We start from the raw sequence: 72089 nt of genomic DNA, 5'->3' as shown, positions 1-72089 counted from the left end.
GGAAGAGCTTGAAGGGGCTCGAGACCCCATATGAACAACAATGTCAACCAACCAGAGCTTCCAGGGACTAAGCCACTCCCCAAAGACTATACATGGACTGACCCTGGACTCTGACCTCATAGGTAGCAATGAATAGCCTAGTAAGATCACCAGTGGAAGGGAAGCCCTGGGTCCTGCTAAGACTGAACCCCCAGTGAACGTGATTGTTGGGGGGAGGGTGGTAATGGGGGGAGGATGGGGAGGGGAAGCTCATATAGAAGGGGAGCGGGAGGGGTTAGGGCGATGTTGGCCCGGAAACCAGGAAGGGAAATAATAAGCGAAATGTAAATAAATACTCAAGTTAATAAAGATAAAAAAATGTGCTAAGAGGCAGGGAGAGCATGGTTGGGGCAAGGGGGAGGATGCTGACCTGAATGCAGGTTTATGTGATTGGCTTCTGACCTGGGGTGAAAGTGAAGGATGGTGATAGCCCAGCCATGGGGGTGGGGAGGGAAAGTGAGCACTGAGGAGGACTTGATGTCTCATTGTTCTTCAGTCCAAGGTTACCCCTGCTGTATTTATGGTGTTGGTTATTGCACTTGACTGATGCTCTATTGCAGTCCATTTGAGTAGTGTTTGGAAGTCCCTGTCATGTGTCTTTTCTTGACCATCTGTATGGATGTGCATAAGCATGTGTGTGGGAATGCAGTTCATTGCTGGGTAATGCACTCTGTGCTCAGTTGAGGGAGATATGCGCCCTTCCATATTGGAAGGGACAGTTGAGTTGGGTCTTCTCCCATTGGCTCCTGTGCTCTCCTCACCAGGGTGCATACTTCACCGTAACCATCCTGGTAGTCCTGAGGTGATGGGAGCCTAAGAGACTGAGCAAGTGGAGGTAGGGTTTACGCTGTAACTGTGCTGCACACGTTCATGCTCGAGTGATGCTCGCCTCTGAGAACGACCTCTTTGTTTTCCATTATTCTGTTGGAGAGGTTGCCTTTGTGTGTATGTACAATTTTATAAGTAGTTCTCTTCATAAATCTTTTCTGTCCTTTTAATTCATTCGGGCCTGCCATTCTTTTCTCTATGGTAAATATTCTTCCATTTTTTCATTCTTATTCAATTTTAATAATTTAGTTAATTAATTTGTTTATACTTATTCAATATCATCTCACTTACCACTAATTTTTTAAAGACTAATTTAGTTTTATATATGTAAGTGCTCTGTTGCTTTATTCAGATACAGCAGAAGAGGGCATCGGATCCCATTATACATGATTATGAGCCTGTATACGGGTGCTGGGAATTGAACTTAGGTCCTCTGGACTCTTAACCTCTGAGCCATCCATGTATTTTTGTTTACTCTTCCAGAACACAAAAAAGTATGTATCTGGTTTGATTCCAAAAATTTAGTTGCTTTATATTTAGCACTTAAATCTATCCACACTTGGAATTGATTTTGTGTGTGTGTGTGTGTGTGTGTGTGTGTGTGTGTGCACAAAGAGGTAGAGGAGAGAGAGAGAGAGAGAGAGAGAGAGAGAGAGAGAGAGAGAGAGAGAGAGAGAGAGGTGTTATGGCACTAACAGGCAGTCATCTGCATTTCCTGGAAGGACTGTCAGGTCCCTAGAGCACCGTACTGTAAAATTATGTCATGAATCATAAGGCATTGTATGCGTGTGTGGGGCTTGTGTCTGGCTTGTTCTAACATCTTCATCTGTCTGTTTACGCTCTTTTTTGCATATGTCTGTGGTGTGTGTGTGTGTGTGTGTGTGTGTGTGTGTGTGTGTGTGTGTGTTCTGTGAGTGACATGAAATTCTTCCTCAATTGCTCTCACCTTATTCACTGGGCGGAGTCTCTCACTTGAACCCAGTGCTCATCATTTCAGCGAGAGTCACTCACCCTCTTGCTGTGGGCATCCTCTGTCTCTGCCTTCCCAGAGCTGTACTGAGGATGTGAGACAGCATTTGACCTGTCATGTGCTCTGTTGTTTTTCCAGAGGTTACGTGAGATACCTATCTATGAGGTTGAATAGATTAATAGTTACTAATAATTAACAATTAGCTATTCAACATAATCCAGGGAAATGAGTGTCATCAGCTTCATTTTATAGATGAAGGGACTGAGGCAGTGAGTAGTCAGGTAATTGGGAAGAGTGGAGAAAGTGAGCAGTGTGTTCAGAATCCACGCTCCAGTCTTCCTCCCTCTGTAGGTGCCATCTTGCTGGGCCACCATGCATCAGGTGTCCCAGTGGAATGCACACAGCTGAATGGGATTCTTTTACAGGCTTGGTGATTTACATGGTTCCAGGGCAGAACCAAAGTTGGGTTTCTGACTTCATCCTGATCGGCTTCTCCAGAGACCCCATAACCAACAGCATCCTCTTCATTGTCTTCCTTCTCATCTACCTGAGCTCAGTGCTGGGCAACGGGCTCATCATCATGCTGGTCTGCCTGGACACACAGCTGCACACGCCCATGTACTTCTTCCTCTGTACCCTCTCCCTGTTGGACATGGGCTATGTCACCACCACTGTGCCCCAGATGTTGGTGCATCTTCTTGCTCACTCTCAGACCATCTCCTTCGCTGGCTGCTGGGTGCAGATGTATGTGTTTGGGGCCCTGGGTATAACTGAGTGCACCTTCTTTGTTGTCATGGCTTATGACCGGTATGTGGCCATTTGCTATCCACTGCGCTATACTGTCATCCTCAGCTGGGGTCTGTGCATACGGTTGGCAGCAGGGTCATGGATCTGTGGTTTCTCTTCCTCTTTGCTGCATACTTTCTTCACCATGAGTCTGCCCTATTGTGGGCCCAAGTCAACCACTACTTGTGTGAAGGTCCTTCAGTGCAGAGCCTGGCTTGCATGGATACCCACCTCATTGAGATGGTGGACCTGGTCCTGAGTGTTTTTATGATTATCACTCCAATCTCCCTCATTGTGGCCTCTTGCATTGGCATCGCCAAGGCAATTCTGAAGATCAAGTCCACCCAGGGCCGCTGCAAGGCTTTCTCTACCTGTGCCTCCCACCTGACTGTGGTCACATTTTTCTATGCTCCAGCCTCTTATGTCTACATGAGGCCCAGCTCCAGCTACTCTCCTGAGCGAGACAAGCAGATCTCTCTCTTTTACAGTGCCTTCACAGCCTTGCTCAACCCTGTGGTCTACAGTCTGAGAAACAAGGACATCAAGAGAGCATTTCTCAAGATGATAGGACGTGTTAGGGTGGACTTGTGAAGCAGGACAGTAAAGCCTTAGATAAACATTGCATAAAATGTTCAGTGTTTAAGGCATAGTGTCTTTGCTGTATGTGAGCAACATTGTGCATGTGACTTGAATTGGGGACATTTATGAAACTGAGAGGGCTGTCTTGATGAACTATAGTTTTACAGAAAACACCACCATATCTTAGGGGCTCTAAGTGGAGAGACTCGCTCGTTCCTCACATTTGCTCAAAATTTGTTGGGAATTCATTCTTGTAGTCAGTCTCAGTTCTGTCCTGAAAGAGCCATCCGGTATACAATACATTGAAGAACAGAAGGAATGGAATAGTGGATAAGACCTAGAACATGTCAGCTTCTCAATAGCGATCAGCCTCCCTTGGCAGACATTCTTTGGCCAGTGAAAGCATCAAAATCCGGCCTGACAGCAAGAGGTTGGGAAATATTTTACTTCCACAGAGAAGCAATGTAAGTCATGTGACAGTGGTCTGGTGTTTATAGTTCCAGTATAGAGAAATGAATAATTACTAGGAGTTATGTAGTGGGCTGTATTTTCCTGGAAGCCCACTGCATACATGTAAGTCAGCAGGACACATGTTGTTAGTGATATTGTAATAGAAACAGTAGAGGCTGATGTGCTGCAGGCTAAGTAATACAGCACAGGTTGTCATTTATAACTAACATTAAAGCAGTGTGGAACGTAAGTACAGGTTGACACCAAGCTTCCTGCCTAAATTCAATGTAGTCTCTGGTTAAACATAATGAAGTCCGCCTTGTGTGGTCAAGTGGAAGCTGAGGGAGCTGGATTTCCTTGCAGAAGTCCCAGCTCTTGCTGCAAGTGGCATGAAGCATCTGAGGACACGTCTCCCCTGTGACAGCTGACGCTGGTCCTTTTCTACACTGAGGAGGTGGGTATCCTTTACCTATCAGCTCCAGAGTAGCTCTTGTCTGGCCAATAAGCAAATTCCTCTGTGCTTCAGGGCCTGAACTATTCTTTCACTAATGATGTCTGCCTTCTGATTTTCCTCTTTAACCATGTTTGTGGGGTGTGCCTTAAATATAATCCATTGATAGGATATATTATTTATTTGTGGGTTCATGTTAAGGGAAGGCCTTATAAACCCCATGCCAGCTCGGACTTTTCAATGTATCTAAAAACAATGTTGAATTTCAGATCTTCTGTCTCCACCTCCCATTACTGTGATTATGGGTCTAAGACACAAGACCTGCTGATATTTCAGTTTCTGGATGATGTCCTTTGTATCATAAGGGCCTCACTTTGGTAAAATCCACCTCAGTCACTTTTATCTCTGTCTCTTAGAATATATCCAAGGTATAATTTCCTAATGCAAGGTCCTGAGAAATCCTCCTAGATTTTAAACGTTTCATTTACATTTTGATCCATTTTGTGGTAATTTTGTTTACAGTATGTGACCATGGTCCAGTTTCATTCTTTTGTGTGTGGATATCCGTTGTCTCACCGTTGTCTGTTGAAAGCAGTGCTTGTCTCATTGAGTGATCTTTACATCCTTGACTATTATTGGTTGATGTACATTTTAGTGTTTCTGTTGAGTTAATTGAGATAATGTCAACTATTTCGACTCCCCTTTGTCTTTGCCTAGACAATTCTCTGCCTTCTTCCTCCCTCCTCAGAAAGGCCAAATCTGCCTTGTCAACATAGTTGAGATTTTTCATGGCCTTAACTATGGTCCAGATGTATTAACCAAAATAATTGTCAAGTTTTGTGTAAAATAACTATTATGCCATCTCAGGAGTGAACAATTCAAGGTTCATCTGACCATAATGTAACTATTATAATTTATTAGTTTTTGCTCTTAAATCGATATCCCAGAAATTGGGCAGCAAGAGGTTCTTCAGAGGATTGACCCTACTCTGTTCTAGCTACTAATAAAAGCTACCAATAAAAAGGACTTAAAAACCTTAATTGGTTTAACCAACATGGTTGTCAAGAACTATCGTGTTTGTGTCAAAGTTTGGACTATCAGTCTTATTATAGTCAATCTCATGTGAACCTTTTGCCACCATCTTTCTTTTCTGGTTGCTATGGATGTGAAATTGGAAATCAGGAGCCCTTCAACCTTCTTTTTTTCAAGATTCTCTTTGCCTTTTCTGAATCCCTTGCAATTTCCACTGACTTTTAGGACCCATTTGGCAATTCTAAAAAATGTGGGAGTGAGGACTATGAGAGAGATACATTGAATATGTAGAGCAATTTAGGAAGCATTGGCATCTTAACAACAGAATGTCTTCTAATATAGGAACCAGAAGGCATTATGTAATCAGAGGGCCTCATTGCCCATGATGAGCTAGGTGTTATTTATCACAGAAGGTGTGTACCACAGAATGACAGTGTGCAAACACAGCTAACTCTTATGCGAACATAAGAAGATTGCTCAAGGAGGTGACCCAAGATAGTAGGGGTTTTCTTCTTTTATTCTTCTTTTTTCTTTTCTTTTCTTTTCTTTATTTCCTTCCTACCGTCTTTTTGTCCTTCCTTCCTTCCTTTCTCTCTCTCTCTCCCTTTCTTTCTCCCTTTCTTTCTTTCTTTCTTTCTTTCTTTCTTTCTTTCTTTCTTTCTTTCTTTCTCTCTCTCTCTCTCTCTCTCTTTCTTTCTTTCTTTCTTTCTTTCTTTCTTTCTTTCGACAAGGTTTCTCTGTGAAGCCCTGGTTATGCGCTGGAAAAAGCTCTGTATTTTAGATTGGACTTGAACCCACAGAGCTTGGCCTGCTTCTTCCTCTTGAGTGCTGGGATTAAAGACATGCACACTACAAACCAGCTATAATTGTAGTTTTAGTTAATTTTTAATGTTGAATGTGTTTCAGGACCAGCTCACAGTACTTTAAAAATCATGTCAATGCTATGGTGGCCTGTGGTAGGACAGGCAAGACCTCTCAGACCACTCTTCACCTTTGGAATCTTTAAGAATCTAAGGCACAAGAAGAAGTCAGGGATGGACATTCATGATTATGCAAAGTCGGCCACTTCTGGTACCAGGTGCTTGCCATAATCATACTTAGTTCTCTCAGCAACCGCAGATGGGAAGAAGTTATTCTTGGCAATTTACAGAGGAGATAGCTGAGGCAGGGCCACAGTGAGTTTTAGAGAGAATGTTCTAGAACCTGATGTATCTGGAAACCAAGTCTTATTAATGTACTTAAGATCTATAAGTCCCTGAGTGAGTTCCCGCACTCCACTGGGAGGGAGAAGACACCGCTGCCTGCCTATGATGATATACCAGAGTTGACTGTTAAGTACCTGCTGGGGCAGTGATGGCTCAGGTATTGGATATAGAGTTGAAGCAGGAATAGACTCAGGTGTTGTCTCATTGGAAGTGAGGGAAGGGTTTGGGCATTAAATGAGGAGTTTAGGCCTTGACTTTTATGTCAGGTGACAGTGTCACCTCCTCTGTTCTGAGCTGCTCATATTGCCCAAGTTGTCCTGAAATGGAGGTCATGGTTCCTTCATTTGCTAGTTGTTTCCCCTGCCCTGTTCCCCAAGAGTCTCTTCCAGGTAATGTTTTTGTTTACAACATTCAGGGAATCACCCCTGGGAACAGAAATGGCCCTTCTCCAACTCTGCTGGGTAGGCTAAGAGGGAAGGCAGGGTCCTAAAGTCACAGCAGCTTGTACCATGGGAGAAGTTTGACAATTGGAGACTCAATTTGCTACGCAGGTTCTCCACCCTCAGAAGCCAAGCCTAGCCTGCTCTGAGGGGGAAAAAGGCTGGAGACTCAGTTAATTGAACTGTCAGAAACCTTGGATATGTTCTGTATATTGTGCTACATATAATATCAACTCTCTGGATCCAGTTATTTAGTGATTTTCCTGATTAGTCTCTGCCACAAGAGCAAGAAGCAGCCATTCAGTGGCACCTTCTTGGACCAGGAGTGGTAAGGTAGTCCCTTGTCTCAGCTTGTTGGAGGGATGCAGGCATCACAAGTGGTTGAAGATCAGAAGTAGCAGGACCGCCCCTTTCGACTGTGTACACATCACCATAGACCTGCGCCCCAGCCCCTCATTGCCTGCTCTTCTTCCTTCACCCTGGTTTACCTCACCCTTGTGCCGTTCATTCCTTCCTCTTCACCCTTCTTCCTCCTTTATGCATTGAATGTTTCCTGACAGTTTGTTTCCCGCCATGCTCTAGGTCAGTACTAGACACAAGGATGCAGTGTTATTTTGAGCTCAAGGATCTTAAGTGAGGCTGAAAACCATAGCCATGAGTATAGACAGCAATGTTCTGTTAGAAACAGCCTTCCACCAGGCAGGGGGACAGCTGGATGTGCTCTTAGGACGTGGACAGATGGATCTCATGTAGCCTAGCCTGGATGTCTTACTATATAGGCGAGGCCACCGTTTCTGATTTACAACAGTCTAGGTCCTGGAATTTGGAATTATAAGTTTTTAAATGTGTTTTAATGTTTTTCTCCTGAGACTTCAATATTGCCAGGTAGTCCATTTTTGCCCAGAACTCATAAAATGGCTGTTTTTCCCTGGATAGTTCTGGGACTGTGATCTGGATAACCAGACTTAGTAGTAGGATGTTATAAATGAAAACAGACTGCTGGGCAGGCAAGTCAACAAAGGTTTTGCTTGACTAATTCATTGTCTTCTCTCTCTCTCTCTCTCTCTCTCTCTCTCACTCTCTCTCTCTCTGTCTGTCTGTTTCTCTCTGCTCTGTATCTCTGTCAGTCAGTCAGTCATTCAATTATTCCTTCAGTCAGTCACTCTCTCTGTCTGTCTCTTTCTGTGTCTCTCCCTGCTTATCTGTCTGTCTCTGTCTTTCTCTGTCTCTGTCTCTGTCTCTGTCTCTCTCTGTCTCTCTGTCTCTCTCTCTCTCTCTCTCTCTCTCTCTCTCTCTCTCTCTCTCTCACACACACACACACACACACACACACACACACTCTGTAGGTGGAGATTTTCACCCAAAGTACTTAGTTCCAGAATACTTATAATTTACCAAACCCTCTCCCTTTGTTTCCTTTTACCTTTCAATAAATTCCTCGAGCCTCCCCAACTCAGACAAGAGGGAATTCTCACCCTGAGAGCTAATCTGTGGGTAGCCATCCAGCTCTGTCCTAGGATCTCTGCTCTGAGCAGACTCTCAATGAGCTCAACAGAGGACACTGAAGGCTGTGTTCTTCACCTCACACTCCAGAGTCTGTGAGGCAGAGCAGAGAAGGCAGGGACTGAGAGCCAGGCTCTGAGACTGTGCACACAAACTCAAACTTGTCGCTGTATTCTTGAACATAACACTTACTTTCCTTATGTCCTAGATTTTCATCTGACAGGCACAAGAAAAAAATCTCTCCTTCAGTGACTTGATTTTGGTTGAGCTGAGGTTAGTAACCAGTTACTGGCCTGGACCAATCACCCTTTAAATATCACTTGCTATTGTTGCTGGACAGCAGAGTGGACAAATCCACCCTCAGCCATACTCTTATTGTCCATCATCCTTTCCCAGTTCTCTGGGAATTCAGTTAAAATGGAGGAAAGAATTTTCTAGGATTCTTCAGATTGTAAGCAGCCAAGGATAGGATGTCTCCTGCCTGGGTTAGGGGTGAGAAGTGGGCATCGCTGTGTGGGTGTTGGTCCACCTCTCCATGGTGTGACGCTCGGCAAGTGCCTTAAGGAGGAAGAGGGACAGAGGTGTGTAGAATACTCCATTTGCATGGAGATTTTGGAGTGGAGACAGCTGTGCCTGAGACTGACGCCTTCAGTAAGCAGAGCACTGGGGCTATTGTCATCATTCTGGTACGTGAGTGGTGGTGGGGCCTCAGGGATGACAGAATGAATGAGTGTGAGTTTATGCTGTGGTCTTACATGTTACCCTGCTTATTTAGGCAGCCACCTCTGGGAATGTGTATGTATATATATTCTCTTTTCTTGTAAAAGTCTTTAAAAATTAATTTTTTCACCATCTGCACCTGGATCTCATCCTCAGCCACAGCCCTCTGTGCCCGGATCCTCCTGGGAGAGAGCTGATCTCCAGGAGTGTGACACACCTGAGACTGAGGTAGCACTACTACTTCTGTTCCAAGGGACCTGCCTGGAGCCCTCGGGATGCAGGAGTTGAGGAGAAGTCTGAGATAGGATCCTTTTAGTTATGTCTGCCCTTGGAAATGACCCTGTGCCACAGTCCTCAGGGCCAGGTCACACTAGGAGAGAGCTAATCTCCCAGGCTTGCTGACACACCTGAGAGTACAGGAGTGTCAAGCCAGTGTCAAAGACAGCAAGACCAGCTAACACCAGAAATAACCAGATGGCGAGTGGCAAGTGTAAGGACATAAGGAACAGAATCCAAGGCCATGTAGCATCTTCAGAACCCAGTTCTCTCACTACGGCAAATCCAGGTTACACCAATGTTGGGAGCTATTTCCTTAAAACCCTTCATTATTGATGATATTAGTATAGCTAGAGGTAAGTATGACTGGGTTCATGGAAAATCCCCAGCCAGCTGCAGAAGACTAATACAAATCTGGTGGTCAGGATGAATAATGATCTGATAAAGCTCTGACCTTGCTGAGAAATACATCTGACATCAGGATGCCCTATGTGATGACCTGTAACTTTTCTGAGAAACCAACATCCTGCTGACTAATGATATGACAAACATGTAACCTTTTTGAGAAACCAACATCCTATTGACATCAGCTGACCACAAGAGAGTTGTGTCCTTGGCTTGCGTAAATGTTTGACACTTCCCCCTCCCTCTGTTTCCCCTATTATGGTATACATTCAGCCTTGGGAAAAAATAAAATTATTGTCTTGATCATACTTTTGTCTTGGCATCCTTTTTCGTGTCTCTTGTCCCCCATTCTCTTCTAGGTACCCTCTGCACCCTTGTTGATTGTCCTGCAGGATGGGACAACTGGCCAGGACACCTCAACACATCAGAAAAGCAAGATTCTGAGTTAAAATCACACCTCATAATGATGATAGATGAATTTGAGAAGAACATAAATAACTCCTTTAAACAAATATAGGACAACACAGGTAAACAGTTAGAAGCCCTTAATGAAGAAACACAAAAATCCCTTAAAGAATTATAGGAAAACACAAGCAAACAGGTAAAGGAATTGAACAAAACCATCCAGGATCTAAAAGTAGAAATAGAGACAATAAAGAAATCATAAGGGAGACAACCCTGGATATAGAAAACCTAGGAAAGAGATCAGGAGTCACAGACTCAAGTACCACCAACAGAATACAAGAGATAAAAGAGAGAATCTCAGGGGCAGAAGATACCATAGAAAACATTGATAAACAGTCAAAGAAAATGCAAAATGCAAAAAGCTCTTAATCTAAACCATCCAGGAGTCCACGGCATAATGAGATCAAATCTAAGGATGATAGGTATAGAAGAGAGTGAAGATTCCTAATTTAAAGGGCCAGTAAATATCTTCAACAAAATTATAGAAGAAAACTCCCCTAACCTAAAGAAAGATGCCTACAAGCATACTAGAAGCCTACAGAACTCCAAATAGATTGGACAAGAAAATAAATTCATCCTGTCACATAATAATCAAAACCACAAATGGACAAAACAAAGAAAGAACATTAAAAGCAGTAGAAGAAAAGGGTCAAGTAACATATAAGGACAGACCTATCAGAATGACACCAGAATTTCAATAAAGACTATGAAAGCTAGAAGATCCTGGGCAGATGACATACAGACCCTAAGAGAAAACAAATGCCTGCCCAGGCTACTATATTCAGCAAAACTCTCCATGACCTTATGTGGAGAAACCAAGATATTCCATGACAAAACAAAATTTACACAATATTTTCCACAAATCCAGCCCTACAAAGGATAATAAATGAAAAACTCCAAAACAAGCAAGTTACAGTCTAGAAAAAGCAAGCAAGCAATCTTCTTTCAACTAACCCAAAAGAAGATAGCCACACAAACATAATTCCACCTCCAACAGCAAAAATAATAGGAAACAACACTCATTGGTCTCTAATATCTCTCAACATTAGTGGAGTAAATACCCCCAAAAAAGACATAGACTAACAACCTAGATGCATAAACAGGACCCAGCATTTTGCTGCGTATTGGAAATGCACCTGAGTGACAAAGATAGACACTTACTCAGAGTAAAGGGCTGGGAAAAATTTCTCCAAGCAACTCTTCCCAAGAAACAAGCTGGAGTAGCCATTGCAATATCAAATAAAATCGACTTTAAACCAAAAGTTATAAAAAAGAATAAGGAAGGATATTCATCAAAGGAAAAATCCACCAAGAAGAACTCTCAATTATGAATATCTATGCTCCAAATGCAAGAGCACCAACAATCAAAAAAGAAAGTTTAGTAAAGCTCAAAGCATACATTTCACCACACAGAATAACAGTGGGAGACTTCAACACCACACTCCCATCAATGGACAGAAACAGAAATTAAGCAGAGACACAATGAAATTAACAGAAGTTATGAACCAAATGGATTTAACAGTTATTTATTGACCATTTCATCCAAAAGCAGAAGAATATAACTTCTTCTCAACACCTTATGGTACCTTCTCCAAAATTGGCCATAAAACAGGACTCAACAGATCCAAGAAGGCTGAAATATTCCCATGCATCCTATCGGATCTCCACAAACTAAGACTGGTCTTCTATAACAACAAAATGACAGGAAGCCCACATACACATGGAAGCTGAACAATGCTCTACTCAATGATAACTTGGTCAAGGAAGAAATAAAGAAAGAACTTAAAGACATTTTAAAATTTAATGTAAATGAAGGCACAGCATATCCATACTTATGGGACACAATGAAAGCAATGCTAAGAGGAAAACTCATAGCTCTGAGTGCCTCCAAAAAGAAACAGGAGAGAGTATACACTGGCAGCTTGACAGCACACCTGCAAGCTTTAGAACAAAAAGAAGCAAATATATACAAGAGGAGTAGAGGGCAGGAAATAGTCAGGACTGAAATCAACCAAGTAGAAACAAAAAGAACTATACAAAGAATCAACAAAACCAGGAGCTGGTTGTTTGAGAAAATCAACAAGATAGATAAACCCAGACTAACCAAAGGGCACAGAGAGAGCATCTAAATTAACAAAATCAGAAATGAAAAGGGAGACATAACAACAGAATTGGAGGAAATAAAAAAAATCATCAGATCATACTATAAAAGCCTATACTGAACAAAACTGGAAAATCTGGATGAAATGGACAGCTTTCTAGACAGATATCAGGAACCAGAGTTAAATCAGGATCAGAAAACCCATCTAAACAGTTCCATAACTCCAAAAAAAAAAAAAAAAAAAAAAAAAAAAAAAAGAAGCAGCCATTAAATGTCTTTCAAAAAAAAATCTAGGACTAGATGGATTTAGTGCTGAATTCTATCAGACATTCATAGAAGACTTAGTACCAATACTGTCCAAACTATTCCACAAAATAGAAATAGAACTCTGCTCCCAGACCCCGTGGGAAAGAGACCTCACCGCCTGGTCAGGTGGGCACTCCTGAGGCTGCAGAGCGGAAGAGACCACCAACACTGCCCACCCCTGCCCACATCCCTGGCCCAAGAGGAAACTGTATAAGGCCTCTGGGCTCCCGTGGGGGAGGGCCCAGGAGCGGCAGGACCCCTGCCTGACACCGCCCGGAACCTGAAAGAAACAGTCCGGATAAACAGTTCTCTGCACCCAAATCCCGTGGGAGGGAGAGCTAAACCTTCAGAGAGGCAGACAAGCCTGGGAAACCAGAAGAGACTGCTCTCTGTACATACATCTCGGATGCCAGAGGAAAACACCAAAGGCCATCTGGAACCCTGGTGCACTGAAGCTCCCGGAAGGGGCAGCACAGGTCTTCCTGGTTGCTGCCGCTGCAGAGAGCCCGTGGGCAGCACCCCGCGAGCAAACTTGAGCCTCGGGACCACAGGTAAGACCAACTTTTCTGCTGCAAGAAAGCTGCCTGGTGAATTCAAGACACAGGCCCACAGGAACAGCTGAAGACCTGTAGAGAGGAAAAACTACAGGCCCGAAAGCAGAACACTCTGTCCCCATAACTGACTGAAAGAGAGGAAAACAGGTCTACAGCACTCCTGACACACAGGCTTATAGGACAGTCTAGCCACTGTCAGAAATAGCAGAACAAAGTAACACTAGAGATAATCTGATGGCGAGAGGCAAGCGCAGGAACCCAAGCAACAGAAACCAAGACTACATGGCATCATCGGAGCCCAATTCTCCCACCAAAACAAACATGGAATATCCAAACACAACAGAAAAGCAAGATCTAGTTTCAAAATCATATTTGATCATGATGCTGGAGGACTTCAAGAAAGACGTGAACAACTCCCTTAGGGAAACACAGGAAAACATTAATAAACAAGTAGAAGCCTACAGAGAGGAATCGCAAAAAGCCCTGAAAGAATCGCAAAAATCCCTGAAAGAATTCCAGGAAAACACAATCAAACAGTTGAAGGAATTAAAAATGGAAATAGAAGCAATCAAGAAAGAACACATGGAAACAACCCTGGATATAGAAAACCAAAAGAAGAGACAAGGAGCTGTAGATACAAGCTTCACCAACAGAATACAAGAGATGGAAGAGAGAATCTCAGGAGCAGAAGATTCCATAGAAATCATTGACTCAACTGTCAAAGATAATGTAAAACGGAAAAAGCTACTGGTCCAAAACATACAGGAAATCCAGGACTCAATGAGAAGATCAAACCTAAGGATAATAGGTATAGAAGAGAGTGAAGACTCCCAGCTCAAAGGACCAGTAAATATCTTCAACAAAATCATAGAAGAAAACTTCCCTAACCTAAAGAAAGAGATACCCATAGGCATACAAGAAGCCTACAGAACTCCAAATAGATTGGACCAGAAAAGAAACACCTCCCGTCACATAATTGTCAAAACACCAAACGCACAAAATAAAGAAAGAATATTAAAAGCAGTAAGGGAAAAAGGTCAAGTGACATATAAAGGCAGACCTATCAGAATCACACCAGACTTCTCGCCAGAAACTATGAAGGCCAGAAGATCCTGGACTGATGTCATACAGACCCTAAGAGAACACAAATGCCAGCCCAGGTTACTGTATCCTGCAAAACTCTCAATTAACATAGATGGAGAAACCAAGATATTCCATGACAAAACCAAATTTACACAATATCTTTCTACAAATCCAGCACTACAAAGGATAATAAATGGTAAAGCCCAACATAAGGAGGCAAGCTATACCCTAGAAGAAGCAAGAAACTAATTGTCTTGGCAACAAAACAAAGAGAATGAAAGCACACAAACATAACCTCACATCCAAATATGAATATAACAGGAAGCAATAATCACTATTCCTTAATATCTCTCAACATCAATGGCCTCAACTCCCCAATAAAAAGACATAGATTAACAAACTGGATACGCAACGAGGACCCTGCATTCTGCTGCCTACAGGAAACACACCTCAGAGACAAAGACAGACACTACCTCAGACTGAAAGGCTGGAAAACAATTTTCCAAGCAAATGGTCAGAAGAAGCAAGCTGGAGTAGCCATTCTAATATCAAATAAAATCAATTTTCAACTAAAAGTCATCAAAAAAGATAAGGAAGGACACTTCATATTCATCAAAGGAAAAATCCACCAAGATGAACTCTCAATCCTAAATATCTATGCCCCAAATACAAGGGCACCTACATATGTAAAAGAAACCTTACTAAAGCTCAAAACACACATTGCACCTCACACAATAATAGTGGGAGATTTCAACACCCCACTCTCATCAATGGACAGATCATGGAAACAGAAATTAAACAGAGATGTAGACAGACTAAGAGAAGTCATGAGCCAAATGGACTTAACGGATATTTATAGAACATTCTATCCTAAAGCAAAAGGATATACCTTCTTCTCAGCTCCTCATGGTACTTTCTCCAAAATTGACCATATAATTGGTCCAAAAAACGGGCCTCAACAGGTACAGAAAGATAGAAATAATCCCATGCGTGCTATCGGACCACCACGGCCTAAAACTGGTCTTCAATAACAATCAAGGAAGAATGCCCACATATACTTGGAAATTGAACAATGCTCTACTAATGATAACCTGGTCAAGGAAGAAATAAAGAAAGAAATTAAAAACTTTTTAGAATTTAATGAAAATGAAGGTACAACATACCCAAACTTATGGGACACAATGAAAGCTGTGCTAAGAGGAAAACTCATAGCGCTGAGTGCCTGCAGAAAGAAACAGGAAAGAGCATATGTCAGCCGCTTGACAGCACACCTAAAAGCTCTAGAACAAAAAGAAGCAAATACACCCAGGAGGAGTAGAAGGCAGGAAATAATCAAACTCAGAGCGGAAATCAACCAAGTAGAAACAAAAAGGACCATAGAAAGAATCAACAGAACCAAAAGCTGGTTCTTTGAGAAAATCAACAAGATAGATAAACCCTTAGCCAGACTAACGAGAGGACACAGAGAGTGCGTCCAAATTAACAAAATCAGAAATGAAAAGGGAGACATAACAACAGATTCAGAGGAAATTCAAAAAATCATCAGATCTTACTATAAAAACCTATATTCAACAAAACTTGAAAATCTTCAGGAAATGGACAATTTCTTAGACAGATACCAGGTACCGAAGTTAAATCAGGAACAGATAAGCCAGTTAAACAACCCCATAACTCCTAAGGAAATAGAAGCAGTCATTAAAGGTCTCCCAACCAAAAAGAGCCCAGGTCCAGACGGGTTTAGTGCAGAATTCTATCAAACCTTCATAGAAGACCTCATACCAATATTATCCAAACTATTCCACAAAATTGAAACAGATGGATCACTACCGAATACCTTCTATGAAGCCACAATTACTCTTATACCTAAACCACACAAAGACACAACAAAGAAAGAGAACTTCAGACCAATTTCCCTTATGAATATCGATGCAAAAATACTCAACAAAATTCTGGCAAACCGAATCCAAGAGCACATCAAAACAATCATCCACCATGACCAAGTAGGTTTCATCCCAGGCACGCAGGGATGGTTTAATATACGGAAAACCATCAACATAGTCCATTATATAAACAAACTGAAAGAACAAAACCACATGATCATTTCATTAGACGCTGAGAAAGCATTTGACAAAATTCAACACCCCTTCATGATAAAAGTCCTGGAAAGAATAGGAATTCAAGGCCCATACCTGAACATAGTAAAAGCCATATACAGCAAACCAGTTGCTAACATTAAACTAAATGGAGAGAAACTTGAAGCAATCCCACTAAAATCAGGGACTAGACAAGGGTGCCCACTCTCTCCCTACTTATTCAATATAGTTCTTGAAGTTCTAGCCAGAGCAATCAGACAACAAAAGGAGGTCAAGGGGATACAGATTTGAAAAGAAGAAGTCAAAATATCACTATTTGCAGATGATATGATAGTATATTTAAGTGATCCCAAAAGTTCCACCAGAGAACTACTAAAGCTGATAAACAACTTCAGCAAAGTGGCTGGGTATAAAATTAACTCAAATAAATCAGTTGCCTTCCTCTATACAAAAGAGAAACAAGCCGAGAAAGAAATTAGGGAAACGACACCCTTCATAATAGACCCAAATAATATAAAGTACCTCGGTGTGACTTTAACAAAGCAAGTAAAAGATCTGTACAATAAGAACTTCAAGACACTGAAGAAGGAAATTGAAGAAGACCTCAGAAGATGGAAAGATCTCCCATGCTCATGGATTGGCAGGATTAATATAGTAAAAATGGCCATTTTACCAAAAGCAATCTACAGATTCAATGCAATCCCCATCAAAATACCAATCCAATTCTTCAAAGAGTTAGACAGAACAATTTGCAAATTCATCTGGAATAACAAAAAACCCAGGATAGCTAAAGCTATCCTCAACAATAAAAGGACTTCAGGGGGAATCACTATCCCTGAACTCAAGCAGTATTACAGAGCAACAGTGATAAAAACTGCATGGTATTGGTACAGAGACAGACAGATAGACCAATGGAATAGAATTGAAGACCCAGAAATGAACCCACACACCTATGGTCACTTGATTTTTGACAAAGGAGCCAAAACCATCAAATGGAAAAAAGATAGCATTTTCAGCAAATGGTGCTGGTTCAACTGGAGGTCAACATGTAGAAGAATGCAGATCGATCCATGCTTATCACCCTGTACAAAGCTTAAGTCCAAGTGGATCAAGGACCTCCACATCAAACCAGACACACTCAAACTAATAGAAGAAAAACTAGGGAAGCATCTGGAACACATGGGCACTGGAAAAATTTCCTAAACAAAACACCAATGGCTTACGCTCTAAGATCAAGAATCGACAAATGGGATCTCATAAAACTGCAAAGCTTCTGTAAGGCAAAGGACACTGTGGTTAGGACAAAACGGCAACCAACAGATTGGGAAAAGATCTTTACCAATCCTACAACAGATAGAGGCCTTATATCCAAAATATACAAAGAACTCAAGAAGTTAGACTGCAGGGAAACAAATAACCCTATTAAAAAATGGGGTTCAGAGCTAAACAAAGAATTCACAGCTGAGGAATGCCGAATGGCTGAAACACCTAAAGAAATGTTCAACATCTTTAGTCATAAGGGAAATGCAAATCAAAACAACCCTGAGATTTCACCTCACACCAGTGAGAATGGCTAAGATCAAAAACTCAGGGGACAACAGATGCTGGCGAGGATGTGGAGAAAGAGGAACACTCCTCCATTGTTGGTGGGATTGCAAACTGGTACAATCATTCTGGAAATCAGTCTGGAGGATCCTCAGAAAATTGGACATTGAACTGCCTGAGGATCCAGCTATACCTCTCTTGGGCATATACCCAAAAGATGCCCCAACATATAAAAAAGACACATGCTCCATTATGTTCATTGCAGCCTTATTTATTATAGCCAGAAGCTGGAAAGAACCCAGATGCCCTTCAACAGAGGAAAGGATACAGAAAATGTGGTACAGCTACACAATGGAATATTACTCAGCTATCAAAAACAACGACTTTATGAAATTCGTAGGCAAATGGTTGGAACTGGAAAACATCATCCTGAGTGAGCTAACCCAATCACAGAAAGACATACATGGTATGCACTCATTGATAAGTGGTTATTAGCCCAAATGCTTGAATTACCCTAGAGGCCTAGAACAAATGAAACTCAAGACGGATGATCAAAATGTGAATGCTTCACTCCTTCTTTAAAAGGGGAACAAGAATACCCTTGGCAGGGAAGAGAGAGGCAAAGATTAAAACAGAGACTGAAGGAACAACCAATCAGAGCCTGCCCCACATGTGGCCCATACATATACAGCCACCCAATTAGACAAGATGGATGAAGCAAAGAAGTGCAGACCGACAGGAGCCGGATGTAGATCGCTCCTGAGAGACACAGCCAGAATACAGGAAATACAGAGGCGAATACCAGCAGCAAACCACTGAACTGAGAATAGGACCTCCGTTGAAGGAATCAGAGAAAGAACTGGAAGAGCTTGAAGGGGCTCGAGACCCCATATGTACAACAATGCCAAGCAACCAGAGCTTCCAGGGACTAAGCCACTACCTAAAGACTATACATGGACTGACCCTGGACTCTGACCTCATAGGTAGCAATGAATATCCTAGTAAGAGCACCAGTGGAAGGGGACGCCCTGGGTCCTGCTAAGACTGAACCCCCAGTGAACTAGACTGGTGGGGGGAGGGCGGCAATGGGGGGAGGGTTGGGAGGGGAACACCCATAAGGAAGGGGAGGGGGTAGGGTAGGGGGAGGTTTGCCCGGATACCGGGAAAGGGAATAACACTCAAAATGTATATAAGAAATACTCAAGTTAATAAAAAAAATAAAATGTAAAAAAAAAATAGAAAAAAAAAGAAAAAAAATAGAAATAGAAGGAACACTACCCAATTGATTCTGTGAAGCTATGATTACACTTACACATAAGCTACACAAATACCCAACCAAGAAAGAGAACTTTAGACCAATTTCCCTTACGAATATTGATGCCAAAATACTCAATAAGATTCTCACAAACTGAATCCAAGAACACATCAAAATGATCATTCATCATGATCAAGTAGTCTTCATCCCAAGAATGCAAGGATGGTTCAATATATAGAAATCTATCAATGTAATCCACCATATAAACAAATTCAAAGAAAAAACCCACATGATCATCTCATTAGATGCTGAGAAAAGCATTTGACAAAATTCAGCATCCCTTCATGATAAAAGTCTAGAAAAGATTAGGAATTCAAGGCTCATACCTAAACATAGTAAAAGCCATATACAGCAAACCAATAGCCAATACCAAACTAAATGGAGAGAAACTTGAAGCAATCCCACTAAAATCAGGGACTAGACAAGGCTGCCCCTCTTTTTCTACCTATCCAATATAGTACTTGAAGTCCTAGCCAGAGCAATTAGACAACAAAAAGGTCAAGGGAATAGAAACTGTAAAAGAGGAAGTCAAAAATATCACTTTTTGCAGATGCCATAGTAGTATATTTAAGTAATCCTGAAAATTCCACCAAAGAACTTCTACAACTGATATACAACTTTGGCAAAGTGGCTGGATATAAAATTTACTCAAATCAGTAGCCTGACTGTACTCAAAGAATAAACAGGCTGAGATAGAAATTAGAGAAACAACACCTTTTACAATAGTCACAAATAATATAAGGAACTCAGGGTGATTCTAACCAAGCACGTGACAGGTCTTCATGTCACTGAAGAAAAAATTGAAGAAGACCTCAGAAGATGGAAAGATCTTCAATGCTCATGGATTGGCAGGATTCATAGAGTAAAAATGACCACCACTGCAATCCCCATCGAAATCGCAAGTCAATACTAGTCAATACTGAAGTACTGACAGAGTTAGAGAGAGCAATTTACAAATTCATTTGGAATAGCAAAAATCCAGGGGGTTGGGGATTTAGCTCAGTGGTAGAGCACTTGCCTAGAAAGCACAAGGCCCTGGGTTCAGTCCCCAGCTCCGGAAAAAAAAAAAAAAGAAGAAAAAGAAAATCCAGGATAGCCAAAACTTTCCTAAACAGTAAAAGAACTTGTGGAGGAATCACCATCCCTGACCTCAAGCTGTATGACAGAGCAATAGTGATAAAAACTGCATGGTATTGGTACAGGCAGGTAGATCAGTAGAATAGAACTGAAGACCCAGAAATGAACCCACACACCTCTGCCACTTGATCTTAGACAAAGGAGCTGAAACCACCCAGTGGAAAAAAAGACAGCATTTTCAACAAATAATACTGGTTCACCTGGAGGTAAACATTTAGAAGAATAAAAACCAATCCATTCTTATTTCCTTGTACAAAGATCAAGTCCAAGTGGATCTTGGGCCTCCACATAAAACCACATACACTGAAACTAATAGAAGTGAAAGTGGGCAAGAGGCTCCAACACATGGGCATAGGGAAAATTTCCTGAACAAAATACCAATGACTTATGCTCTCGAAAAATGGGACTCCATAACATTGCAAAGCTTCTGTAAGGCAAAAGACACTGTCATTAGGATTAAACTATAACCCACAGATTGGGGAAAATGTCTTTACCAATCCTACATCCTATAGAGAGCTAATATCCAATATATACAAAGAACTCAAGAAGTTAGACTCCAGAGACTCAAATAACCCTTTAAAAAATGGAGTACAGAGCTAAACAAAGAATTCTCATGTGAGGGATATAGAATGGCTGAGAAACACCTAAAGAAATGATCACCATCTTTAGTCATCAGGGAAGTACAAATCAAACAACCCTGAGATTCCACCTCACACCATGAGAATGGCTAAGATCAAAAACTCAGGTAACAACAGATGATGGCGAGGATGTGGAGAAAGAGGAACACTCTTCCATTGTTGGTAGGATTGCAAGCTGGCACAACCATTCTGGAAATCAGTCTGGTGGTTCCTCACAAAATTGGACATTCCACTACCTGAGGACCCAGCTGTACCACTCCTGGGCATATACCCAAAGGTGCTTCAACATAATAACAAAGACACATGCTCCATTATGTTCATAGCAGCCTTACTTAAAATAGCCAGAAGCTGGAAAGAACCCAGTTGTCCCTCAACAGAGGAATGGATATAGAAAATATGGTACATTTACACAATGAAATACTACTCAGCTATTAAAAATAATGACTCATGAAATTCACAGGCAATTGGATGGAACTAGAAAATATCATCCTGAGTGAGGTAACCCAGTCACAAAAAACCACACATGGTATGCACTCACTGATAAGTGGATATTCTCCCAAAATCTCGGATTACCCTAAATACAATCCACAGACCACATGAACCTCAAGAAGAAGGATGACCAACATGTGGACTCTTTGGCTCTTCTTAGAAGGGGGAACAAAAATATTAATAGGAGGATATACAGAGACAAAGTCTCGAGCAGAGTCTGAAGGAATGGCCATTCAGAGACTGCCCCACCTTGGGATCCAGCCCATATACATACATTTACCAAACCAAGTCACTACTGGGGATGCCAAGACACGCATACTGATAGGATCCTCATATAGCTGTCTCCTGAGAGTCTCTCCCAGAGCATGACAAATATATAGGCGGATTCTGGCAGCCAATCATTGAACTGAGAATGGGGTCCCCACTGGAGGAGAAAGGATTGAGGGAGCTAAAGGGTTTTGCAAACCCAGAAGAACAACAATACCAACCAACCAGAGCTACCATTGGACTAAAATACCATCCAAAGTGTACACATGAACAGACCCATGAGTCCAGCTGCATATGTAGCAGAGGATGGCCTTGTTGGACACCAATGGAAGGAGAAGGCCTTGGTCTTGTAAAGGCTAGACCCCCTAATGTAGGGGGATGTCATGGTGGGGAGGTGGGAAAAGGTGGGTGGATGAGTGGGGAAGCACGCTCATAGAAGAAGGGGCATGGAGAATGCAATAGGGAGTTTATGTATGGGATACCTGGAAAAGGGATTATACTTGAAATGTAAATAATAAGTATCCAATAAAAAAAGAATTGACAAATGGGACCTCATAAAATTGCAAAGCTTCTGTAAGACAAAGGACACTGTCAATAGTACAAGACGACAACCAACAAATTGGAAAAATATCTTTACCAATCCTACATCCAATAGAGGGCTCATATCCAATATATTCAAAGAATTCAAGAAGTTAGTCTCTAGAGAATCAAAGAACCCTTTAAAAATGGGGTACAAAGCTAAACAAAGAATTCTTTTTATTTTTTTTATTATTAACTTGAGTATTTCTTATATACATTTCGAGTGTTATTCCCTTTCCCAGTTTCCGGGCAAACATCCCCCTCCCCCCTCACCTTTCTTATCGGTGTTCCCCTCCCCACCCTCCCCCTATTGTCCCCCTCCTCCCAACAGTCTAGTTCACTGGGGGTTCAGTCTTAGCAGGACCCAGGGCTTCCCCTTCCACTGGTGCTCTTACTAGGATATTCATTGCTACCTATGGGGTCAGAGTCCAGGGTCAGTCCATGTATAGTCTTTAGGTAGTGGCTTAGTCCCTGGAAGCTCTGGTTCCTTGGCATTGTTGTACATATGGGGTCTCGAGCCCCTCCAAGCTCTTCCAGTTCTTTCTCTGATTCCTTCCACGGGGGTCCTATTCTCAGTTCAGTGGTTTGCTGCTGGTATTCGCCTCTGTATTTCCTGTATTCTGGCTGTGTCTCTCAGGAGCGATCTACATCCGGCTCCTGTCGGTCTGCACTTCTTTGCTTCATCCATCTTGTCTAATTGGATGGCTGTATATGCATGGGCCACATGTGGGGCAGACTCTGAATGGGTGTTCCTTCAGTCTCTGTTTTAATCTTTGCCTCTCTCTTCCCTGCCAAGGGTATTCTTGTTCCCCTTTTAAAGAAGGAGTGAACCATTCACATTTTGATCATCTGTCTTGAGTTTCATTTGTTCTAGGCATTTAGGGTAATTCAAGCATTTGGGCTAATAGCCACTTATCAGTGAGTGCATACCATGTATGTCTTTCTGTTAAACAAAGAATTCTTAACTGAGGAATATCGAATGGTTGAGAAGCACCTAAAGAAATGGTCAACATCCTTAGTTATCAGGGAAATGCAAATCAAAAACCCCCTGAGATTCCACCTCACCCCTGTCAGAATGGTTACAACTACTCTGGAATTTCAGTCTGTTGGTTCCTCAGAAAATTGGGCATAGTACTAACTGAGGACACAGCTATACCACTCCTGGGTATACACCCAAAAGATGTGCCAACATATAATAAGGACACTTGCTCCACTATGTTCATAGTAGCCTTATTAATAATAGCCAGAAGCTGGAAAGAACCCAGATCCCCTTTGCCAGAAGAATGGATAAAGAAAATGTGGTACATATACACAATGGAGTACTACTCAGCTATCAAAAACAATGACTTCGTGAACTTGATAATAACATCCTGAATGACGTAACCCAATCACAAAAGAACTCATATGGTAGGAACTCACTGGTAAGTGGATATTAGCCCAAAAGCTCGAATTACCCAAGATACAATCCACAGACCACGTGAAGCTCAAGAAGAAGGATGACCAAAGTATGGATGCTTCAGATCTTCTTAGAAGGGGGAACAAAATTACTCACAGGAGGAAATATGGAGACAAAGCATGGAGCAGAGATTGAAAGGTCATCCAGAGACTGCCCCCATGGAGATATATTCCATGTAAAACCACCGAACCCAGACAATATTGCAGATGCCAAGCAGTACATGCTGACAGGAGCCTGATATAGCTGTCTGCTAATATGCTCTACCAGAGCCTGACAAATACAGAGGCAGATGCTTACAGCCAACCACTGAATTGAGAACAGGGTCCTCCGGGGATGAATTAGAAAAAGGACTGAAGGAGCTGAAGGGTGTTTCAACTGCATAAGAAGACACTATCAACCTAACAGACCCCCCTTCCCCAGAGCTCCCAGGGGCTAAACCACTATCCCAAGAGAACACAGGAATCGAAGTATGGCTCCATCCACATATGTAACAGAGGATGGCCTTGTCAAGCATCAATGGAAGAAGAGACCCTGGTCCTGAGAAGGCTCAATGCCCGAGTGTAGGAGAATGCCAGGGTGGGTAGGAAGTGGGTGGGTGGGTGAGGGAGCACCCTCATAGAAGAAGGGTGGTGGTGGTTGCATAGTGGGTTTCTGGAAGGGAAACAGGGAAATTGGATAACATTTAAAATGTAAATAAAAAATACAATTAGATATGTCAGACCAATCTTCAGCTCTGCAATATTTAGGAAGCCGAGGCACAGGCAGAAGGCAGGGACGGCCATTCATGGTCATGGAGCATTAGCCAGTTCTTGTACCAGATGCTCAGTATAATCACACTTAATTCACAGTCACACACAACCCTAGAAAGGAAGAGGTTTCTGTTGGCAATTTACAGAAGTGACAGCTAAGGCAGGACACAAATGGCTTGAGAACTTGATGTATCTGGAAACCCACATCTTATTATGTACCTAAGAGGCATGATTCTCTGGGTGACTTTCCTCACTCCACTGGCAGTGGTACTGTTGAACCTGGGAATTTCTAGGAGAAAGACTGATTCCACAATACTATTGAAACGAGCTTATTTTAGGGTGCACTGGCTATTTTTGACTGCTTATCTCAAATCAGGATTTTAGGAAGCAGTCCCTGCTGAAGTCTTGAAGACCCTTTTATAGGAGGGATATGGTGCTCACAGGGTCGAGAGAGTTGGCTGTTACACATTGTGAGAAAAATCCAGTGAAAGGAGAAACAAGGCAAGGATATGTATCATGCAAATGGAATCCCAAGTTTGGTGTAGGTTGGAAACATGTTTTTAGTGTATATCAGATCTAAGAAACAAGAACTTATTCTTTTTTAAAGATATATATATATATATATATATATTCTCTCTCTCTTTCTCTCTTTCTCTCTCTCTTCCTTCCTTCCTTCCTTCTTCCTTCCTTCCTTCCTTCCATCCTTCCTTCCTTCCTTCCTTTCTTTCTTTCAAGATTTATTTATTATAAGTACACTGTTGTTGTCTTCAGACACACCAGAAAAGGGCATCAGATCTCATTACAGATGGTTGTGAGCCACCATGTGGGTGCTGGGAATTGAACTCAGGACCTCTGGAAGAGCAGTCAGTGCTTTTAACCACTGAGCCATCTCTCCAGCCCCAAGAACTTATTCTTAATTACAAATGGATACCTTAACCTGCAAGGACTTGACACCTATCAAAGTAGAACTCATTTCTTTTTTTTTTTTTGAACTTATTTCTTAACTACAAACAGAAACCTTAATGAGCATGGGACAAACAGGAAGTTATTCTTAACCAGCTTCAAACAAAACCCTGAACCTTCTAGGTCTGTTGTTTCTGCTTTGGTCTCACAGTAGACCCTGCTGACCTCCAATGACCACAAGTCATGGTGGGGTGTTATATCCCCCTGTGATAGTAGATCTCAGATAGTTCAGGAAGGGATAGAGACCTGACTCAAATGTGGTCTTATTGGAATTCAGGGCTCAGGGTCTGGGCAGTAAATGGATTTTAGGTCTTGACTGACTTATGGTCTATGTTCAGGTGTTGACTGATTCACAGTCAATGTTCTGACTGCTCCTATTCTTCAGTCTGTTAAAGCAAAGAGGTCATTACTTCTCCACATGGAGTCATATCCTTGTAGTGTGTCCCCCAAGAGTCTCTTCCTTGGCATGCTCTTGTTGAGAGCATTAGGGGATCCCCACTGGGAACAGAAATAGCCCTTTCCCAGCTCTCCTGGGGGCCAAGAGAGAAGGCAGCAGTTTTACCCAGCAGCTCATTCCACTGGGAAGAGAGTAAGATGGGGAAGCTCCCTTGGTGTCTCAGGATCTTATAGGCAACATTGTCAGGAGCTCTTCTTCTCTGTGTGGAGAAGGCAAAATACTCAGTTCCCATTAAGGTCTAAAAACCTTCATTATTTTCTGGAAACTGGGCTGCCCAGAATCTGGGTTCCCTCACTGTGTGGTCCTAGGGACTTCCTGGTTAATATCTTTCCCACAAGAGCAAGAAACAGCCACTCACTGACAGCTTGTCGGATCCATGGGTGGTAAGATGTCCAATGGTGTTGGCTTGTGTGGGGTCCAGGCATGTGTGGGGCTAGAAATCAGAAGAAGCCAGACCAGTTGTATGTAGCCCTTCCGTGTATGTGTTCCAGATCTTTGTAAAGCTTCTCCAAATTACCTGCTTCCTATCTCAGTTGTGTTCCCTTTATTCCTGGCTCTTTGCCTTCCTTCTGTTAGGAGAACTTATTGCTTCAAGCCACATTCTTTATTGGTATTGAGAACGAACAGTACAACACCCTGAGCTCAAAGTCTCAAGTTGCAAGACTGCATCCTCAAGAGAGCAATGCTGGCCAATGTTGATGGGAACCTTCTCCATCACAGAGAGGCAGCTTGTCATGGTTCTTAGGGGACAGAGTCATGGCAGCTTTACTCTTTGGTTTTGTGAGACAGAGTCTGCTGTGGACTCATCTCTCTAAGAGCAAGGTGTGCAGCCGAGTCTGCTCTTAAAATCCTGAACCTCTGTCATGGGACGTGTTGTACACTTTTAACTCAGCATTTGGGATGCAGACGCTCGTGGATCTCTGTAAATTAGAAGCCATCCTGGTCTATATAGTGAGTTCCAGGACAGCCCAAGTTACCTAGTGAAACCCTGCCTGACCCTCAGCTTTCTAGGCTCTAGAATCACGGGTTGGAGCCAAGACACCTGGTTGTGCTTTTTTTCAATACAATTTTTACCATGTAGCTTGTTTCCACCTGGAATTTGCATCCAAGCTCTCACCTCTCCAAAGTGCAGGTCTCAGGCCTGAGCCAGGAAGCTGAGAAGGGACACTGTCTGGGAAGACAGAGGCAATTGTTGGGGGAAAACATAAAAAACTTCAGTCAGTTTAATGGGATCATCTTCCACGCCATGGAACTGTATTTGAAAGAGGCGAGAAAGGGGGAGGGATTTTTCATCATTATCTTAAGTTCCAGGATGTTCAGAATTTCTAAAATCTCCTTCAGTTGGTTACCTCTGCCTTTAAGTACAGCTTGTGGCCTCCCCCACTCAGACTTGAGAGGAATCTCGGCAGGAGAGCTGGTCTTTGAGTAGTCATTGTCCTAGGAGCTCTGCTCTGTGCAGAATCGCAGTGACCTCAACTAGAGGACACTGTGGAGACTGCATTCTTCTCCTCCCACCAAAATCTGGTGTGCCACAGCGGAGAAGGCAGGGACTGAGGGCCAGGCTCTGAGGCTGGACCACCTCTCCTCCCACTTCTAGCTTGAAATCTTGAACGGACTTCCTTCTCTAGGTGTTAGGTTTTCCCCTACAATACGGATAAAGATACTCCTTTCAGTGAGTAATTGTGATGTCAGGCTAAAGTTAGTGGAGCGATTTCTGGGATATATAAATCATCCAAAATAAATTGTGGTTCTGTTGTTGCAAAGGTAGAAAATCATCCATATAGTTCTCTGTTGTAGGTCATTCTCTCCGTTGTCTGGGAATTCAGTCCAAAATTGTCTTCAGACCCCTCTTGGATTCCTCAGACTGTAACCAGCGACTAAACAGGAAATGCAGGATATCTCCTGCCTGGGTTAGGGGTGCAAGGTGGCAGCATAGAAGGGAAGTCTTCCTGCTGACCTGTGGCCACAGGGTGGGTCCCCTCTCCGTGGTGAGAAGCTAGGCAAGCAGTTTAAGGTGTGAGGGAGGCAGAGGTGCACAGGACCCTGAGGGACTCCCTGGAGAGAGGGGAGATGGAGACCCCTGTCCTATGAGGCTGAAGTGTTTGCAGATATGGTAGGTTAGGAATGATCTCTGTCTCTGTCTGTCTCTGTCTCTCTGTCTCTGTCTCTGTCTCTCTCTGTCTCTCTGTCTCTCTCTGTCTCTGTGTCTCTGTCTCTCTGTCTGTCTCTGTCTCTCTGTCTCTGTCTCTCTGTCTGTCTCTGTCTCTGTCTCTCTGTCTCTCTGTCTCTCTGTCTCTCTGTCTCTCTGTCTCTCTGTCTCTCTGTCTCTCTCTCTCTCTCTCTCTCTGTCTCTGTCTCTGTCTCTCTCTGTCTCTCTGTCTGTCTCTGTCTCTGTCTCTCTGTCTCTCTGTCTCTCTGTCTGTCTCTGTCTCTGTCTCTCTGTCTGTCTCTGTCTCTGTCTCTGTCTCTGTCTCTGTCTCTCTCTCTCTCTCTCTCTCTCTGTCTCTGTGTCTGTCTCTCTGTCTCTGTCTCTGTCTCTGTCTCTCTGTCTCTGTCTCTCTGTCTCTCTGTCTCTCTGTCTCTGTCTCTCTGTCTGTCTCTGTCTCTGTCTCTCTGTCTGTCTCTGTCTCTGTCTCTCTGTCTCTGTCTCTCTGTCTGTCTCTGTCTCTGTCTCTCTGTCTCTCTCTGTCTCTCTGTCTCTCTCTGTCTCTCTCTGTCTCTCTGTCTCTGTCTCTCTGTCTGTCTCTGTCTCTGTCTCTCTGTCTCTCTCTGTCTCTCTCTGTCTCTCTGTCTCTCTGTCTCTCTGTCTGTCTCTGTCTCTGTCTCTGTCTCTGTCTCTCTCTCTCTCTCTCTCTCTCTCTCTCTCTCTCTCTGGCTTAAACAACAGAGCCGGGGAACTCTTAAAGGGACCCAGACAGCTCCAGCATGATATACCACCACCCCTGACCAACCCCTCTCCAAACCAGAGAACCAAACCAAAAACCCCTGCAGCACTCATGGGAAGATGCTAAGAGGCAGGGAGAGCATGGTTGGGGCAAGGGGGAGGATGCCGACCTGAATGCAGGTTTATGTGATTGGCTTCTGACCTGGGGTGAAAGCGAAGGATGGTGATAGCCCAGCCATGGGGGTGGGGAGGGAAAGTGAGCACTGAGGAGGACTTGATGTCTCATTGCTCTTCAGTCCAAGGTTACCCCTGCTGTATTTATGGTGTTGGTTATTGCACTTGACTGATGCTCTATTGCAGTCCATTTGAGTAGTGTTTGGAAGTCCCTGTCATGTGTCTTTTCTTGACCATCTGTATGGATGTGCATAAGCATGTGTGTGGGAATGCAGTTCATTGCTGGGTAATGCACTCTGTGCTCAGTTGAGGGAGATATGCGCCCTTCCATATTGGAAGGGACAGTTGAGTTGGGTCTTCTCCCATTGGCTCCTGTGCTCTCCTCACCAGGGTGCATACTTCACCGTAACCATCCTGGTAGTCATGAGGTGATGGGAGCCTAAGAGACTGGGCAAGTGGAGGTAGGGTTTACGCTGTAACTGTGCTGCACACGTTCATGCTCGAGTGATGCTCGCCTCTGAGAACGACCTCTTTGTTTTCCATTATTCTGTTGGAGAGGTTGCCTTTGTGTGTATGTACCAATTTTTTCCCCTGGTTCTCTTCATAAATCTTTTCAGTACTTCTTTTTAATTCATTCGGGCCTGCCATTCTTTTCTGTATGGTAAATATTCTTCCATCTTTTTCTTTCTTATTAAATTTTAATAATTTAATTAATTAATTTGTTTATACTTATTCAATTTATATCTCACTCACCACTAATTTTTTAAAGACTAATTTAGTTTTATATATGTAAGTGCTCTGTTGCTTTATTCAGATACAGCAGAAGAGGGCATCGAATCCCATTATACATGATTATGAGCCTGTATACGGGTGCTGGGAATTGAACTTAGGTCCTCTGGACTCTTAACCTCTGAGCCATCCATGTATTTTTGTTTACTCTTCCAGAACACAAAAAAGTATGTATCTGGTTTGATTCCAAAAATTTAGTTGCTTTATATTTAGCACTTAAATCTATCCACACTTGGAATTGATTTTGTGTGTGTGTGTGTGTGTGTGTGCACAAAGAGGTAGAGGAGAGAGAGAGAGAGAGAGAGAGAGAGAGAGAGAGAGAGAGAGAGAGAGAGAGAGGTGTTATGGCACAAACAGGCAGTCATCTGCATTTCCTGGAAGGACTGTCAGGTCCCTAGAGCACCGTACTGTAAAATTATGTTATGAATCATAAGGCAGTGTATGCGTGTGTGGGGCTTGTGTCTGGCTTGTTCTAGCATCTTTGTCTTTATATTTGCTCTCTTTTCTTGCATATGTCTGTGGTGTGTGTGTGTGTGTGTGTGTGTGTGTGTGTTCTGTGAGTGACATGAAATTCTTCCTCAATTGCTCTCACCTTATTCACTGGGCGGAGTCTCTCACTTGAACCCAGTGCTCATCATTTCAGCGAGTGTCACTCACCCTCTTGCTGTGGGCATCCTTTGTCTCTGCCTTCCCAGAGCTCTACTGAGGATGTGAGACAGCATTTGACCTGTCATGTGCTCTGTTGTTTTTCCAGAGGTTATGTGAGATACCTATCTATGAGGTTGAATAGATTAATAGTTACTAATAATTAACAATGAGCTATTCAACATAATCCAGGGAAATGAGTGTCATCAGCTTTTAGATGAAGAGACTGAGGACTGGGTAGTCAATTAACTTGGGAAGAGTGGAGAAAGTGAGCAGTGTGTTCAGAATCCACGCTCCAGTCTTCCTCCCTCTGTAGGTGCCATCTTGCTGGGCTACCATGCATCAGGTGTCCCAGTGGAATGCACACAGCTGAATGGGATTCTTTTACAGGCTTGGTGATTTACATGATTCCAAGGCAGAACCAAAGTTGGGTTTCAGAGTTCATCTTGCTTGGCTTCTCCAGGGACCCTACGACCAACAACATCCTCTTCTTTGTCTTCCTTCTCATCTACCTGAGTTCAGTCCTGGGCAACGGGCTCATCATCATGCTGGTCTGCCTGGACACACAGCTGCACACGCCCATGTACTTCTTCCTCTGTACCCTCTCCCTGTTGGATATGAGCTATGTCACCACCACCGTGCCCCAGATGTTGGTGCATCTTCTTGCTCACTCTCAGACCATCTCCTTCTCTGGCTGCTGGGTGCAGATGTACGTGTTTGGAGCCCTGGGTGTAACTGAGTGCACTTTCTTTGTTGTCATGGCTTATGACCGGTATGTGGCCATTTGCTATCCATTGCGCTATACTGTCATCCTCAGCTGGGGCTGTGCATACGGATGGCAGCAGGGTCATGGATCTGTGGTTTCTCTTCCTCTTTGCTGCATACTTTCTTCACCATGAGTCTGCCCTATTGTGGGCCCAACAGGGTCAACCACTACTTCTGTGAAAGTCCTTCAGTGCAGAGCCTGGCTTGCATGGACACCCACATCATAGAGATGGTGGACCTGGTCCTGAGTGTTTCTATGATTATCACTCCAATCTCCCTCATTGTGGCCTCTTATATTCGCATTGCCAAGGCAATTCTGAAGATCAAGTCCACCCAGGGCCGCTGCAAGGCTTTCTCTACCTGTGCCTCCCACCTGACTGTGGTCACATTCTTCTATGCTCCAGCCTCTTATGTCTACATGAGGCCCAGCTCCAGCTACTCCCCTGAGCGAGACAAGCAGATCTCTCTCTTTTACAATGCCTTCACAGCCTTGCTCAACCCTGTGGTCTACAGTCTGAGAAACAAGGACATCAAGAGAGCATTTCTCAAGATGATAGGACGTGTTAGGGTGGACTTGTGAAGCAGGACGGTAAAGCCTTAGATAAACATTGCATAAAATGTTCAGTGTTTAAGGCATAGTGTCTTTGTTGTATGTGAGCAACATTGTGCATGTGACTTGAATTGGGGACATTTATGAAACTGAGAGGGCTGTCTTGATGAAGTATAGTTTTACAGAAAACACCACCATATCTTAGGGGCTATAAGTGGAGAGACTCACTCGTTCCTCACATTTGCTCAAATTTGTTGGGAATTCATTCATGTAGTCAGTCTCAGGTCTATCCTGAAAGAGCCATCCGGTATACAATACATTCAGGAACAGAAGGAATGGAATAGTGGATAAGACCTAGAACATGTCAGCTTCTCAATAGAGATCAGCCTCCCTTGGCAGACATTCTTTGGCCAGTGAAAGCATCAAAATCCGGCCTGATAGCAAGAGGTTGGGAAATATTTTACTTCCACAGAGAAGCAATGTAAGTCATGTGACAGTGGTCTGGTGTTTATAGTTCCAGTATAGAGAAATGAATAATTACTAGGAGCTATTTAGCGGGCTGTATTTTCCTGGAAGCCCACTGAATACATGTAAGTCAGCAGGACACATGTTGTTAGTGATATTGTAATAGAAACAGTAGAGGCTGATGTGCTGTAGGCTAAGTAATACAGCACAGGTTGTCATTATTAAAAGTAAAGCAATGTGGAACAGAAGTACAGGTTGACACCAAGCTTCCTGCCTAAATTCAATGTAGTCTCTAGTTAAACATAATGAAGTCTGCCTTGTGTGGTCAAGTGGAAGCTGAGGGAGCTGGATTTCCTTGCAGAAGTCCCAGCTCTTGCTGCAAGTGGCATGAAGCATCTGAGGACACGTCTCCCCTGTGACAGCTGACGCTGGTCCTTTTCTACACTGAGATGGTGGGTATCCTTTACCTATCAGCTCCAGAGTAGCTCTTGTCTGGCCAATAAGCAAATTCCTCTGTGCTTCAGGGCCTGAACTATTCTTTCACTAATGATATCCGCCTTCTGATTTTCTTCTTTAACCATGTTTGTGGGGTGTGTCCTGAATATAATCCTTTGATAGGATTTATTTTTTATTTGTGGGTTCATGTTAAGGGAAGGCCTTATAAACCCCACGCCAACTTGGACTTTTCAATGTATCTAAAACAATGTTGAATTTCAGATCTTCCTGTCTCCACCTCCCATTATTGTGATTATGGGCTTATGACATAAGACCCGCTGATAGTTTGGTTCTGAAAGTGTACATTGTATCATAAATCTCTCCCTTTGGTAAAATCCAACTCAGCCACTTTTATCTCTGTATTTTCAACATAATCAAGACATTATTACCTGATGTCAGGTCCTAAAATACTCTTGTATATGTTAAAATTTCATTTACATTTTCATCCATTTTGTGGTAATTTTGTTCACAGTTTGTGGCCAGGGTCCAATTTCATTCTTTTGTGTGTGGATGTCCATTGTCTCATCATTGTCTGTTGAAAACAGTGCCTGTGTCATTGAGTCATCTTTATATCCTTGACCATTATTGATTGACGTACATTTTACTGCTTCTGTTGAGTTCACTAAGATAAAGCCATCTTTCCTGACTCCATTTTGTGTTTGCCTAGACAGTTCTCTACCTCCCTTCCCAGAAAGGCCACATCTGCCTTGTCAAGATAGTCGAGATTTTTCATGACCTTAACTATAGTCCAGATGTATTAACCAAAATAACTGTCAAGTTATGTGTAAAATGACTATTATGTCCTCCCAGGAATGAACAATTCTAGGTCCCTCTGACTATCGTTTAACTGTTATAATTTATTCGTTTTTGCTTTGAAATCTGTATCCCTGAACTTGGCACCAAGAGGTTCTTCAGAGGATTGAGTCAACTCTTGGACTGGCTATCAATAAAAAGGACTTAAATTTCTTTTTTTAATTGCATTTTTAAAATTTACATTTCAAGCGTTTTCCCCTTTCCCTGTTTCCCATCCATAAACCCCATATCCCATATCTGCTTCCCCTTCTTCTATGAGGGTGTTCCCCAATGCATCAACCCTCTCCTTCCTGCCACCCCACCCTCCCATTACCCTACACTGGGGATTGAACCTTGACAGGACCAAAGACTTGTCCTCCCATTGGTGCCCAACAAGGCCATCCTCTGGTACATATGCAGCTGGAGCCATGGGTCTGTCCAAGTGTAGTCTTTGGGTAGTGGCTAAGTCCCTGGGAGCTCTGGTTGATTGGTAGTGTTGTTCTTATGGGGTTGCAAGCCCCTTGAGCTCCTTCAGTCCTTTCTCTAATTCTTTCAACAGGGATCCTGTTCTCAGTTCAATGGTTTGCTGCTGGCATTGGCCTCTGTATTCGTCACACTCTGACTGAGCCCCTCAGGAGACAGCTACACTAGGCTTCTGTCAGCATGCAATTCTTGGCTTCATCAACATTTTCTAGTTTTGGTGGCAGGGCTGGATTCCCAGGTGGGGCAGGCTCTGAATGTCCATTCCCTCAGGATCTGCTCCAAACTTTGTCTCCATATTCCTATCCTATGAATATTTTTTGTTCTACTTTCTAAGAAAGACTGAAGCATCTGCACTTTGGTCATCCTTCTTCTTGAGGTTCATGTGGTCTGTGGATTGTATCTTGGGGAATTTGAGCTTTTGGGCTAATATCCACTTATCAGTGAGTTTTCTTTTTTTTTTTTTTGTGATTACTTGTGGTTACTTCACTCAGGATGATAATTTCTAGTTCCACCCATTTGCCTCTGAATTTCATGAAGTCATTGTTTTTGATAGCTGAGTAGTATTCCATTGTATAAATGAACCACATTTTCTGTATCCATTCCTCTGTTGAAGGGCATCTGGGTTCTTTCCAGCTTCTGGCTATTATAAATAAGGCTACTATGAACATAGTGAAGCATGTGTCTTTGTTATATGTTGGAGCATCTTTTTGGTATATGCCCAGGAGATGTATAGCTGGGCCCTCAGGTAGTGCAATGTCCAATTCTCTGAGAAATTCCAGACTGATTTCCAGAATGGTTGTACCAGTTTGCAATCCCACCAACAATGGAGGAGTGTTCCTCTTTCTCCACATCCTCGCTAGCATCTGCTGTCACCTGAGTTTTTGATCTTAGCCATTCTCACTGGTGTGAGGTGGAATCTCAGGTTGGTTTGATTTATATTTCCCTGTTGACTAAGGATGTTGAACATTTCTTAAGCACTTCTCAGACATTCAGTATTCCTCAGCTGAGAATTCTTTGTTTAGCTCTGTACCCCATTTTTTAATAGAGTTATTTGGCTCTCTGGAGTCTAACTTCTTGAGTTCTTTGAATATATTGGGTATTAACCCTCTGTAAGATGTTGGATTGGTAAAGATCTTTTCCCAATCTGTTGGTTGCCGTTTTGTCCTAACCACAGTGTCCTTTCCCTTACAGAAGCTTTGCAGTTTTATGAGATCCCATTTGTTGATTCTTGATCTTAGAACATAAGCCATTGGTGTTTTGTTCAGGATAATTTCCCCAGTGCCTATGTGTTTGAGACTCTTCCCCACTTTTTCTTCTATTAGTTTGAGTGTATCTGGTTTGATGTGGAGGTCCTTGATCCACTTGGACTCAAGCTTTGTACAGGGCAATAAGAATGGGTCAATTTGCATTCTTCTACAAGCTTACCTCCAGTTGAACCAGCACTATTTATTGAAAATGCTATCTTTTCCCCACTGGATGGTTTTAGCTCCTTTGTCAAAGTTCAAGTGACCATATGAGTGTGGGTTCATTTCTGGGTCTTCAATTCTATTCTGTTCATCTACCTGCCTGTGTCTGTACCAATACCATACAGCTTTTATCACTATTGCTCTGTAATACAGCTTGACATCAGGGATGGTGATTTCCCCCAGAATTTTTTTATTGTTGAGGATCCTTTTGACTATCCAGGGTTCTTGTTATTCCAAATGAATTCCTACATTGGTCTTTCTAACTCTATAAAGAATTGAGTTGAAATTTTGATGGGGATTGTATTGAATCTGTAGATTGCCTTTTGCAAAATGGCCATTTTTATTATATTAATCCTGCCAATCTATGAGCATGGGAGATCTTTCCATCTTCTGATATCTGCAATTTCTTTCTTCCGCGACTTAAAGTTCATGTCATACAGATCTTTCACTTGCTTGGTTAGAGTCACACCGAGGTATTTTATGTAATTTGGGACTATTGCGAAGTGTGTCATTTCCCTAATTTCTTTCTCTGCTTGTTTATCCTTTGAGTACAAGAAGGCTATTGATTTGTTTGAGATAATTTTACGTTCAGCCACTTTATTGAAGTTGTTTATCAGGCTTAGTAGTTCTCTGGTGGAACTTCTGTGGTCACTTAATTATGCTATCATATCATCTGCAAATAGTGATATTTTGTTTTCCTTCTTTCCAATTTGTATCCCTTTGACCTCCTTTTGTTGTCTGATTGCTCTGGCTAGGTCTTCGAGTACTATATTGAATAAGTAGGGAGAAAGTGAGCAGCCTTTTCTAGTCCCTGACTTTAGTGGTATTCCTTCAATTTTCTTTCCATTGAGTTTAATGTTAGATACTGGTTTGCTGTATATTGCTTTTCATATGTTTATGTATGAGCCTTGAATTACTGATCTTTCCAAGATTTTTTTAACATGAAGGGGTTTTGAATTTTTTCAAATGCTTTTTCAGCATCTAATGAGATCATCATGTTTTTTTTTCCCTTTGAGTTTGTTCATAAAGTGGATTATATTGATGGATTCCTGCATATTGAACTACCCCTGCATTCCTGGGTTGAAGTCTACTTGCTCATGGTGGATGATTATTTTGATGTGATCGTGGTTTCAGTTTGTGAGAATTTTATTAAGTAGTTTTGCATCAATATTCATAAGGGAGATTGGTGTGAAGTTCTGTTTCTTTGTTGGGTCTTTGTGTGGTTTAGGTGTTAGCATAATTGTGGCTTCATAGAAGGAACTGCGTAGTGCTCCTTCTGTTTCTATTTTGTGGAATAGTTTGGACAGCATTGATATGAGGTCATGTATGATTGTCTGATAGAATTCTCCACTAAACCTTTCTGGTCCTGGGCTCTTTTTGGATGGAAAACTTCTAATAACTGCTTCTATTTCTTTAGGAGTTATGGAACTTTTATGGGATGGTTTATCTGATTCTGATTTAACTTTGGTACCTGGTATTTGTCTAGACAATTGTTCATTTCATACAGATTTTCCAGTTTTGCTGAATATAGGTTTTTGTAGTGGGATCTGATTGTTTTTAGACTTTCCTCAGATTATGTTTTAAGTCTCCCTTTTCATTTCTGATTTTGTTAATTTGGATACACTCTCTGTGCCCTCTGGTTAGTCTGGCTAAGGGTTTATCTATCTTGTTGGTTTTCTCAAACAACCAGCTCCTGGTTCTGTTGATTCTTTTTATAATCCTTTTCGTTTCTGCTTGGTTGATTTCAGCCCTGAGTTTGATTATTTCCTGCCTTCTACTCCTCTTGTGTGTATTTGTTTCTTTTTGTTCTAGAGCTTTTGGGTGTGCTGTCAAGCTGCTGATGTATGCTCTCTCCTTTCTTTTTGGAGGCACTCAGAGCTATGGATTTCCTCTTAGCACTGCTTTCATTGTGTCCCATAAGTTTGGGTATGCTGTACCTTCATTTTTATTAAATTCTAAAAAGTCTTTAATTTCCTTCTTTATTTCTTTGTTGACCATGTTATCACTGAGTAGAGCATAGTTCAACTTCCATGTGTCTGTGGGCTTTCTGTCGTTTTTGTTGTTATTGAAGACCAGTCTTAGTGCATGGTGATCTGAAAGGATACATGGGATTATTTCTATCTTCCTGTATCTGTTGAGGCCTGTTTTGTGATGGATTATATGGCCAATTTTGGAGAAGATTCCATGAGGTGCTGAGAAGAAGGTATATCTGTTTGTTTTAGGATGAAATGTTCAATAAATATCTGTTAAATCCATTTGGTTCATAACTTCTGTTAGTTTCTCTATGTCTCTGTTTACTTTCTGTTTCCATGATCTGTCCATTGATGAGAGTGGGGTGTTGAAATCTCCCACTAATCTTGTGTGAGGCGAAATGTGTGTTTTGAGCTTTAGTAAGGTTTCTTTTGTGCATGTAGGTGCCCTTGTATTTGGAGCATAGATATTTAGGATTGAGAGTTCATCTTGGTGGAATTTTCCTTTGATGAATATGAAGTGTCCTTCCTTATCTTTTTTGATAACTTTTCATTGAACATCGATTTTATTCGATATTAGAATGGCTCTTCCAGCTTATTTCTTTGGACTATTTGCTTGAAAAATGTTTTCCAGCCTTTTACTCTGAGGTAGTGTCTGTCTTTGTCACTGTGGTGTGTTTCCTGTATGTAGCAAAATGCTCGGTCCTGTTTACATATCCAGTCTGTTAGTCTATGCCTTTTTATTGGGGAATTGAGTCCATTGATGTTAAGAGATATTAAGGGATAGTGATCGTTGTTTCCTGTTATGTTTGTTGTTAGAGGTGGATTTATGTTTGTGCCTCTCTCTTATTTTAGTTCGTTCCAAGAAGACTACTTTTTCTTTTCTAGGGTATAGTTTCCCTCCTTGTGTTGGAGTTTTCCATCTATTATCCTTTGTAGAAAAATATTGTGTAAATTTTGTTTTGTCATGGAATATCTTGGTTTCTCCATCTATGTTAATTGAGAGTTTTTGTGGATATAGTAGCCTGAGCTGGCATTTGTATTCTCTTAGGGTCTGTAAGACATCTGCCCAGGATCTTCTGGCTTTCATAGTCTCTGGTGAGAAGTCTCGTGTAATTCTGAGAAGTCTGCCTTTATATGTTACTTGTCCTTTTTCCATTGTTGCTTTTAATATTTGTTCTTTGTTTTTTGGGTTTGTTGTTTTGACTATTTTGTGACAGGAGGACTTTTTTTCTGGTCCAATCTATTTGGAGTTCTATACAGTCCTTGTATGTTTATGGGCATCTCTTTCTTTTGGTTAGGGATATTTTCTTCTATAATTTTGTTGAAGATATTTACTGGCCCTTAATTTGGGGATATTTGCTGTCTCCTATACTTATTATCCTCAGGTTTGATCTTCTCATGTTGTCCTAGATTTCTTGGATGTTTTGGTTTAGGAACTTTTTTTTTTTTTTGCATTTTCTTTAATTGTATTGTCACTGTTTTCTATGGTATCCTCAGCCTATCAGATTCTCCCTTCTATGTCTTGTATTCTGTTGGTGATGCTTGCATCTGTGAATCCTGATCTCTTTTCTAGTTTTTTCTGTCTCCAGAGTTGTTTCCCTTTGTGATTTTCTATTTCCATATTTAGATCCTGGACTGTTTTGTGCAATTCCTTCACTTGTTTTGTTGTGCTTTCCTGCAATTCTTTAAGGGATTTTTGTGTTTTTTTTTTTTAAGGGCTTCTACTTGTTTACCCATGTTGTCCTCTATTTCTTTAAGGGAGTTATTTATGTCCTTCTTAAAGTGTCTCCATCATCATCACGTGATGTGATTTTAAATCCAAATCTTGTTTTTCCTGTGTGTGGGGATATTCCATATTTGCTTTGGTGGGAGAACTGGGCTCTGGTAATGCCAAGTAGTTTTGGTTTCTGTTGCTTAGGTTCTTGTGCTTGCTTCTCTCCATCTGGTTATGTCTGGTGTTAGCTTGTCTTGCTGTCTCTGACAGTAGCTTGTCCCTCTTGTAAGCCTGTTTGTCAGCACTCCTCCACACCAGTTTTCTCCCAGTCGGGTCTGGATACAGAGAGCTGTGGGACCAGGTTAGGTCTAGGTGCAGGCAGGAACTGGAAGCTTGCTTGTTTGCCTTCTTCCGTCCGTCTGTTCTCTCTCTCTCTCTCTCTCTCTCTCTCTCTCTCTCTCTCCCTCTTTCTTTCTTTCTCCCCCTTCCCCTCCCTCTCTCTCTTTCTTAAGACAGGGTTTCTCTGTGTATCTCTGATTGTCCTGAAAATAACTGTAGACTGGCTGGCCCTGGGCTTGAACTCACAGAGCTCGGCCTGCTTCTTCCTCTTGAGTGCTGGGATTAAAGACATGCACACTACAACCCAGCTATAATTGTAGTTTTAATTAATGTTTAATGACGAATTTGTTTCACAACCAGATTACTGTATGGGGGCTGTGGTGGCCTCTTGTAGGACAGGCAAGACCATAATTCTTTAGGACTCTAAGGCACAAAAAGAAGGTAGGAATGGGCAGTCATGGCTCTGGAAAGTCGGCCATCTCTGGTACCAGGTGCTCACCATAATCATACTTAGTTCTTTCAGCAACCCCAGATGGGAAGAAGTTATTCTTGACAATTTACCAAAGAGAGAGCTGAGGCAGGGCCACAGTGAATTTAAGAGAGAATGCTGTAGAGCTTATATATCTGGAAACCAAGTCTTATTAATGTACTTAAGATCTATAAGTCCCTGAGTGAGTTCCCACACTCCACTGGGAGGGAGAGGACACTGCTGCCTGCCTATGATGATATACCAGAGTTGACTGTTAAGTACCTGCTGGGGCAGTGATGGCTCAGGTATTGGATATAGAGTTGAAGCAGGAATAGACTCAGGTGTTGTCTCATTGGGAGTGAGGGAAGGGTTTGGGCATTAAATGAGGATTTTAGGCCTTGACTTTTATATCAGGTGACAGTGTCACCTCCTCTGTTGTGAGCTGCTCATATTGCCCAAGTTGTCCTGAAATGGAGGTCATGGTTCCTTCATTTGCTAGTTGTTTCCCCTGCCCTGTTCCCCAAGAGTCTCTTCCAGGTAATGTTTTTGTTTACAACATTCAGGGAATCCCCCCTGGGAACAGAAATGGCTCTTTTCCAACTCTGCTGGGAAGGCTATGAGGGAAGGCAGAATCCTAAAGTCACAGCAGCTTGTACCATGGGAGAAGTTTGACAATTGGAGACTCAATTTGCTACGCAGGTTCTCCACCCTCAGAAGCCAAGCCCAGCCTGCTCTGAGGGGGGAAAAAGGCTGGAGACTCAGCTACTTGAACTGTCAGAAACCTTGGATATGTTCTATATATTGTGCTATGTATAATAGCAACTCTCTGGATCCCGTTATTTAGTGATTTTTTTCTGGTTAGTCTCTGCCACAAGAGCAAGAAGCAGCCATTCAGTGGCACCTTCTTGGATCATGAGTGGTAAGGTAGTCCCTTGTCTCAGCTTGTTGGAGGGATACAGGCATCACAAGGGGTGAAGATCAGAAGTAGCGGGACCGCCCCTTTCAACTGTGTACACATCACCATAGACCTGCGACCCAGCCCCTCATTGCCTGCTCTTCTTCCTTCACCCTGGTTTACCTCACCCTTGTGCCCTTCATTCCTTCCTCTTCACCCTCCTTCCTCCTTTATGCATTGAATGTTTCCTGACAGTTTGTTTCCCGCCATGCTCTAGGTCAGTACTAGACACAGGATGCAGTGTTATTCTGAGTTCAAGGATCTTAAGTGAGGCTGAAAACCATAGCCATGAGTATAGACAGCAATGTTCTGTTAGAAACAGTTTTCCACCATGCAGGGGGACAGCTGGATGTACTCTTAGGAGTTTGGTTTTGACCATGAGATGGATCTTATGTGGTCTAGCCTGGATGTCTTGCTATATAGGTGAGGCAACAGATTCTGATTTACAACACTCTAGGTCCTGGAATTGTAATTGTAATTTTTAAATGTGTTTTAATGTTTTTCTCCTGAGACTTTAATATTGCCAGGTAGTCCATTTTTGCTCAGAACTCATTATCTGGCTGTCTTTCCCTGGATAGTTCTGGGATTGTGGTCTGGACAACCAGACTTAGTAGAATTTATAAATGAAGACAGAGACTGCTGTGACTAAGTCATTGTCCTCTCTCTCTCTCTCTCTCTCTCTCTCTCTCTCTCTCTCTCTTTCTCTCTCTCTCTCTGTCTGTCTTTGTCACTCTCTGTTCTGTATCTGTGTCAGTCAGTCAGTAAGTCAGTCAGTCAGTCAGTCAATTATTCCTTAGTCAGTCACTCTCTGTGTCTGTCTCTTTCTATGTCTCTTCCTGCTTATCTGTCTGTCTCTGTCTGTCTCTGCCTCTCTCTTTCTCCCTTTCTTTTTGTCTCTTTGTGTCTCTGTCATCTCTGTCTCTTCTCTCTCTCTCTCTCTCTCTCTCTCTCTCTCTCTCACACACACACACACACACACACACACACACACACACACAGTGGGAGGAGACTTTCACCCAAAGCACTTAGTTCCAGAATACTTATAATTTACCAAACACTCTCCCTTTGTTTCCTTTCAATAAATCCCCCAGAGCCTCCCCAACTCAGACAAGAGGGAATTCTCGCCATGAGAGCTAGTCTGTGGGTAGCCATCCCACTCTGTCCTAGGATCTTTGCTCTGAGCAGACTCTCAATGAGCTCAACAGAGGACACTGAAGGCTGTGTTCTTCACCTCCCACTCCAGAACCTGTGAGCCAGAGCAGAGAAGGCAGGGACTGAGAGCCAGGCTCTGAGACTGTGCGACACAAACTCAAACTTGTCGCTGTATTCTTGAACATAACACTTACTTTCCTTATGTCCTAGATTTTCATCTGACAGGCACAACAAAAAAATCTCTCCTTCAGTGACTTGATTTTGGTTGAGCTGAGATTAGTACACAGTTACTGGCCTGGACCAATCACCCTTTAAATATCACTCGCTATTGTTGCTGGACAGCAGAGTGGACAAATCCCCCCTCAGCCATACTCTTATTGTCCATCATCCTTTCCCAGTTCTCTGGGAATTCAGTTAAAATGGAGGAAAGAATTTTCTAGGATTCTTCAGATTGTATCCAGCCAAGGATAGGATGTCTCCTGCCTGGGTTAGGGGTGAGAGGTGGTCATCACTGTGCAGGTGTTGGTCCACCTCTCCATGGTGTGACGCTCGGCAAGTGCCTTAAGGAGGAAGAGGGACAGAGATGTGTAGAATACTCCATTTGCATGGAGATTTTGGAGTGGAGACAGCTGTGCCTGAGACTGACGCCTTCAGTAAGCAGAGCACTGGGGCTATTGTCATCATTCTGGTACATGAGTGGTGGTGAGGCCTCAGGGATGACAGAATGAATGAGTGTGAGTTTATGCTGTGGTCTTACATGTTACCCTGCTTATTTAGGCAGCCACCCCTGGGAAGCATTTGTGTGTGTGAGTGTGTGAGTGTGTGAGTGTGTGTGTGTGTGTGTGTGTGTGTGTGTATGTATAGTGTGTGTTTTCTTGTAAGAGTCTTTAAAAATAATTCTTTCTAGGAATTATTTGAGTTTTACTTACTTACTTACTTACTTACTTACTTATTTTTGTACCTTGTTGTATTTCTGTGTGAGAATGTCAGATCCTGTGGAACTGGAGTAACAGACAGTTGTGAGCTGCCATGTGGGTCCTCTGGAAGACCAGTCAATTATCCTAAACCATTTATCTAATCCTCCCTCCTGCTCTTCCAGAGGTAGAATTTCTCTATACAGACCTGGCTCTCTGGAACTCACTGTATAGTCCAGCTGGCCTCAAACTCAGAGAGCTTTGCCTGCCTCTTCCTCCAAAGGACTGTGATTAAAGGTATGCACCACACCACACAGCTGAGTACTTCTCCTTTAAAAAAATACAGTACTTTATTCTGTTTTTTAAAAAAGATTTATTTATTCTATGTATATGAGTATATTGAAGCTGTTCTCAGGCACACCAGAAGAGGGCACCAGATCCCATTACAGATGGTTGTGAGCCTCCATATTGTTGCTGGGATTTGAACTCAGGATCTCTGGAAGAGCAGTCAGTGCTCTTAACTGCTGAGGCATCTCTCCAGCCCTGTTTTTTTTTTTTTTAAAGGAATCTTTGCTTACCTCATAAGGCAAAGCCCATTATTATTATTATTATTATTATTATTATTATTATTATTGTTGTTGTTGTTGTTGTTGTTGTTGTTGTTGTTAATTTTGATTCTAAAAATATGGGAGCCCTGGAATTGATTATTGTGTGTGCAGAAAGAGGAGGATGTGAGGAAGAAAGAAATCTTTTTCTGCATGAATATCCACACTGAACAGTAGCCTTTCTTGTAGACACTAGACCCAGTGCTCTGTAGCGTGACCTTCCACCCTAAACCATTTGACTATGTGTGGGGCCTGCATTTCAATTATTTGTCTGTTTTGTTGTTCTCTTTGTTGATTTGTTGTGTGTGTGTACTTGCATGCTGGCACCTTTGCACAGCATACTCTCCTTCTATGTTGTGGCTTCATGGATTGCACTGGGGCCATCCCTGAGGACACACACACACACACACACACACACACACACACACGCGCGCGCGCGCGCGCGCGCGCATGCTAGAAAGTAATTATTTTATGGCCTTAGGTCATACTTTTTATTCATGATTGCATTTCAAGTTTTATAGTGCTTGGCACAAATTCAATGCACACGGCATCTTCTTAGAATTCCACATCTGGAGAAGCCCTGTGTTCACATGCTCCAACGACACTAATAACTGTGACCACTCGAAGACTCTGTCCGATTCCCTTACTCTCTATTAGCTGTTCCTTGGCAATTTGTAAATGATAAAAGTGCTTTGAAGTTAGGCAGATTACAGGTCTATAAGAACTTCTGTGTTTCTTATCAAAATTATTCCCGCGGATAGGGCATTTGCATCATTCCCCATTCAGTAAGGACACAAGAAGAACCCTAATTTGAACTGGGAGAATACAATATGAGAACTTGCTAACTGATAAAAAGTACACTGGAAAAGAATCAATGAGAAGCTAAAAAATCCAGAAGTGGCAAGGAAAAAGGAAACAAAACCACTAGGCTGTACTTGTGGGCTGCAGGAGTGTGCACAGTGAAGGGTCTGAAGATTCAGACGGTTGTATTCTTTCTTTGCTTACCCAAGACAAAAAGCCTAAAAATGGTTTGGTAAGAGAAGAAACAAGATAGCTGATGGCTACTTTTACTTATTTTTCTAAATATAGAACCTCACATAGCTCAGGCTAGCTTCAAACTCATTAGGTAGCCTAGACTACACACGAACTGCTGATTGTTCTTCCTCTGCCTCTCAAGTGATGGGATGACAGATGTGTCACCATCTTATATAGCCTGTGTAATCTGGACAGAGATCCAGGCTTCAATGAAGAGGCCGTTAAATAAAGAATGTGTAGCCTGTGAGTGGACACTACCTGATAGAGTTTGCATGAAGTGGCTACCATATGTGGAAAACGTTGCCTGGAGTGTAGCCAGGGCTGCTCTGCTGACAGGGAGCTATAGGCAGCCTACTGGAAGTGACAGGATTACAGTTGCTGGTGTGGTGTGTGTGTGTGTGTGTGTGTGTGTGTGTAAGAGATAGTGTGGCACTTGTCATGCTGGCTGTTGGTCCAGTGAGACCATGGAGGACGAGGTGAATACTGCCAGTCCTGACACATCCACTGGCTTTCGAGACCGGGGAGGGAGGACTCAAGACCAGGGAGGGAAAACTCAAAGCAGCAACTGTGAAAGGACTGTCCTGGACTTGTTGAAGCTCAGAGCCTTCCACTTCTCTCTGTTGATGAAGCCTCAGGATGCACTATCTGGTCAGGTAGAAAGGATTCCATGGTGTACGGAGAGGCCAGTTATGCACAGGACACAGACTCTACAAGGTTGATGGCCATTTCAGGTCTTCTAAGGCACCTATTGCTGGGTGGGTGGGGAACTAATGTACACTATGGAGTAGAATGAGAGTATGAGACAGTCTAGGACATGCCATGTGTTATGTGGTCTATACAGAGTTATGTTAGACATGCTAAATATTCACAATAATATCAGGCTATCGGTGTCATCAGCTTCACTTTATAGATGAAGCTCACTGAGGCACTGAGGGGTTAAACAACTTGGAAAGAGCACAGAAACTGAGCAGTGTGCTCAGAATAACCACTCCAACCTTCCTGCTTCTGTAGATGCCATATTTCTGGGCTACCATGTATCGAACGTTACATATGTGGCTGGGATTCTTTTACAGACCCTGTGTTTTGGATGATTCCAGGGCAGAACGAAAGTTGGGTTTCTGACTTCATCCTGATCGGCTTCTCCAGAGACCCCACAACCAACAGCATCCTCTTCATTGTCTTCCTTCTCATCTACCTGAGCTCAGTCCTGGGCAACGGGCTCATCATCATGCTGGTCTGCCTGGACACACAGCTGCACACGCCCATGTACTTCTTCCTCTGTACCCTCTCCCTGTTGGATATGAGCTATGTCACCACCACTGTGCCCCAGATGTTGGTGCATCTTCTTGCTCACTATCAAACCATCTCCTTCGCTGGCTGCTGGTTGCAGATGTATGTGTTTGGTTCTTTGAGTATTACTGAGAGCATTTTCTTTGTTGTCATGGCTTATGACCGGTATGTGGCCATTTGCTATCCACTGCGCTATATTGTCATTCTCAACTGGGGCCTGTGTATATGGTTGGTGGCTGGGACTTGGGTCTGTGGTTTCTTTTTCTCTCTGTTACATACTTTCTTCACCATGAATCTACCATATTGTGGGCCCAACAGGGTCAACCACTCCTTCTGTGAAGGTCCTTCAGTGAGGAGCCTGGCTTGCATGGATACCCACCTCTTTGAGATGGTGGACTTTGTGTTGAGTTTCTTTGCAATTGTTATTCCAATATCACTAATTGTGGCCTCCTACATTCATATTGCCATGGCAATTCTGAAGATCAAGTCCACCCAGGGCCGCTGCAAGGCTTTCTCTACCTGTGCCTCCCACCTGACTGTGGTCACATTCTTCTATGCTCCAGCTACTTACATCTACATGAGGCCCAACTCCAGCTACTCTCCTGAGTGAGACAAGCAGATCTCACTCTTTTACAATGTCTTCACGGCCTTGCTCAAACCTGTGGTCTACAGTCTGAGAAACAAAGATATCAAGAGGGCATTTTTCAGGTTGATTGGGCATGGTAGGGTGGACTGGTGAGTCAGGTTCCTAGGACGTTGGAGTTTTAATATTCACTATTTAAGAAAAGAACAGTGTCTTTATTTTATGAAACTGACCTGTGCATTTGAACCAAGGTAGTACTTAGTAGTTGGGACAAAACATCCTGAAACCATTATGGCTTATTGATTGATAGGTTTCATGAAGTATAATTCCAAACATCTTGGTAATCCGCTCTTGTTTGTAGCTATAGGTTGGGAGTGACTCTCTGCGCTCTCATATTTGTCTTGTAGGAGGAACCTTATGTCCAACTTGCCATTCTATAACAGAAGGAAAGAAACAGTGGAGAAACTCGCAGTGATTCAGCTTGGGAAGGATATCCGGCTTCTCTTCCCATACATTCTTTTGGCCAAAGCAAGTAGTAAGGTCTGGCCTGACAGGAGATGGAAAGAATTTGTCTATAGAGAAGTAATGCAACTCATTTGGCTATGGTCTGATATGTTGGTTCCTATACCTAGAAGACAAGTAATGTACATCATGTAACTTCATGTAGTTCACAGAACAGAACAGCATACCTTTAAACCAACAGAAAACACACCAACTCTGGAGAGCACCATACCATAGGCAGCAGAAGGCTGAGGCAGTGTATTCTAAGTAGCACAGCATGTGTTGTCATATTGATGGTTTGTGGTACAGAATCAATATAGCTCAGAGAGGAAACTTCACATAGAAGTTCAGTGTGGTCTATGGGAAACCATGGTGACCTCTCCTGTGAAATGGTGCACTGATGAAAGAGAAGGAGTTTGGTTCTCATCAGAACTTCCCAATATCTGCTCTACATTGCCTGCATAATCCAAGAGTGTGTCTCACCTTTGGCTGCCCACTGCAGGTTCTTTTCCCCCTAATTGATGGTGGCAGATATGGACAGCCTGTCATCTTCAGAGTAGAATTCCATGACTAATCGGGAAATTCCTCTGTGATTCAATACTTGAACCATTCTTTCACTAAAGAGGCCTCAGTCCCTTCAACTTTATTCTGTGGCCTGGAACTTCTCACATTCATAAAGATAACCTTGAATTTTTGATCTTCTTGCTTCCACCTGCCCAATGTTGGGATTATAGGAAGGGGCACCACGGCTGGGGGAACTTTTGATTCTTTGATGATTTCCTTTGGGATGACATGTTTTCTGTTAAGTCTTGGCCTGCATCTGGACAAAGCACAATAAGCCAACATGGTTTCATATGGAAAGGTTTAATGAGAGAAGAAGAGTAGAGGAGAGGAAAGGCTGACCATGAGGGAAGAGGGGGATGAGGAGAGAAGGGACAGGGACAGGGGGGAAGAGAGCAGAGAAGTGAATGAGAGAGAGAGAGAGAGAGAGAGAGAGAGAGAGAGAGAGAGAGAGTGTGTAAGAGGAGGAGGAGGGGGCAAGCAACCCTATAGTCAGGCACAGCTGGCTGTTGCCAGGCAACTGTGGGGCAGAGCATACCTGGTTGTTCCCAGATAGCTGTGGGGGGCAGAGCTTAGACAGAATACCAACATTCCCCTGTTTTAGTTTAATTAAAAAAAGAGAAATTAGAGGTGATTGTGGAGCAGGAATAGGGTCATCATGATCTCTGACTACTTCCTGCTTGCTTTGGGGCAACATGTCTCTAGGGAACCTAGAAATGTGGGTATGGGATGTTTGTCCAGTCTTAGAGTTGGCTGTTTCCTTGTTGTCCAGAGTCTGTGGAACCATCTGAGGACAGGTCAGAAGGAACAGCTCCAATAGAAGCATCTGTGTCTGTGAGAGGAGAGTGAACATCTGGAGGTCACTTCTCTGGAGCTGTCCCGGGTGTAGCAAGCTCCTGGACTTGATAAGATGCTGGAACACACATATATATTTATTATAGGTAGAGAATAAGATTAAGCACATTTGGGAGAAAAAGAAAACATTTTTTTCTTAGATGTACATTTGAAACGCAGAGGAATGCCACCCTTTGGTATAGGTAGTAAGTGGGAACTTTAGGCAGATGAACTTACCTGGATGGAGTCTATTTGGTCCATGAGAGGTAGGTCTGAGTGGGTTTCCTGTAGCTTATAAGTTCACAAAAAGATAACAACATGAGTTAGCAACATGAACATTCTGTAAGATAAGCTTTTCGTGGAGCAGAAGGAAGAATTTGTCCTATAAAACGTGTCCTGGATGTCTTTTTTTTTTTATCTTTGTTAACTTGAGTATTACTTATTTACATTTTGATTGTTATTCCCCTTTCCGGTTTCCGGGCCAACATCTCCCTAACCTCTGCCCCTCCCCTTCTTTATGGGTGTTCCCCTCCCCATCCTCCCCCTATTACCTTCCTCTCCTCAACAATCTCGTTCACTGGGGTTTCAGTCTTGGCAGGAACAAGGGCTTCCTCTTCCCCTGGTGCCCTTACTAGGCTATTCATTGCTACCTATGAGGTCAGAGCCCAGGGTCAGTCCATGTATAGTCTTTAGGTAGTGGCTTAGTCCTGGAAGCTCTGGTTGGTTGGCAGTGTTGTTCATAGGGGTCTCAAGCCCCTTCAAGCTCTTTCAGTCCTTTCTAAGATTCCTTCAACGGGGGTCCCGTTCTCAGTTCAGTGGTTTGCTGCTGGCATTCGCCTATGTATTTGCTGTATTCTGGCTGTGTCTCTCAGGAGAGATCTACATCCGGTTCCTGTCTGCCTGCACTACTTTGCTTCATCCATCTTATCTAATTGGATGGCTGTATATGTATGGGTCACATGCGGGGCAGGCTCTGAATGGGTGTTCCTTCTCCCTCTGTTCTAAACTTTGCCTTCCTATTCCCTGCCCAGGGTATTCTTGTTCCTCTTTTAAAGAAGGAGTGAAGCATTCGCATTTTGGTCATCCTTCTTGAGTTTCCTGTGTTCTGTGCATGTAGGGTAATTCGAGCATTTGGGCTAATAGCCACTTATCGATGAGTGCATACCATGTGTGTGTTTCTGTGATTGGGTTACCTCACTCAGGATGATATTTTCCAGTTCCATCCATTTGCCTACGAATTTCATAAAGTCATTGTTTTTGATAGCTGAGTAATATTCCATTGTGTAGATGTACCACATTTTCTGTATCCATTCCTCTGTTGAAGGGCATCTGGGTTCCTTCCAGCTTCTGGCTATTATAAATAAGGCTGCTATGAACATAGTGGACCACATGTCTTTTTTATATGTTGGGGCATCTTTTGGGTATATGCCCAAGAGAGTTATAGCTAGGTCTTCAGGTAGTTCAATGTCCAATTTTCTGAGGAATCTCCAGACTGATTTCCAGACTGGTTGTACCAGTCTGCAATCCCACCAACAATGGAGGAGTGTTCCTCTTTCTCCACATCCTCACCAGCATTTGCTGTCACCTGAATTTTTGATCTTAGCCATTCTGACTGGTGTGAGGTGAAATCTCAGGGTTGTTTTGATTTGCATTTCCCTTATGACTAAAGATGTTGAACATTTCTTTAGGTGTTTCTCAGCCATTCGGCATTCCTCAGCTGTGAATTCTTTGTTTGGCTCTGAACCCCATTTTTTTTTTTCGGAGCTGGGGACCGAACCCAGGGCCTTGCGCTTGCTAGGCAAGCGCTCTACCACTGAGCTAAATCCCCAGCCCCTGAACCCCATTTTTTAATAGGGTTATTTGTCTCCCTGCAGTCTAACTTCTTGAGTTCTTCGTATATTTTGGATATAAGGCCTCTATCTGTTGTAGGATTGGTAAAGATCTTTTCCCAATCTGTTGGTTGCCGTTTTGTCCTAACCACAGTGTCCTTTGCCTTACAGAAGCTTTGCAGTTTTATGAGACCCTATTTGTCGATTCTTGATCTTAGAGCATAAGCCATTGGTGTTTTGTTCAGGAAATTTTCTCCAGTGCCCATGTGTTTGAGATTCTTCCCCACTTTTTCTTCTACTAGTTTGAGTGTATCTGGTTTGATGTGGAGGTCCTTGATCCATTTGGACTTAAGCTTTTTACAGGGTGATAAGCATGAATCGATCTGCATTCTTCTACATGCTGACCTCCAGTTGAACCACCACCATTTGCTGAAAATGCTGTCTTTTTTCCATTGGATGGTTTTAGCTCCTTTGTCAAAAATCAAGTGACCATAGGTGTGTCGGTTCATTTCTGAGTCTTCAATTCTATTCCACTGGTCTATCTGTCTGTCTCTGTACCAATACCATGCAGTTTTTATCACCATTGCTCTGTAATACTGCTTGAGATCAGGGATAGTGATTCCCCCAGAAGTCCTTTTATTGTTGAGGATAGTTTTAGCTATCCTGGATTTTTTGTTATTCCAGATGAATTTGCAAATTTTTCTGTCTAACTCTCTAGAGTTTCTACTTGTTTACTTGTGTTTTCCTGCATTTCTTTAAGGGAGTTCTTTATGTCCTTCTTAAAGTCCTCCATCATTATCAAAAAGTGTGATTTTAAATCTAAATCTTGCTTTTCTGGTGTGTTGGGATATCCAGTATTTTCTTTGGTGGGAGAACTGGGCTCTGATGATGCCAAGGATTCTTGGTTTCTGTGCTTTGGTTCCTGCGCTTTCCTCTAGCCCTTAGGTTGTCTCTGGTGTTTGCTTGTCTTGCTGTTTCTGGGAGTGACTTGACCCTGCTGTAGGCCTCTGTCTCAGCACTTCTGTAGAACTGTTTTCCTGTCTTCTTTCAGCCTTTCCTGAGAGCAGGTGCTATGGTTTAGGTGTGTAGGTGCACCTGGTGACTGTCTTCCAGCTCTAGGCATGGCCAGGAATCAGAAGGGCCCTGTTCCTGATTGCTCCTAGATCCTTGTACCCAGGGGGCTCATTTGGCACTAGGCAAATCCCTCTCAGGTCTGGAATGTGGGCAGAGGGTAGTCTCCTCTGGCTTCTCAGGAGTGTCCACACTTCTGAGGGTCCAGCTCTCTCCCCCATGGGATTTGGGTGCAGGGAGATGTTTGGCCAGTTCAATTCCATCCTGGGGCAGACAAGATCCACAGGTACCGGTGGCTGACTGTTCCTATATCCCTGTGTCCAGAGGCACTGTGCAGTTTCCCCTTGGACCAGGGATGTTGGCAGAAGTGTGCAGAAGTGCAGTCTGTCCTGTGGTCTCAGGATGTCTGCACTTCTGGTTGTTCAGCTCTCTTCCCCATGGAATTTGGGTCCTGTTGTAACATCTTAATATGCAAAGTCCCGTTGTAGTCACTGGTGTGGTACTAACTGTACAGTTCAGTTTCCTGACCTGGAAATCAAGCTAACACTACATTTCATAGGGATGTTCTGGCTGTGAAATGAGTTATTTTAAGTAAATCCTGACAAAAAAGTAACATTCTTGGATACTGTTGCTAATATGATCATCACCATCATCCTTACATACCATTTGTTGTTTCTGGTGACATCATTTGCATGCTGCTGACATCATTTGCATGCTGTTGACATCATTTGCACACTGCTGACATCATTTGCACACTGCTGACATCATTTGCATGCTGATCAACATCCTTCTGTTTTCCAGGTCTCTGTGTCCCTCTGTTCTCCCACATACCTTTGAAAATACAACACGGGACTCTGGATGTTAATAACCTATGCAGGAAGATACTGTGGTGGGTGAATTAAGTTGGAGAGCAAGACAAACAGCCCTTCAAAGCCCCAGAGAACGAAGCTGATGGACAGGGCCCACAGCTTGGGGGCCACACAAGAAGAATCCAGGCTCCCACACGAGTCCACCTGTTTGATAATCATTTTCATTTGGAGGATTTATATCTAGGCTTAGTTTCTATGGCTCTAAAAGAATAAGCAGCTGGATGTGTTGGCCCTTCCTGACTCAGAGAACAGCAAAATGTCCTAAAGCAGCATCAGCAACTGTCCTAGGCTTTGCTATAGCAATGGCTCAGTGTCTATCACCGTGGAGATGGAGACTCTAAGGCTTACCCAAGGGACCATGCTAATGCTCTCAGTGGTTACTAACAGCACAGCAAACTCCTGCCATTCCTCTTTGCTTTTTCCTCCAGACAGTAACCCAGAAAAGTTTGTGAAGTACTCATCTTAGCAAATGAGCCAATTCTCACACGGTCCACTAATGAGGCATTGTCAGCTGGGGCCAATTAGGGAGTCCCTGGTTGTAAGAGCTGTGAATCTACTGGCTTCTTCTTCCTCCAAGCTCACCATCTTCTCCTTAATACCTGTGGGTCCCCCTGGTGCAGACTGAAATCCCTAGAGTTGGACTTGTCCTTCACGCTGACCTCGGTGTAGTCTTATAACCACTGTGGGTCAGGCCCAGCTCTGAGCCTCAGGAGGGGTTTTGGTTACAGCCCAGCATTAGCTTGAACTCACACAATTAGACATGTGATAGACATGGCAGAGTCAGTCTCTCCCAAGAGACCATGGGCCCAGGCCCTGCAGTTGGTTCTACCACTTTCGAGCTGGGTGACCTTTGCCAAATTGCTCATGTCTTCCGGGTCATTGCTCATTATCTGAGAAATGGGCAGATAGGGCCACATTGACACTCTCTTGGTGTTGCAGTCATTTAAAAAACAAACAAAAAAACAAAAAGAAAAAAAAAAAACCAGGGTGTGTCGCAGTTGGCGCAGTGCGCTGATCTACCTGAATTATGGCATACCGGGCCAGCATCTTGTTGCTGCTTTCTGGCTGCCCGGGTGCCATGAAATGCCTGCCCTGCCTGCCCAGGCTGCTGCCCTGCGCCGAGCAGTCCCGGAGGGCCCTGTGTATGGCGGCTGTGTGCCTGAGCCTCACTCACTGCCTGCTGTGGCCGTGCGACTGCTCTGCCTCCAGGAGTCAGACAGCGCCGAGCACACCCAGTGCTGCAGGTGATGTGCAGCGGTTTAGAACCTCTGATGCCTCTCAAGCTACTTTAGCTAGCATGACCCGGGTGTTTGCTGTGACAACGTTTGACAAAGAAGGACGCGTTACCTCTTTTGAGAGGAAGAAAACTGAATTACACCGTGAGTTAGCACTCCAGGCCAGAGACGGGCAGTTTCAGCACATGATGAGCATCGCTACCAGAAACAACAGGATCATCACGAGGATGGAGCATTTAAAGGCTGTGATAACTCCAGGGTGCCTTCTGATACTAGATTATCGGAATTTAAACTCGGAGCACTAGCTGTTCCGGTAACCGCCATCACAGCTGGCTGGGGAAGGTCACCACCCATTCCTGTTTGAGTTCAGAGCTATTGAAGCGCTCCTGCAGTCTTGGGCCATGGTGTTATCTAGATTGACACCCTTCAGGGAAACTAAGCATCCTGCAGCCACTGATCCTTGAGGCCCTCCATGCATTCATGCATGCATTCATGGATCCCAAGCACTCTGCTGACGACAGAAGCAAACTGCATGTCCTACTCCAAAACGGCAAAAGTCTCTCTGAGTTAGAAACAGACATGAAAAATTTCAGAGTCGATTATGGAGCTCTCGGATGAGGAGGAGGTGCCGGAAGAACTCTATCTAACCGAGTGGAGCGACCCACATGACTTAGAGAAGAGCAGCACTGAGGTTGACCACGCAGAGGAGATGTAGCGGGAGGACCTCTCCAAGGAGCCTCGGGAGCTTCGGGTCCTGACTGACGATTCACAGAGCATCATCTTCATCAATCTAGACAGCCCTCGCAATGTGATGATGAGGTTAAATCTCCAGCCGACCACGGGAACCTTCTCCCTTTCACGCTTGGACTGATGGGAGTTACCTTTGACATGAATTTGGAATCGCCCCTGGAAGACGATCATCGTGTGTTTTGGCTGATGACAGGAATTATGTTTAGAGGAAGTGGCCCCATCTGGAGGAGGTTGCTTTCATCCCTTGGGAGACAGCTGGAAGCTCCTTTACCCCCTATGAGGGCCTCCTTTCCTAAAAAGGAAAGATAGAAGGATGGACGTGAACAACAGAAGGGCTTGGAGCAAGCAGGACCATCCTGGCAAGCCGCTAGCAGCAGCCTGGCCGACAAGAATTTTTATACTTCTGAAGCTGTTATCACTTTCTGGGGAAAAAAAGACAACTGGTGTTTAAATTATGAATGACTAAAAATACTCTGGTGTTCACAACTTGATCGTGTCTTCAGAATTCTTTGAGATAATGCTTTCTTTGTAAAAAGCCAAAATCCTATGTCCTACCAAGTTTGAGGACTGCCTTTATGGGTGTTTTAAAGTATAGATTAATTTATTGTGAGTAGACTTATCTAGATCAGTGCCATCACACATATCGAGGAGAGTGCAGCTTTGTGCTGATGGCCCAGGGACTCAGCAGAGCCCGTGGTTCCTGTCAGCACAGTTGGATTCCAATTAATCAATATTGTTACTATCTTCTTTGATCAGTTATAAGTAGAACCATGGGAAGTTAAGTTTAAAGAAAGTGTTTATTTATTCTCTTACAATTTTATAGATGTTTTGATCATTGCCTGATTTAAGAGCTTGTCGTGCTACCCACTCCCCAAGAGAAAATGTATACAGCGGGCTAATGCCTTTGCCTACCTCTCAAAACTTAACAGGTGGGCTTGTCAAAGAAGAACATAGCTAATGTAAGAATTATAGAAGCACTATCTTCCCACTCAGAAGCTCTTGTTTAAAATAAATGGCAAGGCAGGAAAAACAAAACAAAACAAAAAACCAGGGTGTGTAGTCCCTGAGAGCAGCCATGAGGTTGTGTCATGTTGCCTACTTTTTTGAGTCCTCATTGGGAAAGGTGTAGCATCTCCCACCTCACTTTTCTTTTTTTCTCTTTTGCCAGATCACTTTTTCTAAGTCCCATCCCCATCATGTGACTGCTTTCCAGCCATTCTCTCTCTCTCTCTCTCTCTCTCTCTCTCTCTCTCTCTCTCTCTCTGTCTCCCTCCCTCCCTCCCTCCCTCCCTCCCTCCATTCCTCCCTCTCCCTCCTCTCTCGCCTCTCCCTATGATAAAATCTTCATTACTAAAACCAACAGAGCCAGGATGGCTGTTTCACTCTACTTGCAACACTCAATCAGTTCTGTCTGGTTCTCCTTGAACCTCTGTCTCCTCATTGATCCTGCGGGGAAGACTCTGCCTGAACTCACCTGCCTCTCCAGAGCTAATGGGGGTCATCAGCACTAGTGAGAGGAGTTTGGCTCAGGACTGTGGAACATGCTTAGCATCAGCACTGCAGGGGCCAGGGCTGAGGCCAAGGCAGTTCACATTAGTGATGACTGCCAATTACTGAGATGTAAATACACCCATCATGGCCAACCTCACGGTTGCCAACGTGCCACTGAACAACAGTGGAGATTACATACCACTACACAGTATTTCAACCAGCAAATGCACCATGCTAATCAACTGCCTGAACACGGACCACAGGAAAATGTAGTCAACCATCAGGGTGTGAAGAGTTTTGGAGAATCTGTTGCTTTTCTCTTTTTCAATGGGATGAATCAAACTCCAGACTCAAGCATTTTGTTCACTCAGGTGCTATCCAGCTGAAGTACATTCTTAGACACCCTGTCTCTGTTTCCAATACAATTGATTTAATTGCCTTTTTATAATTAACTCTTAGTATCTGGTTTAAGGATCAGCTCACAGGAATTCTAAACTTTATCAGTCGATTACCCTAACCAGAAAGGACCTAGAGTCCAGTCTTCTCCTTTCTGGATACTTTTAGGAAACCAAGACTCAGACAGAAGGCTGGGATGGAGATGAAAGGTCATGGAGCAAAGGCCAGTACTTGTGGCAGGTGCAGCAAGCACATCATCACATTTTAATCTAGCAAGCCTAGAAGGGAGGAGGGTACTGTTGGAATTCTACAGGAAATGAAACCAAGGTAGAATAGCAGCTCTGGAGCTTGATGTATTTGGTCCCCATTTCTTATTTGTATCCAAGAGTATGGAACCCCTGGGAATTTTTCTCAGCCTGCTGGCATCAGGATGCCTCAGCTGACTTCTATGTTGGTATGATATGGTTGACTATTTTTTTGGTTATGTGTATGAACATTTCGCCTGCATGTATGCATGCATTCCTCATCCCTGGGGAGTCAGAAGATGGTACATGGTCCTTTAGAACTGAAGACGGATAGTTGTAAGCTGCCCTGTGTGCTGGGATCCAGACTAAGTCTTCTAAGTCTTCTGCAAGAACAGAAAAACTTAAAAAAAAAAAGCCCTCACAGCTGCCTTTCTAGTCCCCATTGTTATTTCCTCTTCATTGGCACCAGGGTATCTGAGTAACTAGATCCGTTGTATAGTAGGGAAGGGAGGACTTTGGTTTGCCCAAAGGTAGAGGAAGTGTGAGCAAACATGGTCTCATTACTGCTTGTCTGGGCTCAGGGTTTGGATGGTAAAAGGAATCACAATGAGAACTTGATCACAAGTTCACAATGACCTGTGTAACAGGAGACCAGGTTCCATCTCCTGTTCTCTGAGCTGCTCTTATTCCCCAGTCAATCCAGAAAAGGGAACAGGTCCCCATCCCCTCACCTGTGGGCTGTTTCCTCCTGCCTTGTCCCCAGGGCCTCACTTGTAGTGCTCTTGTTGACAGCATCCTGGGATTCATCCCAGCATCCCTACTGGGAACAGAAGTGAGCCTGTCTGTGCTCTCCTGGGAAAGCTAAAAGAGGAGGCAGGGTCATAAAACCTCAGCTGCTGGTCCCACTGGGAAGAGGTGAAGATGTCTGAGCTTGCCTTTGTTAGTCAGGATTTTATAGACACCATCCTCAGGTGCCAGGGCTGCCTGCTCCTTGTAGAGGAATCAAAAGACTTAGCCTTCAAACTCCATGGCACTTGGTATTTTCCTGGACACTAGACTGCCTAGAATCTTGACCCTCTTTTCTCAGTTGCTTTAGGGGTTCCCCCTCTAGCTTTTTTTCCCTAAGAGGAAGAGACAGCCATTCAGAGACACATTCCTTGGATCTACGAGTGGTGAGATGGTCACTGGTGTTTGGTTTGTGGGTGGGTTCCAAGCCTCTGTGGGACTGGAGAAGAGAAGTAGCAAGGACACCCATCTTAAGGTCCATGGTACATACATCTCAAGCATCCCAGAGCTCTCCTATCCTTGCCTGTGTCACAGAAAACACACCTCAAAACCTCTTTCATTGGACCTTTCTACGTTCTCTACACACTGGCTCCTTTCACACTCAGACACGAGGGGAATCTCACCAGGAGAGCTGCTCTGTGGGTAGCTGTCCAGCTCTGTCCTAGGAATTCTGATCTGTGCAGAATCTCAATGAGCTCATCTAGGTAGCGTGAAAACAAAGCACAAAAGCTTCATCTCCCACTTGAGAGCCTGTGTGCCAGAGCAGAGAAGGTAGTGACTGAGAGCCAGGCTCTGAGGCCAGATGCTCCAAACTCCCACTTCTAGCTTGTAATCTGGGACAAACCACTCTTCTCCAGTCCTTACGTTTTCATCTATAACATACAGGTAATAACATTTCCTTCAGTGAATTGTTGTGCTGTTAAGCTAAAGTTGTGGGAACAAGAACAATGGCTGGTTATGCAAATGACTCAATAAATATTAGTCATTATTATTGCAAAGGTTAGGAAATCATCCATATCGACGTATTCTATCATTGTTAATTTTTTTTCTCAGTCATGTGGGAATTCAGATAACAGGACAAGAGAAGGGGTTTGTCCAAGGCATTAGACGTCAAAATTGTTATCAGTTCCCTCTAGAACTTTTCAGATTGTAGCCGGCCAATGACCAATAAATGCAGAATGTATCCTACCTGGGTTAGGTCTAGGAGGTGGTAGCAGGGAGTGCTTCCTGGCTTATATGTGTCCTGCTGTGGTCACAGTGTGGGCGACAGTGCAGGTGGCGGTCCCCTCCTAAGGCTGAGAAGCTAGGCAAGTGTCCCAAGGTGGGCGAGAGGCAGGTGTGTACAGGACACAGAGAGTGCTTCCGTGGAGATTTGAGCATGGAGATGGGAGGTGGAGGAGACAGCTCGTACTGAGGCTTAGCCTTCACAGAGCAGGCAGGTTAGGAATGAGCAGTGTGTCTGCCTCAAATGATGGAGTTTCAGAGCTCTTAACAGGCTTTTAACAGGGGCCAGATAGGACAGTGAAATTTTGAAAAACCCCTGGAGCAGTCACATGAAGAACACGTTGACACAGACACATGCCTATTACTGAGAAGGGAAAGTGGACATAGAGTCCCGCCCCTAAACAGGAACCTATTTGTGACTAATATGTACTAGGTAAAGCGGAGATCAGACTTCTCCACTAAAATATCACTGAACATATGTGGTCACACTGCAGGGCAGGGCAGGGCAGGGCAGGGTGGGGCGGGCCACATGCCCAGGAGTACTTGTCCAAAACAAAACTGACTCCATGTTGGTTTTGGTTTTGTAACTTTTTTTTTTTTTAAAGATTTTATTTCTTTCAGTTTGTCTTTTCTACTTTCCTCCTTTGTTGTGTTTTGTATTAAAAGTGAGAATGAGAGGCGAAAAAAACTTGAAGCAAGGGGAAGGGAAAGGAAAAGATCAAAGTATATTTCTAAAAATAATTTTAAAAATTAAAAATAAAAGCCAGGAGGTGGTGGTGCACACCTTTAATCTTTGCATTCTGGAGGCAGAGGCAGGCCAGCCTAGTCAATAGAGTAAGTTCCAGGACATCCAAAGCTACACAGAACAGCCCTGTCTCAAAACTAACAAACAAAAAGATAGTATTGAAGGAGAAATACTTAGAGACAATAAGTGTATGGAGACTCTGATTAAAAAAAATGTCAGGAGAGATCATGGGCTTCTGGTATGCTGTGAAGGAAAGGTTGGCTGTGAGGGCAATGAGCAGTGACTGGTCAGGAGAGGGGATGGGGAAAGTGAAGACTAGGAGGGCTTCAAGTATCTTTCATGGTTCTACTCCCATCAAAAGCAATTCCTGCCTCAACCACTGTCTTGCTCATTAGCTTATGAGTGGAACCTTGGTTCAGACTCTTTAGAGTAGTGTTTGGAAATTTCCTCTACAGTCTTTCCTTGAGCGTATACTTGTATGTGTCTATGTGCTTGCATCTCGTTTCAGAATTATACCCAATATTTGTATTGCTGGGCAACGCATTGAATGTGTTCAGTCTTAGGGAGCACAGCCAAGCACACAGTAAGGAGCTTTTTAAAATTTTCTTCCTCATTGGATCTAGTCACACTGGTTAGTACTAGATCTGTGTCACTGCAGCCCTGCTGGTAGGTGTGTGGGGATGTGAGACTGAGAAGCAGAGGTGGGCGTGGCTCTGTGGTTTTCTTCTGCAATGTCCAGAGGAGTGATGGTGTGAGAACCTCTTACCCTTCATGAGTGCTTAAGAGACAGCTGCCTCCATGAGATGCCTTCAGTAGTGTCCTCTGCTCTCCTGGAGTGTCTGATGTTATGTTTGTGCTTTTCTGAGTCTGCGTATAAATACTTTGCGTACTTCTTTTTTGGTTTTCTGGCTTACCAATACTTTTCCCCTCCATGGAAAGTACTTCTTTGTGTTCCTTTAAGAAAATCTTTGCTTACCCCCAAAAGATATTTATAAGGATTGATTCTAAAAATTTTAATTGCTTTAGATTTATCCCTTGAATCCACAGTGTACCTGCAATGGACGTTTGTGTGCAGAGAGAGGTGGGCATTTTCCTAACAGAGACAAAGTGTCCCCAGTGCAGTGCACACACGCACGTCACAGTGTCCCTGATGCACACATGCGATTCTATCCTTGTTCATTTAACCTTATGTGCACGGGTCTGGGGTTCATTTCTGCCTTTTTCATCTATTTCTCTACTAGATTTTTCTCATGTCAGTGGTGTCCATGCCTCTGTCTGTCTGTCGGTCTGTCTGTCTGTTTGCCTTCCTGCCTGTCTGTTTTTCTTCCTGTTTGTGTGTGTGTGTGTGTGTGTGTGTGTGTGTGTGTCCAGAGACTGATATGCAAACCTTACTCAGTTGTTCTCCATCTTATTCACAGAGGCAGGGTCTCTCAGTTGACTCGAGTGCTCATCATTTCAGTGAGTGGAGCTTCTCTCTCTTGCTGTGGGGACTTCCTGTCTCTGTCTTCCCAGAGATGCATTGAGAGTTTGTAACAACATGTGACCTGTCCTGTGTTATGTCTTGTTTCCAGGAATTATGTGAGATGGTTTAGATAGCCATCATAACCCTGAGACATGACTGTCATCAGTCTTAGTAGATGGATGAAGAGAATGAGGCTTTGGGAGGTTCAGTAACTAGAGAAGAGTGCAAGGAGCTGACCACTGAGCTCAGAACCCACATTCCAGTCTTTCTTCTTCCTTTTTTTTACCATCAGAAACATTACTTTTTATTTTATGTATATGGATTTTGCCTACGTGCATGTTTGTGCACATGTGTGTATGTCTGGCCTGTGGAGATGAGAGCAGATCTCTTGGAACTGGAGTTGGACACAGCTTTGAGCTGTCTGGTCCCCTCTTAGCCATCTCCTTAGCCTGGATCTCTGTTTTCTGTCTTTACTTCTGACATGTGTCAGGTGACACACAGAGAATAATGGATTCTCTTACAGCCTCCACCATGTGGATGATTCCGGTGCACAACCAAAGTTGGGTTTCTGAGTTCATCCTGATCGGCTTCTCCAGTGACCCCATGACAAACAGCATCCTCTTCATTGTCTTCCTTCTCATCTACCTGAGCTCAGTCCTGGGCAACGGGCTCATCATCATGCTGGTCTGCCTGGACACACAGCTGCACACGCCCATGTACTTCTTCCTCTGTACCCTCTCCCTGTTGGATATGAGCTATGTCACCACCACCGTGCCCCAGATGTTGGTGCATCTTCTTGCTCACTCTCAGACCATCTCCTTTGCTGGCTGCTGGGTGCAGATGTATGTGTTTGGGGCCCTGGGTATAACTGAGTGCACCTTCTTTGTTGTCATGGCTTATGACCGGTATGTGGCCATTTGCTATCCACTGCGCTATACTGTCATCCTCAGCTGGGGCCTGTGCATACGGATGGCAGCAGGGTCATGGATCTGTGGTTTCTCTTCCTCTTTGCTGCATACTTTCTTCACCATGAGTCTGCCCTATTGTGGGCCCAACAGGGTCAACCACTACTTCTGTGAAGGTCCTTCAGTGCGGAGCCTGGCTTGCATGGACACCCACCTCATTGAGATGGTGGACTTTGTATTGAGTGTCTTTGTGGTCGTTACTCCAATCTCCCTCATTGTGGCCTCCTACATTCGCATTGCCAAGGCAATTCTCAAGATCAACTCCACCCAGGGCCGCTGCAAGGCTTTCTCTACCTGTGCCTCCCACCTGACTGTGGTCACTTTCTTCTATGCTCCAGCCACTTACATCTACATGAGGCCCAGCTCCAGCTACTCTCCTGAGCGAGACAAGCAGATCTCACTCTTTTACAATGTCTTCACAGCCTTGCTCAACCCTGTGGTCTACAGTCTGAGAAACAAAGATATCAAGAGGGCATTTCTCAAGGTGATGGGACATGGTAGGGTGGACTGGTGAGCCAGCATCCTGGGGAGCTTGACTTAGAGTATTCACTATTAAAGAGAGTACAGTGTCTTTCTTTTGCATTTCAAAATTTTCAAATTAACCCTTTGCCATTAATGTTTTTATTGAGCATTTTATGTATTTACATTTCTTTTTATAAATTGGATATTTTCTTTACTTACATTTCAAATGTTATCCCCTTTTCCGATTTCCCCTCTGGAGTCCCCCTATTCCTTCCCCTCTCCCCTGACTCTATGAGAGGGTTCACCCACCTACATACCTATCCTCCCCCATCTCCCCACCCTGGCTTTCCCCTACACAGTGTCATTGAACCTTCACAGGGCAAAGGGCCTCTCCTCTCATTGATGCTCAATAAGACCATCCTCTGCTACATATGTGACTGGAGCCATGGGTCCCTCCATGTGTACTCTTTGGTTGGTTGTTTAGTCTCTGGGAGCTCTGAGGGGTCTGGTTGGTTGATATTATTGTTCTTTCTATGGGATTGAATACCCATCCAGTTCCTTCAGTCCTTTCTCTAATTCCTCTATTGGGGACCTGTTCTTAGTTCAATGGTTGGCTTCGAGCATTCGCCTCTGTATTTGTCACCTTATACCAGGCTCCTGTCAGCATGCACTTCTTGGCATCCACAATATTGTCTGGGTTTGGTGACAGTATATGGCATGAATCCCTGGGTGTGGCCATCTCTTGATGACCTTTCCCCCAGTCTCTGTTCCACACTTTGTCTCTGTATTTTCTCCTGTGAATATTTCATTCTCCCTTCTAAGAAGGACTGAAGCATCCACTCTTTCATCTTCCAACTTCTTTAGCTTCATGTGGTCTGTGGATTGTATCTTGAATACCCTGAATTTTTGATCTTTCTGCCTACATCACCCCAATATTGGAATTGTAGCATGGAGCACCACACCTGGGGCAATTTTTGATTCTTTGATAATGTTTTTTGATTATAAAAGTTTTCAAATTGGAAAAATCCAATTGATGATTTTTTTCTTTTGACATCAATTCACTCTATGTAAGCATGTCTTGCCTAGAACTCACTGTGTAGATCCAGCTAACCTCAAACTCACAGTGATCCCCAATCTTACAGCCTACTTACAGAGATTAAAAAAATACTCCATTGCTCTTAGCCAAACACGTGAATCTCTTGTTATTTTTCAGTAGATCTATGAGCTTCTATTCTTTATCCCATATTGTGGAGATTTATTCCTGTGCTTTATTTTTAAAGTTTCTTTTAGGTATTGATCTTAATTTTTTTCAACTTTCAATTTTTATTGATTTTTTATTTGAAATTTTACACAATGCACCCCAATGACACTCAGTTCCAACACTCACATATGTACTCCTCTACCCTTGTGCTGTCCTCTACCAATAAAAAGAAAAAGAAAAGAAAACAAAGGAAAACTATACCAATCTAATTAGTGCTGTCCATGTACTTATTAGATTACTGTTAAACTCTCAGTGTCCAGTCCCTAAAAGAAAACTGAGTCCTTCCTCAACCCCACCCCATACCAGAAGCCATCAATTGTGAAGACCTTCATGTCAGTCAGCACCCCATCACTCATTTTGTGAGTTCTCTTCAGTGGATTCTTTTCCACAGTATTTCTTTTTCCTGGTGTGTGTGTGGAGGCTGTCAGAGAAGGCTTCAGTGTCTGTCACAATCAACTGTGAGTCTGCAGTCTTCACTGATACCACTGCAAAGGAAGCTTCCTTACCCATCACAGCCTACAGCAGCCTGGATCATTGACTTCCGTATATTTCTGGTGACAGCATGGACCAGGGACATTCACAGGAATTCTAGTGTGGGCAGGGAACATGGACACCAACATGGCACTCAGATGTAGTACAGTCCATTGATATCAAAATGGGTCACAGACATCACCATGGAACAGGACAGCAACATGAACTACTGACATCAGCATGTCTCTGGCTATAGCATGAACTATGGACACCAACATGGCCTCCAGTGGCAATACAGACTGTGTCAGTTTTTTGAGGTTACCCAATTCAGACAATAAACCATTCTTCCTTGCCCAATACTTTACTTCTCCCAGGAGGACAAGCAGTGTGGGCTGCAGTGTGGAGGTTCCATGCTGCTGGCTGTCCAGCTGGCCCTGGCCCATGATAAGCTGAGGACCAGCCAACTTCAGCAGTGACATGTTATCTTTGCAGTGGCCACACTGGCACAGCTCTCCCATAAGCTTTGCCACCTCATCCCTAGTTTCTCCATTTCCTTCCATTTTCATGAGACCTCTGTCTAAAAGCATCTTCCCATAAGATCTGCCTTTTAAAGAAAGTTGTCCTACAGATACTGCAGGTTCTGGAGTCTCCTCCACCATGATCATGTCCCTGCTTGGAACTTCTATGTCCCTCAGGCTCATCAGAGCTGCTGTGTGATCCTGCAGGCTCCAGTGTCTACTGCCATCTTGAATCAATTCTCTCTTTTGGGTTTTAATCCATTCTGAATAATTTTTGTGGACACTATATGGCTGGATTACATTCTTCTCATGTAGATTTCCATGTTATTAATCCACATTTCTGGAAAATACGCTTTAAACATTGAAAGGTTATTTAAAAAGAGTAATTTGTTTTATGTATATGAGCATGCTGTCCTTGACACACCAGAAGAGGACATTGGATCCAATTACAGATGGTTTGAGTCACCATGTGGTTGCTGGGAATTGAAGTCATGACCTTTGGAAGAGCAGCCAGTGCTCTCAACCACTAAGCCATCTCATTTCTCCAATCCACAATGAATGATTTATGTCCTTAACTAAAACTATTAGTAAGCGTTTTAGTGCTGATATCTGAAGTGACGTTCCTACTCTACTAGATTCTATGATCCTTCTCATTAGCTTTGGCCTTGTGGATGGTTTCAGAAGTCTTAAATGTGAGTGATTACCATTTGTCCTTCTTTCTAGAGACTGTTTGGTTTCCTCTCAGTATCTTGTGTATTGCTATGAAGACACAGTTGCCATGGCAACTCTTGTCAAGGAAAGCCTGCAATTGTGGGCTTGCTTACAGTTTTACAGGTTTACTCCATTATTCATCATCATGGCAGGGAAATGGAGGCACCCATGGCTCTGGAGCAGAAGCTGAGAGCTTCATTCTGATCCACAGCCAGAGAGACACATGACTTGGCATGGCCTTTTGAAACTTCCAAGTCCACTTCCAGTGACACACTTCTTCCAACTAGGACATAGCTTCTAGCCCTTCTAATCCTTTCAAAGTGTTCCACTCAGTGGTGATGGGGCATTCAAATGTGTGAGCCCATGGGCCATTGTTATTCCAACCACCACAGGCCTTTTCTGAACCTCATATCCTTTCTATTCCACTCCCTCTGATGGGTGATGGGCTAAAACATAGGCTAAGGCATTTAAGAACCATCATTAAAAATAGGTTTTGGAAACTGAAAGGTACAGTGAGGCTTGAGCTCACATATGTTCATGGTACACCAGTGTGGCACACAACTTCCTGTTAACTATGTATCAAAATACAGAACTCTCGGCCCCTCCAGTACCATCTCTGACTGCATGTTCCATGCTTCTGGCCATGATAATAATGGACTAAATATCTTAAATTGCAAACTTGGCTCAATTAAATGTTCTATCTTGGGTGCTAGAGATGACTCTGAGGTTGGAAGCAATTATTGCTCTTATAGAAGACCTGGGTTTAATTCCTGCCACCCCCATGGCAGGTAACAACCAAGTATATCTCCAGGGAAATTCATCTAAAACCTTCTTTAGATCTTCAAAGGCATTGGGCATACAGAAGACAGACAGACAGACAGACAGACAGACAGACAGACACACACACACACACATACACACAGAGAGGCAAAACACTCATATACATAAACAAACTGAAAATAAATACTTTTTCTTTGTTAAGAATTGCTATGGTTATGTTGTCTCTTCATAGCAATAGAACCCTAACTAAGACAGAAGTTGGGACCAGGGACTGGGGTTTTGCAGTGATAAGTCTGACCATGTTCTGTTTGGAGGAATGTGGAATTAGGGACTTTGGATTAAGATAGCAGTGACCTGGTTAAAGTGGGACTTAATGGGCCACACTAGTAGATGCATGGGAGACAGTGGTGCTGAGTGTCTCAATCTAGGGGGGCCTGGCTGAAGAGAGAACAATTTTAATGTTACCTAGAGACTGTTCTTGTGATATTTTGGTGAAGAATGTGGCTGATTTTTGACCTTGTCTGAGGAATCTGCCTGAAGTTAAGGTAAGGAGATTTAGATTAATTGTATTCTCAAAGGAAATTATAAAACAGTCTAGTATAGACTCTGTTTTGTGGTTCACTCTTATTAAGAGAGTTTTGATGAAACAGTGCAAGCTTGGAAAGGAAAAATACACAATGTATGTTTCAAGGATTAAAAGGGCACCAGGAAGTAGAATGAAGTTAAATCTTGTGCTCAAGGAGAGAAGTAGATTAGAGTGGGTGTGGTGACTGCAGTGGTAATAAGATCCCACCCAGCTAAGCTTCCGTCTTGTGAAAAGAAATAAAAAAAAAAAACCAACTAGGAATGGTGGTCTATGACTTTAATTTCAGCACTCTGGAGACAGAGCCATGCAGATCTCTGAGGTCAAGGCCAGTCTATAGAGCAAGTTCCAGAACAGACTTAGTCAGCGAAGGAAATCATCAAATACAGAGAGCTGGTGAAGATGTAATTGAAAAAACGAGCCGTAGAACTTGGCAGCAAGCAGCAGAACTTGGCAGATTCAGCCTTATGTTTCTGGCTTTAGAGTCAAGAATAAAAGAAAGTGTAGAATCTCCCTCCATGACTAAGGAAAGTTTCGGAGGACAGGCATGTAGCAGGGGTGTCCCTGCATGAAGGCCCAGGGAGGCCATTGTGTGAAGTTGTGAAGTTGATTTCTGGATTGCCTTCAAGACCCCAGATGTTGGAGATGCTAGAGTCATGGGATACCTGTCTAGGAAAGATACTAACTGGCCTTGGAACCAGCCCAAGGGAGATAAGTGTGTTGCAGTCAACCAAGCTGAAAGGCATTGGAGATCTTAGGAGCGCTTTGACATCAGACATGGAGATGCAGCGTTTAAAGTTTTCCCGGATGGTTTTTGGTCCTGCTTGGTTCCAGTATTCCTCAGTGTCCTGCCTCTCCCCCATTTAGGAACTATAATGTATATCCTGTGCCACTGTATGTTGGGAGTATGTGATCTGTATTTTTATTTTCTAGGGGATTGCAGTTAAGTGATTGCATGAATCTTAGAAGAGACTTTGAACTTTGGACATTTAAACAACTTAAGACTGTTATAGACTATGAGAACTTTTGAGGTTGGACTGAGGGCATTTCTAGATTATGATATGGCTACAAGCCTTTGGGGACCTGGAAATGGGATGTGGTGATTTATAGATATCTTGCTAATATACTCATGTGTTTGAAGGTTGGCTACAAGGATTAGCATTATTAGGAAGGCATGGGCTTATTTTAAGGAGTATGGCCTTGTTAGAGGGAATATGTCACTGTGGAGACATGGTTTTGAGGTCATATATGCTCAAGGTCCATCACTGTAATGTATAGTTTCTTTCTGCTGCCTATTGATCAAGATATAGAATTATTTTCTCCTTCAGCACCATGTCTTCCTTCAAGCTGCCATGCCTCCTATGATGACAACACACTAAAACTCTGAAGCTCTAAGCTAGCCCCATTAAATGTTTTCCCTCATAAGAGTGGCCCTATTTATGTTTTCTTTTCTCAGCAACAACACACTAAGACTGTACCCATACATGTGTGTATATACAAATAAATGTACATGCACATGCACACACATGTAACTTTAATTATTTCAAACTCTACTTTTAATGATGGTTCTTAAATGCTTGCACCTCTCTTGTAGCCCACTACTTACTAGAGCTGGTAGAAAAGGAAATACTATGGTGTGTGTGTGTCTGTGGATGTATAACTGTTCAAAATGGATCTTTGTTGCTCTTCCTGTCTGTATTGTCTGGAAATCAACACTTTACTTCACAGGTTCTCAGCGGTAGTTTGATCATCTCACAAACACTTCATAGATACAGCAGTAGTCCAGTTAATCAGAGTCAATTTAGCAAACACGAATCAGCAGAGGTGCCACTACCACCCCAGGCCTAGCTCAGCACAAGACAGCATGAAGGACCCGGATGTAAGCCAGGAGTCCTTGGTTATGCCTCTCAAGCCTAGCTTAAGCTGCATCACTGTCCATCTGTTGGGAGCGATGCCCTTGAAGCCCTCCATTGTTGATGTTAAAATTAAGTATGACTAGGTTCATGGAAAATCCCCAGCCAGCTGCAGAGGATTAATACAATCTGGTGGTCAAGAAAAATAATAATATGATAAAGTCATCCTGCTGACTAATAGATATGACAAACCTGTGACCTTTCTGACAACCTGTTAACATCAGCCTACTCTCTGACCACACGAATATTGTGTCCTTGGCCTGCGTAAATGTTTCTTACTTCCCCCCTCCCTCTGTTACCCATGTTATGGTATAAATTCAGCCTTGGGGAAAAATAAAGTTGTCGCCTTGATCAGACTCTTGGCGTTCTTCTTTGTGTCCCTTGTCCCCCATTCTCTTCCAGGTACCCCCGGACCCGTCGTTTACATCCATCAAGCTCTATTTATACTCCCTCCCAACATCATGTGTCCTCCACAGGTCTTGCCTCACCAAGTGTCTTGCTTAGCACACATGTCTGTCTCAGCTGACATCACTCTGCCAATCATCCTCAGTCTGCAGAAGTGGTGGCAAGAAACTACATCACACCAACAGAAGTTTTTTGATGTGTTTCTCTCTTTGAAATTCCGACAAATGCAGCTGACCTATGCAATGTAAGGATAACCAATTCATGTATGTCAGTAGAAAAGCCTCCCTTATCACCCATCCTTTTTTTGTGCTTGCTTTAGTAGAACATCCTTTCTCATATGTTAGCTCCAGTAAAATGTTTCTTCATGGATCTGTCTTAGTCTTTCAGGAAAACACTCCTTCATGTGTTTGCACAAGCAAAACACCATCTAATTGACTTTCCAAAGAACCTTTAAGTTTCTAGTTCATATCCCCCAAAGGTTCTGTTTAAGTTTTGTCAGGTCCTCTAACATTAACAAACTATATACAATAGAAATAAGTGTATAAAGTATCCCATATTGTATAAGTGGATTATGTACAATATAGTCAAAATAGTCTAACAAAACAACCTTAAATTTCTATCAATATACAATGGACAAATCCCCTAAATATCTATCAGTATACAGTAATTCAAACCAAACAAGTTAATCTTAACCATTAATTTTCCATGTTCCATTCTTATATACAGATAAGCATATGTACATATATTTGTGTTTGTTTGTGTGTGTTTTTCTTTCCTTTTATTATTTTTCACTACTGCCAATAATTAATTAGGCACCCATGTGATGTGTCACAAAATTGTCATCATCACTTCTCAGTGTGCACCTATAGATATCTCTCACAGACCATGAAGGCATAAGAAAGTGGTCCAAGTGGTTTATTCCTGACACATCCTCATCACCTTGTAAGCCTGTGGTCCCCATGTGCCATTCTCTATGGTTGAATGGGGAGGAGAACCAAAATCATGCTGCTTACACATGGTTTTGAATGGCATATCTGCCCCAATTGAAAATGGACAGAAGAGCACTGTGTACTGCTTCTGTGATGTGCCTGAAGACAGTTTGTTCCAGGGAACAAAAATACTGTGCAGGACATTTGGTTGTTTCTTTAGTTTAGAAGGAAAATTTTGTTCTAGTTAAGAGCCTATATTGATGAGGTCTTTGTGGCCCATGGGTTGGTTACATAGTCAATTAACATTCATGGACTATAATTGTAAGATTGGGGAGAGTGAGTGTGGAGAGATCCATGGGTAGCCTTCATAGAAATGGGAATGCATGTTATGATGTCTCTGTCTTATGTGCATCTGCATCGAAGGTGTCCTCAACAGGAAAGGGTGTGAAGAACTAAGTAGATGGGATGGCATTGTCTGCCTCCTGTCAGCCTTGGCCTCACTGCTTGTCATGTTTTTTTCCATTTCCTTCTCCAGACACAGTAAAATGGATCATTTTAATTCAAGTGTAAAGAATTAAATTAGTCCAGCAGCTGTATATCTTTGTCTTTGCTAGTTCCCTATAATACACAGAGAACACAGATTTATTTCAAGCTTCACCTCAGTAGCTGAGAAGTTAAAGGATCTACCTTAAACATTAAGCCTCCCATTCACAATTTAGTGATACCTGAATCAACATTATTATTGATCTGGCTCTGTGGCTTCAGATGTTTATTTTCATGGTGTTTTCTCAGACCCTCTCCTTTTCATCTTGACCTGAAATTCCTTTTTGTCTCTCTCCTCCCCATGGCTGATGTAACCTTCCTCCCTATTCTGTCTTCTGCTCAGCCATTGTGTGATCAGTATTCATTGACAAGACAGAGAGTAAGTGGTAAGAATGCTTACACAAACTTGAGACAGGAGATTCATTGGACATATACAATATATGAGGGCAGAGAAATCACCATTTGAATAATAAAACTGTAAACTTTACACAATGTAGAAAAACATTATGCATACAAAACACAAATCAAGAAAACCTTTGAAGTACTCAATTTCTGAAATGAGCCAATTCTCACATGGTCCATTAATGAGGTGTTGTCAGCTGGGGGCTACTTAGGGAGTCCCTGGTTATTAGAGTTGTGGATCTGCTGGCTTCTCCTTTCTCAAAGCTCACCATTTTTCCTTCAACCCTATGGGTTCCCCTGCTGTAGAATGGAATCTCTAGAGTTGGACTTTCCCTTCATGCTGACCTCAGACCTCAGTGTAATCTCATGACCAGTGTGGCTTAGGCCCAGCTCTGAGAGGCAGGAGTAGTTTTTTGGTTAGAGCCCAGGTCCAACCAGTAGATTGAATTCACACAATTAAGCATGTGATGGACAAGGCAGAGTCTCTCTCACCAAGAGGCAAGTGTCCAGTTCCTGGAATTGGTTCTACCATTCAATAGCTGGGTGACCTTTGCCAAATAGCTCATGTCTTCTGGGTCATTGTTCATTATCTGGGCAATGGGCCATGCGCAACACTCTCCTGTTGGTGATGTCATTAAAAAATCCAGAGTGTGCCGTCTCCGAGAGCAGCCGTGAGGCTGTACCATATCTGCACACCTTTTAGTCCCCACTCTGTAGCAGACGTTTTGTTTTAACATACAAGTATCTTCAAGTCTGTGTGATCCTGGTGGAATGACACATATTTAACCTCTATGACTGGAACACAGACAAGACCTTAGTACACATCTGTAACCCCAAACATTGAAGAAAATTTTAGTTTGTAGATGTAGTCATGTTTGAAAGTGATGTCTTATTGAGTGGCTGACAATGTGACGAATGTGAGAAATATTTGACAGAATGAGTCAGAGATAGGATGTACAAAACTTTCAGGAGAACAGCACAGGAATGAGAGGTGATTTAAGAGAGCAGTGGATTGAGAGAGAGAGAGAGAGAGAGAGAGAGAGAGAGAGAGAGAGAGAGAGAGAGAGAGAGAGAGGAAGAGGGACACAGAGTGACACAATGATAGAAAAAGAAAGAGAGGAGGCAGTTTTCCTCACCCAGTTTTGCAACACAGGTTGCATGTGAAGACAGAATGAGCAGAGAATGAGGAGCTAGTAGATTAGAGCAGATTGCCAGAGGTAGTTTGTAGCCAAGCAGAACCATTCAGCAACTAGCTGAAACAATCAAGTTTGAGTCAGTCACCTTGGAGAGGCATTTGGGCCAGAACAGCTGAGTTGAACCAGTCAGCCATTGTTCAGAAAGATCAAGAAAAATGAGTTTATTCAGCAGCAAGCCTCTGAGACAACAATTTTCTCTGAGAAAATAAAATCGACATTTACATTTATATCACTCAGAAAGGTGTAACATTTTCCCACTTCCAACTTTATTCTTTTTTTGCCCTTTTTTTGCATGATTCCAAATAAACTTTTTGTGATACTTTTTTCAAGTACCATCCCTATCATGTGACTGCTTTTCTTCCATGTTGCTGACATTTAAGTCTGAGTCAAATCTCTCTCTCTCTGTCTCTCTGTGTCTCAGTCCCTGTCTCTCTCTTTCTCTTTCTGTTTGTTGAGACTCTCCTTATGAATCCATAATAAAATCTCCATGAATAAGACCAACAGACACAGGGTGGCTGTATAATTTACATGTG

General features: G+C 43.1%; 1 protein-coding gene, 1 non-coding gene and 4 pseudogenes across 2 annotated transcripts; all 6 read left to right on the top strand.

Annotated features, from left to right (window-relative positions):
* On the top strand, positions 2277-3214 carry Or10ak7g-ps1 (olfactory receptor family 10 subfamily AK member 7G, pseudogene 1; annotated as a pseudogene).
* Positions 20124-20206, top strand: Trnas-aga19 (transfer RNA serine (anticodon AGA) 19). Its single transcript has one exon. It is a non-coding gene; the product is annotated as a tRNA-Ser (tRNA).
* On the top strand, positions 30778-31718 carry Or10ak7c-ps1 (olfactory receptor family 10 subfamily AK member 7C, pseudogene 1; annotated as a pseudogene).
* Or10ak7d-ps1 (olfactory receptor family 10 subfamily AK member 7D, pseudogene 1) lies at positions 45633-46574 on the top strand (annotated as a pseudogene).
* Mrs2-ps1 (magnesium transporter MRS2, pseudogene 1) lies at positions 53075-54439 on the top strand (annotated as a pseudogene).
* Positions 54440-60948: 6509 nt separating this feature from the next.
* On the top strand, positions 60949-61896 carry Or10ak7 (olfactory receptor family 10 subfamily AK member 7). Its single transcript, NM_001000413.1, has one exon. The coding sequence runs from the start codon at positions 60949-60951 to the stop codon at positions 61894-61896; it is 948 nt and encodes a 315-aa protein (NP_001000413.1).
* The last annotated feature ends 10193 nt before the right edge of the window (positions 61897-72089 follow it).

The sequence above is a fragment of the Rattus norvegicus genome, chromosome 5 (genome assembly GCF_036323735.1).
Source record: "Rattus norvegicus strain BN/NHsdMcwi chromosome 5, GRCr8, whole genome shotgun sequence".
Classification (NCBI taxonomy): Eukaryota; Metazoa; Chordata; class Mammalia; order Rodentia; family Muridae; genus Rattus; species Rattus norvegicus.
This window is presented reverse-complemented; position numbering and strand designations above follow the sequence as displayed.

Coding starts and splice junctions, on each gene's coding strand:
- Or10ak7 (NM_001000413.1), top strand. CDS start 60,949: ATGTGGATGATTCCGGTGCACAACCAAAGTTGGGTTTCTGAGTTCATC.